The sequence below is a fragment of the Anolis sagrei genome, chromosome 1, assembly GCF_037176765.1.
Source record: "Anolis sagrei isolate rAnoSag1 chromosome 1, rAnoSag1.mat, whole genome shotgun sequence".
In the NCBI taxonomy this organism is placed as follows: domain Eukaryota; kingdom Metazoa; phylum Chordata; class Lepidosauria; order Squamata; family Dactyloidae; genus Anolis; species Anolis sagrei.
In genome coordinates, this window is record NC_090021.1 from 244,188,766 (window position 1) to 244,253,751 (window position 64,986).

Genomic DNA, 64,986 nt, shown 5'->3' on the forward strand with positions numbered 1-64,986 from the left:
GAATGTCCTTTCAAGGGCCGGTCCCTAACGGAGGAGGGGGGGGGGGGGGTCCACCAACTTTTCTCCGTTTCCAAAGAGCGCCTGCCACAATTAGCAGCAGTCAATGCGAAACGGAGAGAGAGGGGCACATCGTTACATACATCCAAAAGTTTCAAACTCACCGCGTTTGGCTTCTCCCAAATGCAACTCCGATCAGCAGCGGCATTCAGAATGAGCAATTACAGAAGAAGATGCCTCTCGTTTCAGTTTTCCGGCAACGGGAGAGAAGCCGCCTGGGCTTCTGGGATTTGTAGTCAATACTTTGTCGTGACTTCGCCTCCTCCTGCGAGGGGAAGAGCGAGAGCGGACTCCGTTTCCCAGCATGCCCCGCGCCGCCCAGCTGTCAAAACGAAAGGGCGAGGTTTGGGGCTGTTGGTGATCTAATGGCAGGCCAGGCCGGGAGGGCTCCGCATCTGCTGAGCTGCAAAGAGCGGAAAGCCCAGCAAAGCCTTTCATTTGGAGATAAAGCTGTCCTAAACTCGACCCAAGATAGCTTTCTTTTCGCAAGCAGAGCCTCCCTATAATTTTCATCCAACCTTTTAATTTCATGGGCTATACATTAGACAAATAGAAATGGAAGTTAAATATAAATGGGAGTTAAATACAGGCTGTAAATAAAGATCAACGCTTAAAACAACAACAGGGGAATTCCAGACAATCAGGGCCAGCTAACACCTCCCAACAAAGGATTCCCCCCTAGGAGGAAGCAGCCAGGCTTTGAAGCTGCAAGGCCATTCAATGCTAATCAAGGTGGCCAATTGCAACATTCACACTTGCCTCCAGCACCCTGGACATTATTCCACAGATATATAAACACTTCTTGCCTACTTTTCAACAGACCTCACAACCTCTGAGGATGCCTGCCATAGATGCAGGCATAGCATCAGGAGAGAATGCTTCTGGAACATGGCAATACAGCCCGGAAAGCTCACAGCAACCCTGGCTGAGCATTGCTTATCCAGAAGCCCGAAACTTGACATATTCCAAAAATTGTAAGTGTCAATATGTGTGGCTGAGTTCCTGACTTTGTTTCATGCACAAAAAGTATTACAAATATTGTGTATAAAATTCCCTTCAGGCTATGAGTTTAAAGTGTATTTGAAGCATAAATGAATATTGTGTTAGACTTGAGTCCCATCTCCTGATATCTCATTACAAATAATAATAATAATAATAATAATAATAATAATAATAATAATTTATTTGTATTCTGCCCTATTTTTCCAGGGGACTCAGGGCAGATTTACACAAATGCAAAAGCAAACATTCACTGCCTAGAAATAACAAAACAAAGATGAAGGGAGAGGTGTCCCCTTCAGGCTCTTGGGTGGTGGCACTCATCTCCATTTCTAAGACAAAGAACCTGCGTTGTCCGTGGACACCTCCTAGCTCATGTGGCTGGCATGACTGCATGGAGCGTCATTTACTTTCCTGCCAAAGCAGTACATATTGATCTACTCACATTTGCATATTTTCTAACTGCTATGTTTATGCAAATACAGGCATTCCAGAATAACAACAACATTTTTGTTCCCAAGCATTTAGGATAAGGGAGGCCCCTACTACACTGCCATATAAAGTCCAGAAGATTATCTGCTTTGAACTGGATTATATGGCATTGTAGAAGGGGCCAGAGGCTTAACTAACATGTAAAAATCACACCACTTTTAATACCAAATAACTTATCAAGAGAGCTTATTACAACTGATTTTTTTAATTAAATGCACCCCCACTTCGTCATTCATTTCTATGTTTTCAAACACACACACACATCCTATCTGCAGGAGTCTACTGTAGACCATGTATCTGTGGGCAAGTCTACATAGGGACCACCAAATGCAGCGCCCAAACACGAATCAAGGAACACGAAAGGCACTGCAGACTAATTCAACCTGAGAAGCCATAGCAGAGCACCTGAACACAGAAATGCTGGACCACTCGAACAACCACCATGCCAGACTTTTGACAGAAGCCATTGAAATCCACAAGCATGTGGGCAATTTCAACAGAAAGACGGAAACCATAAAAAGAAACAAAATCTGGCTACCAGTATTTTAAAAACCCTCTAAAATCAGGGCAGTAAATAAAGAACAACACTCAGAAAACAGGGAATTCCAGACAGGAAGCAATCAGGGCCAGCTAATCACTTCCCAACAAAGGATTCTCCCAGGCAGGAAGCAGCCAGGCTTTGTAACTGCAAGGCCATTCAGTACTAATCAAGGTGGCCATTGCAACATTCACACTTGCCTCAAGCAGACAAGAGTTCGTTCTCCCGCCCTGGACATTCCACAGATAAATAAACCTCACTTGCCTAGTTTCCAATAGACCTCACAACCTCTGAGGATGCCTGCCATAGATGTGGGTGAAACGTCAGGAAAGAATGCTTCTGGAACAAGGTAATACAATCCAAAAAACTCACATCAACCCAATGATTCCGGCCATGAAAACCTTCGAAAACACATTGAACACATATAGATCCTTTATCTATAATTTAGTCACATCTTTGGACATTCAAGTATTTCAGACCTCTGGATCTTGGCGGTTGCCCTGGACAAAGCAAAGGATTTTTTTAAAAAAAACTTACTTTAATCAAAAGAAGAAGACCTTCAGGAGAAATATGTCTTTGAGGATGGAATGTGTATGTTTTTCTTTCAAAAGGAAGGAATGTTACAGTGCTGGGTTGCAGTATTTACTGTCTTGGGTTCTGACATTTAGCCAGGAGGTGAAATTGTTTTGCATTCTATAATGGCATTCAAACTGTTTACTAAAGGTGTTCTGATCCTCAACTTTCACTCTGTTTATATTCTCTATAAATTCCAAAGCTGCTGACATGGATGGTTCCTCTGGGACTCTAGTGCCATTCAACTATATACCACATTTTATCTGATTTTGGAAGCTAAGCAGGGTCAGGTCTGATATTTGTGTGGGATGCAAATAATCTTCAGACAGCAGCAGAAAAGAATACTGTGTCAGGCTCTGCAGAGACATTGAGATAATATTGACCTAGGTCAGGTATGGGCAAACTTTGGCCCTCCAGGTGTTTTGGACTTCAACTCCCACAATTCATATCAACCTACTGGCTGTTAGGAATTATGGGAGTTGAATTCCAAAACACTTGGAGGGCCAAAGTATGCCCATACCTGATCTAGAGCATAGCTTTTAAACTGTGAGTCACAATCTCATTTGGAGTTCCTGAAATGTGTGGCTGTTTTAGACATTGACATGAATCTGTTAGCAACTACTTGCAGCAAATGCAACTGCTTCAGCCTCCAATTGAGGCTGCAAACCAAGTATACAAGCATGACATGAAAAATGTTGAAGATGTATGTCATCCAATATCAAATATTCAGCAAAGATTTCATTGTTTATGTAAAAATAAAGAATTGAAGCACATCCATCTCATTTGTATGAAAATGTGCTTTTATCTCTCCCTATATAAGGTAAAGGTAAAGGTTTTCCCCTGACATTAAGTCCAGTCATGTCTGACTCTGGCGGTTGGTGCTCATCTCCATTTCTAAGCAGAACAGCCAGCATTGTCCGTAGACACCTCCAAGGTCATGTGGCTGCCTGAACATCAAACAAATAGTGGGTGCTAGAAACAATATCATATGAAAGCTGACTGGCACAACCTGGGGATCACAACCAGATACAGTGAAGACATCTGCCCTTGCGCTATGCTACTCTGCTGCTGAGTACGCATGCCCAGTGTGGAACACATCTCATCACACTAAAACAGTGGATGTGGCTCTTAATGAGACATGCCGCATTATCACAGGGTGTCTGCGCCCTACACCACTGGAGAAATTACACTGCTTAGCCGGCATTGCACCACCTGACATCCGCCGGGAAGTTGCAGCCAATAGTGAAAGGACCAAGGCAGAGACATCTCCAGCTCATCCCTTGTTTGGGTATCAGCCAGCACGTCAACGACTTAAATCAAGAAATAGTTTTCTTAGATCTACAGAGACACTTGCTGGAACACCTCAGCAAGCGAGAGTTCAAAAGTGGCAGGCTCAAACCCAGCACCTCAATCCATGGGTGATACCAGATGAGAGACTCCCCCCTGGGCACACAGAAGACTGGGTGACTTGTAAGGCGCTGAACAGACTGCACTCTGGCACCATGAGATGCAGAGCCAATCTTAAGAAATGGGGCTACAAAGTTGAATCCACGACATGTCAGTGTGGAGAAGAGCAAACCACTGACCACCTGCTGCAATGCAACCTGAGCCCTGCCACATGCACGATGGTGGACCTTCTTGCGGCAACACCAGAGGCACTCCAAGTGGCCAGATACCGGTCAAGGGACATTTGATCAGCTACCAAATTTGCAAAATTTGTGTTGTTTTTTTTGTTTGTTTGTTTTGTTCTGTTGGAAATGTAGTACAGTGTTCTGGTTGCGGATGACATGATAAATAAATAAAAATAAATAAATGTGGCTGGTATGACTGCATGGAGCACTGTTACCTTCCAGCTGGAGCAGTACCTATTGATCTACTCACATTTGCATGTTTTCGAACTACTAGGTTGGCAGAAGCTGGGTCTAACAGCGGGATCTCACACCACTCCCCAGATTTGAACATGCGACCTTTCGGCCGCAACCTTCAGCAGCTCAGTGGTTTAACACGCTGCATCACCAGGGGCTCCAATCTCTCTATATACCAGTGAAAATATGTATCTATGTTTGTACCACAAAGGCTTCTAGATGGCTAGATGTATCTGGACAAAACTTGGTATACATGCCAATACCACCAGTATTGTAAATTAGATAATAAAGGGTATGTGTACCAAGTTTGGTTCAGATCCATCAAGCTATGCAGATTTTGAAAAACAAACATCTATATATATTTTCATTTCTTTATCAATAGCTAGATAGATAGATAGACATGCCCAGGGCCACATAAAGGTTTCTCGAGTGAAAAGGGGTTGTGAGTAGAAAATGTTTAAAAAGCCCTGTTCTAGATCACAGAGGGCAACCATGGGAAATTAACAGGTTACAATATCTTTAGAAGTAGTTCTTGTGGGTTTTTTCGGGCTATATGGCCATGTTCTAGAGGCATTTCTCCTGACGTTTCGCCTGCATCTATGGCAAGCATCTTCAGAGGTCTGCTGGAGCTGGGAAAAAGGGGTTTATATATCTGTGGAATGACCAGGGTGAGACAAAAGGCTTTTGTAAGTTGGGCTAGGTGTGAATCTTTTCAACTGACCACCTTGATTAGCATACAATGGGCTGACAGTGCCTGGAGCAAACTCTTCTTGAAAGGTGATTAGATGTCCCTGCCTGTTTTTCTCTCTGCTGTTTTAATTTTAGAGTTTTTTTAATACTGGTAGCCAGATTTTGTTCATTTTCATGGTTTCTTCCTTTCTGTTGAAATTGTCCACATGTTTGTGGATTTCAATGGCTTCTCTGTGTAGTCTGACATGGTGGTTGTGAGAGTGGTCCAGCATTTTTGTGTTCTCAAATAAAATGCTGTGTCCAGGTTGGTTCATCAGGTGCTCTGCTATGGCTGATTTCTCTGGTTGGAGTAGTCTGCAGTGCCTTTCATGTTCCTGGATTCTTGTTTGGGCGCTGCGTTTGGTGGTCCCTATGTAGACTTGTCCACAGCTGCATGGTATACGGTAGACTCCTGCAGAGGTGAGAGGATCCCTCTTGTCCTTTGCTGAACGTAGCATTTGTTGGATTTTCCTGGTGGGTTTGTAGATTGTTTGTATGTTGTGTTTCCTCATCAGCTTCCCTATGCGATCAGTGGTTCCTTTGATGTATGGCAGGAACACTTTTCCTCTGGGTGGATCTTCATCTTTACTCTTGTGGCTTGTTCTTGGTCTTGCAGCTCTTCTGATGTCTGAGGTGGAGTATCCATTGGCCTGGAGAGCCCAGTTGAGGTGGTTCAGTTCATCTTGGAGGAGGTGGGGTTCGCAGATTCTTTTTGCACGGTCTGCCAAGGCTTTAATGGTGCTTCTTTTTTGACTTGGGTGATGGTTGGAGTTTTTATGTAGATATCTATCTGTGTGTGTGGGTTTTCTGTAAACGGTGTGACCCAATTGTTGATCAGTCACACCTTGGGGAACTATACCTACCAGTGCACTCGTAATGAAAAAAAAATGTTGCTCCTAAATGCCCTCAATTGGAGCTATGCGGGAGTGTCAGGAGTATTTCCACATGTGTTAGCACTTCCTGGACAGATTTTTTTTTCCAAAACTGAAAGCAACCAGACAATTTGGGGGAGCTTAAGTACAAAGCAAGATCAAAGATAGGAGGATCAAAGGTTGAGAGAGCCTAGTCTGAATAGACTAGTGGCTGAACACAGCATAAATCACCTTCTTATGTCCTTCAGCTGTTCAGTTGGTGCCAAAGGACTAACCAGTAATGCTGCAACCCTAAATACCCTTAATGAACACAATAGGATTTTCTCCTGACACGTGTAAACAACAGTTGTAAAAGTATGGCCCAAAAGTTTCAAAGTGAATAGGAGACAAAACTGGAATCCCACATGCAATGGGACAACACTGAGTAGTGCATGTTCTAACTAGTGAGGGATGTAAACAGTGTGGCTTGTTCTGTTCTGAACATGTGTCAGATTGAAATGGGAAATATGAGACTTTTGAAACTGGGACACTAGCTATTTTATTAATTGAAATGCATGAATACACACATAACACAAGATGCAGACTGCCACTGGATGTCCTGTCTAGCTGTAGCAATTCATGGAATATATATATATATATATATATACACATAGATATAGATATAGATATATTTGAAAGTTCACAAAGTGATTCCAGAAGGAAAAGGAGTTGTGTTGGTTATGACCAATCATATCTGTCTGATAGCTATCTGTGGCATTTGAGGAACCAGATTCCACATACCAGCCACAATGCAGAAAAGTCACACACCAGTTAAAAATAGAATCAAGGGTTTATTCTAAATTTTCCCCTTTCCTAATACAAAAAAGCTAAAGGCTTGTGCCTAAGAAGATACATTAATCCATCCCCACATCAACCAAGTGCTACTTTGCATGACCATCCAATGCATTGCAGAATGTTTACTAGGACAATCCCTCTCTCCCTCCCTCTTTCTTTTTTCTACCTTCTTTCTTTAATTGTTATCCTTTTGCTCTCCCAATATGAGACCCTAGGTGGACTCAGTATGAGTTGAAATAAATTACAGTTTAGAAATTAATAAGCAAATTTAGAACATTAATTTAAAACTCTTTTAAAGGGCACTTTAAATATTACAAATAATTATAAATGTGCAATACATCCCATTTGAAAGACCTTCTGCAACAGATAGTTAACACGCAAAAGGCCTTTTGTCTGGGAGAGCCACCAAAAAGACTCTCTTCCATGTCATCATCAAACAAGACTGTGTTGGTGATGGGACCAAGAGAAAATGGGAATCTTAAATCCTTATTTGAATATACACTTGTGATGTTCCTGTAGTGTGATATCACTGTGGACCAAGCCAGAACAGACCAAATTTATTTGATGGAGAATGATATTACAAACTGTTGTGAACAGAAACAAGTTACCAATCAATGCTGGGGCCAGGATACTAAAACAATGGAGGGTCGAGCTGAGAATGTCTGCAGCAACACACTCAAAGCAGCTAGAGATAGCTTTATTCATGCAGCCCCCTTGGTCACAAATGGAGCAGTCAAGTGATTGGTCCTCATAATATAGTATTAATTAAAAAAAAAATAAAAGAATATACAGTAGACAGAGAGCTAGCACACCATCCCACTATGCCCCAACAGTCACATTAGTTTAGATAATGGATATACATATACTGTGATGAGTGACTTTGATATCACCAGTCTATGCTTAGTATCCTGTGCACCCTCATAACCCACCCTTCCTGCACTATTTCCTACCCAGTGGGCCTTGTTGTTCTTTTATTCATTTAATTTTATTTTTCGTTTAATTGTGTAATTCTAGCATTTCAAAAAAGAGCAGCATGTTCAAAAAAGATCAGCATATTGCACTATGGTAGGTGGTGAGAATGTAGCAGGATAGGGAACTATTTATGTTTTTACCCATCATTAGCTAGTGATGGGAAAACCATGGGGGAAGAGAGGCAAACTAGTAGTGGGAAGCTTATGTTAAGTTGGTTTACCTGCCTTGTGTGATAAAGTCCTTTCGCTTTTTCTCACTTAGTTGCCTGAAAAAATAAACTTGTTCCTTTTTTTTTTTTTTTGTCAGGAGTGACTCCTGGTGTGAGAGAATTGGCCGTCTGCAAGGACGTTGCCCAGGGGACGCCTGGATGATTTGATGGTTTTTTTTAATCATCCTTGTGGGAGGCTTCTCTCATGTCCCTGCATGAGGAGCTGGAGCTGATAGAGGGAGCTCATCCGCCTCTCCTCAGATTCGAACCTGCGACCTGTTGGTTTTCAGTCCTGCCGGCACAGGGCTTTAACCCACTGTGCCACCGGGGGCTCCTGTACTTGTTCCTGAATAAAGCCCACAAACATTTCCTCCTCCTACTGTACAAAATAGGTCTAACTACTGTAAGCCGCCCTGAGTCCCCTCAGGGAGATGGAGGCAGGGTAGAAAAATAAACTTCTTCTTCTTCTTCTTCTTCTTCTTCTTCTTCTTCTTCTTCTTCTTCTTCAGGGCTGTAGATAACAAGGTGACTGGGAGGTTCATAGAACCATAAATAGAAGTCATTTTGCTGGCGGTTAACAACAAATGCTTTAGAATAGTGGTTCTCAACTTTCCTGATGCCGCGACCCCTTAATACAGTTCCTCATGTTGTGATGATCCCCAACTATAAAATTATTTTAGTTGCTACTTCATAACTGTAATGTTGCTACTGTTATGAATCGTAATGTAAATATCTGATATGCAGGATGTACTAGGGTGATCAAAAAGTTTTGCCTCCTGTGTCATAAAAACATTATAAATGAACATTTAATAACAGAAGTTGCTAAAGATAGCCTGAACTATCCTCTACACAAAACTACCATTCAACATAATCACCATCAATTTGTACACATTCGCACCATCATTTAACCCAGGCATCAAAACCATTTTGGAAAAATTCAGGGTTTTGCTTCATGGCTCATGAGTTTAAAGCTGTTTTAATGTCATTCAATGTCAGACTACACAGAGAAGCCAGAGGTCCTCTGAAAGACAACCTATGCAGTTCAGATTCAATGACTTAAATTATGTTAAAGGAAGGTTTTAACAAGCAATGTTCTCTGCCAAAGGAATTCATAAGACCATCAGGAATATATTTTTCTGATGGTCTTTGGTGACCCCTCTGAAGCCCCCTTTGCGACCTCTCCAGGGGTCCCAATCCCCAGGTTGAAAAACGCTGCATTAGAATAATGGCTAGTCTCCCAGTAATGCCTAGTAATGGGGTATTATGATTCATGGCTTGACAATTACAGTATTCCTACATTAGAAACACTGTCTTCTGTGTGGAAAATAATGAGATCGTGTCAAACAGATGTACCTAAAATGTATAACAAAAGAGTAATATTGTGTTTTCTAAATGCTTTGGAAGTGTCTTTGGTTAAGCGAATGCACCATTTTTTCTAAAGGATATGTCATACCCATGGAAACTGCATGATACAGCAGTGTAGATGGGGCATAAGACACTATGGTGTTTCTCTACATTGAGGTATTCTGGGGCCCCATCTACACTGCCATTTGGTGCAGTTTCATAATGCATTGAACCGCATTATATGGCAGTGTTGACTCATATAATGCAGTTCAGTGCAGTTAAACTGCATTACGGGGCCTGGGTTTTGTCTGTCCTGCTGTTAGTGCTTCAGGGGAAAAGCAACGCCCAGAGGCCTTTTACCTGAAATACTATTTGCATTACTCATTGACTTCATTGGCAAATAGAAACAGGGCAGACCTGCTTTTGAAGAGATGGAACACCTACACATCATTGATGTGCAAGTAACCCTGGCAGACACACAAAAACACTTTCTGACTTAGTATTTATTACTTCTTCATTCCAGAATACAGTGAATAAAAAGGCAATTCTGGCAAACTTACATGTAGACATATATCACAAACTATTATTATTTATTATTGCCCTTATTATTTCAAGCTGCATTGTTGTGTCAAAACAAATTTATTTTGGAATTGCTATGTCAAAACTGGAATTCGATTCTTGTTTTTGAAATAAATCTCTAAACCCTCCCTCATCGTCTTGATTAATTCTTGATCACAGTTACCTGTAGGTGGTAATGCCATTTCTGAGAGCTAGGTGAACACCTGATGTAAATCCTCTGAACAGAATGAAACTGCCAGTTTTTAACTTCAGTTGAGAAAAAGCCCAAGATATTTGACCAATACTCTCTTTAGTCCCCTTTCTCTTCAGTGTTATTGATTTTAAGGAGTGGTGTCCCCCATCCAAATTAATATGGATGTATGATGATTACGTAGGGCAATAATAAGAATAAGAATAAAACTTTATTTGTATACTGCCCTCTCTCCTCAAAGGGACTCAGAGTGGTTTCCAACATATAAGGCAAAGCATTCAATTTCCAAGAAAGAAACCCATACAGACAGATTTTAAAAAATCACAAAACACAAAAATCCTGCTAAAACACAATAAAATTTAAACCGATTGCAATTATAGCTCTATCAGATAAGGTTTAACAAAACCCATGGCCAGGACTACAAAATGAGCATGCCAACTATCAAAGGACTGTTGCATGGGATAGTGCAGCAGCATATCATAGGGCCAGGGAAGTGGGGAAAGTGCAGAACAGAGTACTAACTGACAACCTAGGAGTGGGCCTAGGGACTAATCATTCTCAAAAACCTGTTGGAGTATCCAGGTTTTCAAGTCCCTACAAAAGCTGGACATGGTACATTTGGCTCTTGAAATGTTGTTGGATTGCAGTTCTCATATCAATGTTACAGTTATAGTTCTACAAAAACTGAGGGGACACATCTTGACATAGGATCAAAAAGAGACAAATGGATGGATAAGACAAATTGATGGATAAATGATAGATGGGTGTTTGTTAGATTGGGCCTAGGCAACTTTACATGATCTGGGAGCAAAATTTAATTTAATTTAATTTATTTTTTTATACTTTTTATATTCCTCCCTTCTCACCCTGAAGGGGACTCAGGGTGAACAACAGAACACATATATGGCAAATATGCAATGACAAGACAGACAACAGATAGAGGTATATATTTAGGCTTTTCCCATCTTTCGACATCTTCGGAGCCTGTGCTCGGTTCCAGCCATGAGAGTAGAGGGTGGGATCTGTCACTCCATCTCCTTGTCGAAGAGCATTTTTCTTTGTTCATAAACCTTCTTCCTTTTTCTGATCAAAATGCCATGACTAAAATACCTCCTCATTTTAATGTGGTTCCTATTTATCTACTTGTTTTCAGACTGCTAGGTTGGCAGAAGCTGGACTGAAAGGTCAGGCACTCACCTTGACCCAGGCTTCAAACTATCATCTTTCTCGTTGGCAAGATTTATAGCAGCTTAGTGATTAACCTGCTGTGTTAAAACATGGACTATTAATTTTAAGCTTCAGGACCTCCTGAACATTTTTTTGTTTGTTTTTAAAAACTGCGACTCCCGAGGATAAGGCTACCCATAGTGCAAATTTGAAAGCCAAGAAGGAGAAATGACAGGAAAAATACAGTGGTGATATTTTGACATTTATGTATTTTTAATGATGAAATTAACTTTAAAAATCACCATGCCAGGCTCACGACGAAGCAGGGTCTTGGGAAAGAAAGGTCAATGCTTGGCAGGATACTGCCTATAGGAATACCCCTTACTCCATGTCAACATGAGCAAAATTGACAGATCTCATCCCATGTGTTTCCCCCCACTTTCTCCAGTTGCACAGTGATTCCTGAGTTCAGAAGATGATCTCTGCCATCTTCTATCTCTCTCCCCGTCCCCACCCCTGGGTTTCCAGACAGTTCAGAAATATTTCCCTGATGAGACATGATAGATGCAGAGAGGCAGTCGTTATACATAGTTTCCTTTCTGTATTACAAGTGTTTAGAAATGGGGGGGGGGGGCTGCATGGGATACCATCCTTGGTCTGTATCTCAGAGACCTGACTGGATGAGAAGGGTAAGTGTTAAACTTTCTCGGCTCTGCCTGCCAGATTTTTCTGTGCAGCAGCAGGCAAGACCTGAAGGGTGAAGAGGTAGCATTGCAGTGATTTGTCATGATTTCATCCCCCTGACAGTCTGCAGGTTCTGAATATATATACACCTAAGGTTGGAGAGCCAGGACAAAATAGGGATTCTGCTGATTAGAAGGAAAAGCTCTGTGGAAGGCAGAATGCTTGTTGGAGGAAAATGCCCTCAGCTCTCCTCCACAAGAGATACATGCCTGAGAAGAAGCCAGGAAGAGTTCATTATTTTCCTTCTTGGAGAGCTCACTGTGGGCCCTTCCACACAGCCCTATATCTCGGAACATCAAGGCAGAAAATCCCATAATATCTGCTTTAAACTGGTTTATCTGAGTACACACTCAGATAATGTGGGATTTCCTGCCTTGATATTCAGGGATATAGACCTATGTGGAAGGGCCTATAGTTCCAAATGCAATCATGATACAGAATTTTTTTTAAATAAAAAAGTCCCCTTTAAACCATGGCATTAAAAAATCCACATATAATTTGAGAGTCTTCTGAATTGCTCAGGAATTCTTATGTCCCATTCCACCCGCACAAAATACGCTGAAAAACCATTGTGTCCCGATGTAGCATGGTCCTCAATCTGGATCTTCCTGAAAAACCCTGACTTCAATTTATTCTTCATTTGTGCCTACATAAACACTGGTGCATTCTAGTCTTAGTTCAACATGGGATGCTATCACATGTCCCTCTGATTCATGTTTATGCTTGTGTTTTCTATGAAACTTCATGGAGACAGTTCTGATACAATAGTCAGATAGTCACAGCTGTTATTAACGCATGAAGCTGACTTATACTGAGTTATATGGTTAATCCATTTAGCCCAATATAGTCTATTCCGTGGTTGACCCAAGATAGAGTCATACCTGAGATGTAGGTGTAAATGCTGCCTGTGCTGCAAGTCACATTTTATGGGACCCAACGCCGGATAAGCTTTGCTTCTCCTTGGTAGTAAACTATGGTAGTAATAAATCAAGCAACCAGCAAGTGTGCCACATTTTCATAACCACTAAATCAGTTGCCCATCTCACACTGCCTAGTAACAACAACAACAACAACAACAACACCAACAACACATTATGGTCGCTGATCAGCACACTGCCAAGTATCAAGGTGTAGCTCTGGGGCCCTTTCACACTTTTTACACTATGAGCCCTTCTACACTTACCTAAAACCTGGGAGGAAGTAACCTACTACCTCCCAAGTTCCAGTTCCCACCCCCTCCCGCAACCCTGGGCTTTCCCTCAGGGGGTGGCTAGATGCCATTCCAAGTCAACCAAAGATTGACTTTGGGTGCATCCAGCCCCCCTCCCCTCCCCTCCCATCCCCCCCCCCAACTTACCCAAGGAACCTGTCCACAGCGCAGGCCCCTATGCAGAGTACTCCAGATGCTTGAAAATGATACATCAGGAGGTGGCGGGAATCATTTTCAAGCATCAGGAGCACTCTACAAAGGGGCCTGCACTGTCAACAGGCACCTCCAGTAAGTTTAGGGGGGAATGGGTGCTGTGGGAAAGGTTTGTTGCCAAAGTAGTTAAAGTGGTGTTTTAGTAGCATGAAAGTGTTCCTGTCTTTAGCAGAAACCTTTCTCAGCTAGTGTTGTTGCTTCTTTAAATTGCAGATACAAATGACTAACCTGGTACTCTAGTACAACAGGTTTGGAGAACCACTGACCATTGGCCAAAGTCACTGAAAAGTGGTCAAAATGTCTGGAGGACCAGAGTTTGGGAATCACTGCTCTAGTGGCTCTACCACTGAGCTACAATAGCCTACTCTCACTGACATCTTGGCTAACCAAAAATCACATAGTGAAGTCATGGGAATTATAGAAATTCTGTATAAGAATTCCCATGTACATTTAAATTAATATGGGAACATTTATGTCTGAGCCACAAGCCTGCCAGGTGGAGATGCTGGTAACACCCAGAGGGCCATGAGTTATACCTTAAGAACTGAATGGGAAGCTGGCATCTTGTCTTTTACATAACAGGTTTATTTATTGATGCTTTCCAGGTTATCTGAACTTCTTCTGTCATTCTTATAGAGAATTGTACTGCCACTGTTTCCAAATAAAATATTCTGTGCATGATTTCTTTGAAAAACATTTTTATAGTTCCTCATGGGACGTCAGTTGTCAAAGGGCGTACCTCCTCCAAGGAGTATTGAGGTTAAAGATTAAACTGCCACCTCTTTTTAGTAACAGGCTGTGTTCCTTTACTCTGCACATGGAAAGTGAATCACCAGATAGAACACTATAAAGAGACTCATCTGAGAAAGAAACAGATAGATAGATAGATAGATAGATAGATAGATAGATAGATAGACAGACAGACAGACAGATATTCATTCAAAATTCCAGTGGTGGATTTCTTTGGAGAAGGGAAGATATATCCAATATCTTATGATTCACACTTTTAATTTGTTAGTAGGACTTTATTGAACAGAATCTTAGTGTTACTCTGGGTTCGCATGGGCATAACCAATATTCAGTGAATGTAACATCAGACAATGGTTTGCAAATGTTTTGGACTTCAGCTCCCACAATTCCTAACAGCTGGTAAGTTGGCTGGGAATTCTGGGAACTGAAGTCCAGAACACCTGGAGAGGCGAAGTTTGCCTATACCTACACTAGTCTGATGGCTTGAATGCTGGACTATGACTCTGGAAACCAGGGTTGGAATCCCTTCTTGGCCATGGAAACTTGCTGGGTGAACTTGGGCTATTCACTCGGTCTCAGTCTCAGAGGAGGGAAATGACAAATCCTATCTGAATAAATCTTGACAAGTAAATCCAATAACTGGCTCACCTTAAGGTTGCCATAAGTTAGAAATATGTGAAGTTACACAACAGAAAATGCAAATCCCATGATTCCATAGGATGTGGAATCAGAGTGCTATAAGAGTGTAGTGTGACAAAACCCAGTGTTGTGTGATATAAAATTCATTTCACTCTATGTCAGATTGCTTTGAGATATACATACCATCCTCTGAAGTTGTATTCACTGAATCACCATACACACATTTGCCCAAGCTAATCCCAAGATTTTTTCTCAGTGCTATGGCTGTACAGTGCGAAAGGGCCTATTATCTCAGACAACAAAGTTGTACACAGATATCCAGTAAAAATGAGAACAATTGGGAAGATTAAGGTACCTTTTCATTTTATTATATTCAAATTGGGGGGGGGGGCATTTTAAGGGAATTATTATATCCAAGGGAAGAAATGTATCAATATTTAGGAAACAGTTATAAGTATATTCACTGTGGCATACACTACCTAAGATGATGTAATGACATCCAATTTAGTCAGCTTTACAAGGGAAGTTTAGAGAAGTCAGATTAGAGAAGTTCAGGAAGGGTAAAGTTATCCATGGCTACTTAGACAGTAGGAGCTGGTGTGGCATAGTAATTTAAGTGCCATACTATAACTCTTGAGGACATGATCACCTACTAGGTGATTATGGGAAGTATGTCTGCCTTAGTTTTCCAAATGGGATTCTATTGTATTAAACCACTGAAAATTGGACTGCAATGAACTGAATGCAAACATCCACTGACAGGTTAAGTTTCTGAGGCATTTCTGATGTCCATTAACTTTCTCACCGGGTTCTGCAAGCCACATCACATTGGGAGTGTCTACAGAGTTGATTGGTGTGGGTCTGTGTGTAAAGGTACATAACGTAAGAACTGAGGTGGGGCTATTCCCTTCAATCTGGTTTCTCAGCTCACAAAGAAGAATTTCCGGTTTAGTATGTGCTTTACAAGAAAAAGGCAGCCAATTCTTGCCGCAGGGGATTAGATTCAGCGTGTTGGTTTAGGGTCAGCAGACTAAGCTATGATGTACTCCACTCAGGGAAGTGGAATAATTCAGAATCAAGAAGGATTCTGCTGAGAGATGTGACAAAAGAAACCTAAATAAGTAAGTGGTCTTGCTGACAGTTCAAATGGCACTTCAATTTTTTTTAAAGGCACTTGTTTAATCTTGTTAGTTGTTATAGAAGCTATTACATATTACTTTCAAATGTTGCAAATTATCTTTTAAAAAGCCAAATATATAAATATGGAAGTGGAGGGAACAAAATATATTAACACTGGCTTTAAAGACAGATTGATCTTGAGGAAAGGGTTTTCATAAATGTGTCGTACTCTTTCTATCTGTTGGATTTCTCTTTCAAAATGGGCATGCTTTTAGTTTCTTTGCATCACACTGTTTTAACTTTTGCATGATGAGAACTTTTGGCTGCATGTGTTTTCATTTTTCTAAGCTGCTTTGATAGCCAAGGCTGGGGGAATGGAAGGCTATAAATAAATAAACTAAGTTAAGAAAGCAATATATTCAGATGATTTGAAACAACCCTCATATGTACCTCTATCCTGTTTTCCATAAAGTCTGAATTAGCATTGCCTCTGTTTTGAAATGTTAATTATTTTTTAATGAGCTCTATGCACTTGCTTATTATTTGATGACTTGGTCAAATGAATGATTCTTTTAAAAATTACTGTCTGCTATATAAAGAGCTGCTAAATTTGTAAGACAGCTAAATTTGTGAACCTGGTAGTTCCTCCTTCCTTTGGCATATTTTTCATACACACAGCTGCTGTGATATACAGTTCAGTCCCCATATCCCCAAGATACATTTCAAGATCTCTCCCAGTAGATACCTGAAAGTGGGTAATGGCAAATCTTATATTTTGTCTTGGAGCATACTATGGAATCACAGCAGAGGACCTAGAAAGGCCCACAAGTATTTATATGGGGGAATACAATTCAACACAACACAATATAATACAAAACTTTATTATGGTCACTGACCAGCACAAAGTGGGGCAATTGTTTTTGGATTGTGGGTAAGTAAAACCATAGGATGTTGAGTCCATGGATAAGGGGGTTTTATTCTACAGCAAATTCTAAATCCATAGAAAAGTCATACCTTTATTGGGCAAACTAAAAACCATGAAATACATCGTGCAAGCTTTTGACGCTCTGCTGGCTCCTTCATCAGACAAAGGTGTTAAAAATTATAGGAAAAATTGTGATGCTAGATTCACAGGCCTATGTTTTGACTTACATTTTTTTGTTGCAGCTAAGATGGTCCAGAAGGATACCCCTTTTTTTGCTATATAGAAACTTGTAAACAAAGAGTCATAAATTCCATGCATTTTATATAAACTCTATTAGTGACAGAAAAGGTAACTTTCCTTGAGATCCAGGTTCTTTCTGCATGATTGCAGGAGAAACATGTGGCAGCGGTTTTCACAGTCCACTTCATTTATCTGTTTTAGATGGAATGATAAAGAGTCTTGGGATGTATAAAGAAAAAGATCTTTCAAAATTGGATTTGGCCAGGAAATATTTGTATAGTCTTCCTTTTTCAGATGCTGTTAGAAAGTAGAGGAAAATACAATTAATCATTTTACGTAAGGCATAAACACTCAAATTGTGCATGTATTAACTTATGCAGCAAGTATAGTAAACCAGGTGGAGTGTCATATAATTAGTCAGATGGAATCACATACATATAAATTACAGCTCTGTAGAAAACCAGATAGCAGGAATTTCAGAGCAGTGCATCTCAAAAAGATAGCAACTCAAAGGAGTAAAGGGTAGAACATTGCCTCTTAACACAGAAAGGCAAATCTGATTTAATAGACACAAATGAAGCCTTTATAAATGGCTTATGTGATGTTTATAAATGACACCAGGCACAGGACAGAACCCTGAGGTATCCTACTTGTCATGTCTCTCTAGGTTGAAGAGAGACCATTGGTAAAACCACTTCCTGAGTTCAATCCGTCTACCAATGAAAGATCCATCTAACTGTAATCATGTCTAATCTATACTTCACCAGTGATAGAAGGTAGGCTCATCAAGCTTGCAAATTTATTTATTTATTTATTTATTTATTTACAGTTCTTATATTCCGCCCTTCTCACCCCGCAGGGGACTCAGGGCGGATTACAGTAACACATATATGGCAAACATTCAATGGCAGTTTGACAAACAACGTTTAACAGACAAATACACCGAGGCTATTTAGCTTTTCTTTTTTCTGGCCGCCAGGGGAGCTGCTGCTTTTCATCGTCCATCAACGACACCGATGAAGTTCTTCCGCATTCCACATTCCCCAGAGTCTTTTTTCTTTATGGTCTCATAAATTAGTTAAATTTAGCCTCCCACACAAGGTGGTACCTTATTTTCCTACTTGACAGATGCAACTGTCTTTCGGGTTGCAAAGGTCGACAACGGGCTACACAATGGCTGGACACCCACTCCAGCCCGGGCTGGCTTCGAATTCATGACCTTTTGGTCAGAGTGATCTTAATGCAGCTGACACTCAGCCAGCTGCACCACAATCCCGGTGGCACAGCTGATTGACACCAGATTGGAAGGGAGGGTACTTAATACTATAGAGAATCAAAATTCAAAGAGACCCTGACAGATTGACCAAAATTGAATTTCAACAGGGAAAAGGTAAGGAAAAATAAATTGCACAAATAGGATGAATGACACTTGGCTTGAAAGTAGTACATGCAAAAAGACCACGAGCTAAATAGGAATCCACAGTGTGATACACCAATCAATACAATACAATTCTGGACTGCCATTTCAGGAATGCAGTGTTAGACTGTGGGAAGCAATGGTGCTACTCTGTTCTGCTTTGACCAGACCTCACTTGGGGCACTGTGTCCACTCTGGGCACCACTTTTCAATAAGGGCATGGACAAGCTGGAATGGGTTCAGGGAAAGGTGACCAAGTTGATTAGAGATCTGGAAACTAAGTCCTATAAGTAATGGCTAAGGGAGCTGTGTATGCTTAATTTGGAGAAGAAAGGGCTGTGAGGTAACATGATAGCTATTTTTAAATATCTGAAGGATTCTCATTTTGAAAATGGAGCAGGCTTGCTTTTTGCTGCTCCAGAGACTAGAACACAAATCAATAGATTCAAATGGCAAGAAAAGTGATATTGCCTAAGCATTAGAAAGAACTATTTTACTCTAAGGCTGGTTAGACAGTAATTGCTACAGAGGATGGGCTCCCTATCATTGGAGGTCTTTAAGCAGAAGTTGGATGGGCATCTTTTGGGGGTGCTTTATTTGTGTTTTCCTACATGGCAGGAGTTGGACTAGATGGCCCCTGTGGACCTTTCCAATCCTATGATGCCCCCCCCCCCTCTCTATATATAGGCTGCCAAAAAATCTCAGCAATTTCCAGCAATAGGGAATTTAGGGACTGATTGAAAACCTGAACTCTAAAGTAGAATAAATTAAATAAGATGAAAACTTTATTTATGCATATCAAGATTATGTTTTTCTTTCTCATCAGGTTTTGTCAGATGTTGCCGGTTTCTTCTAATTTAAAATGTACCGTTGTTATGTGACTTACCTCACAGGTCATATTTGCTTTTAGCTGTACAAGTTTTAGCTTTGTAGTTCTATTGAGGAGTCAGTCATACAAGTCTGCATTGTCATGTACTGGTTGGATGCCAGTGCAATTGTACACTGTTCTGACATTAACTGTTTAAGTTTTTCTTGTGCCTTTCAGAAGGAACTGCCACACCTTCATGTGATTCTGCTTTTCCAATTGCTAAGCTATGCAGTGTGATGTGAAGTAATAGCACATATGTTTTTTCTCCAGCTAATGCAGGAGGGGCAAAGTCTGGCATTGGAGTTATATATGGTCTATGCTTTACTTCTCCCAATTCTTCAAATCTTTTCTGAGTCCAACAAAAGGGATAAATTCAGGAATCTGCAATGAATAGCATTTCATCTTTACATAAGGGCCAAAGACTTCCTTCACTATTTAATAATACCCTCCACCAAATTTTTCTGAACCAAGTTTTGTTTTTATGCGCAAGTCCTGGAGGGTCCCAATAGTAGAAAACTGTCCCTCAGCCCACAATGCCCATTGGAATCATGTGTTTTCTCGCCTCTTCTTAAAAGTAAAGACAGACAAGGAATAAGAATTACATCTGTTTAATAACATCTCATTTAACAGATGGCATATTCATTTCTGATCTGGCACAGCACCTGATAAATATTTAAGTAGTGTTTAATTAGTTGAATGCAATTAATAAATGAAGGGTGAATGAGCATTTTCATGGATTTACAACCAATTATCATCAGATATGCACCTGCTGACATTTGATATAGTCTAGTAAGTGAAATATCACAGTAGAAAACCCTGAGCTTCAACAGTTAAAGTCACATCTCATTAAGCAAGAAAGGTCGGAGTAGCCAAACACTACAATTTACTATATTTCACCCATTCTAATATGCATTTATCCACAACACTGAGGTTCAAAAAAAGTGGTACATCTTAGAATCATGAGCATCCTAGGATCAGGAGTTGCTGTTGAGAGAGCGAGAAGGAAGCCAATGGTGGAACAAAAAGAGCAGGAGTTGTGGAGGCAGCAAAAGCATCAGGTGCGAGGTTTTCCAGCATCTTACAATTGATAATGCCCTAGATTTTGTGAAATATAGTAATTTAAGAGTTATGTATTAGGGATGTGCAGAATTCCATTTGGTGATTCAGAATTTGTTGAAATTTGGTGAAAATTTGGCAAAACTCCCGGTTTTGGAAATTTCCTGGAAAATTGAACGGGGCAGCAGAAAATAGAACCGAAAATGGAAACTTTTTTTGGTATGAGATGTGCTAGAACCTCAACATTAAATACTTTATTGTTACGGTATACTACATTAGTTGATTTTGCCATAAGCATGTGTGTATGCATAGCTCTATATTTTGTTGTTGTTGTTGTTGTTGTCGTTGTCATTGTTAATGATGCTGATTTGCTCTGTCTTTCTCCAGGATTGGGGCTCAGGGTGATATCACAGCATGACTAAAAGCTGGATGCAACTAATATTACAAAAAAGATAGAAGAGTTTAGTATTGTAATACAAACTCATAATAGTATTGAGACAACAATTGGTTTAAAAATAATTTACAACCACAACAGAGAAGACGTATAGGAAACATACAAATACAAATTTATTGAATCTTTTCTTAAGTAGAAGGTCCCCAGAGAGTAGTGCAATCTTCCCTCTTTTGGAAGGGAGTTCCACATCTTGAAAGCCGCCATTGAGAATGTGCTTGTAAGTTTCTGTACATCCTACAAATTGAAATGGTACTAGAGAAAAAGACAGGAAATGAGAAACTGTTCCTCAAATTATAAAATCATTGGCAAACCAGGGGACTGTCTAAGTTGTTATCGGGGAATCTGTTTCTGGGATTTAAGAGTCTGTCTGTTTGAAGCCAGATTTCAGTTTCTCTGTTGAAGGATTAGTTCTTTGTTTAGTGTTAAATTACAGCATTTCTTTTCAACAAGTATGTATGTGTTTTCAAGTTGGTTGTTGACTTATGGCAACCCCATTAATTTTGCCAATTCCATCCTCTGAAATATAGCGTACAGCACCCGGTATTTGTTGGTCTCCCAAGTACTAATCAGACAGGATATTGGAAACTTTACTGGTGCCTTTACTATTCCTTAAAATAAGGAAAAGGTAGTAATCAACATTTTAACAGACTCTTGATAGTAAACTTGCAAATAAGGCCAGGTTTATAATAACAATGCAGGTTTATAACAAGAGTGCTCTTTCCTCCAGGAAACTAAATCTGGCAGTGGTTCCATGACTGATAAACTGGGGACTACCACACAGATGTCTGATTGAGATTGCATTCCATGTTGACTAATGATAGGCTGGTATTCATCAGTCAGGAGAAAGAAAGCAGCATGATTAGCAGAAATCAGAACATTTCAGAAGGAGAAAACGAGTAGTGGACATTTGGAAGGGCCACTGCTAATAGGCTCAGTGAGATTCATGTCTGAGTAAGGATCTGAACCAAGAGTTGTCTAGTTCTAGTCCAATACTCCTTAACACTATACAGTGCTTGATTTTCTTGGCTTCTTGGCCTCACTCCTTTCTCTGTTCTAGCTCGGTAGGCACCTGTTGAGTTTCAAGGTGTCTAATACTGCAACAAAATACATAAGATTTTACTAATTCAGGTCCTATATAGAAAATCTACAGTCTGCTAAGTTTATGATATTGCTGGTGTTGATGGGCTTGTTTTGTAACTGTGGGTTCATAGGATCTTTCTTGCTGCTGGGTTAGGCTTGTCAGTATTTAAACCCAGGATGGCTTCTATGTCTTAATAACTGCATGTGGTGACGCTTTGATCCCATTTTTGTGGAGTGGTGAATTCACTCCAGGCTTTGACCCAGGCTTTAAGGGATCTCTCCCAGATATTGAACTCTATTTTAGATTGGTTCAATACCTTTAAGCTGGCAAAACCCTGAAATCAGTTCATTATCAGACTGGCATGGGAACCACCAGCCGCATGCCAACAAGAAAGATGCTAAGCACTTCTGTTCTGTCCAGTTCTTAATCAAGCATCTCCTAGGAATTTCCATTAGGTTGTGGAATGTTATAAATGAACTAGGAGGGGTGGGAGTTGTTTTTGTTGTTGTTGTTGTTGCTCCACTAAAGTTATAAAGATTTTTAAAAGGCATTTAATTGTGCATTAATCAAAAGTTGATGCTCATTGCTTTTTATCCATGTTTATAAGTGTTTTAAACCTTATCTCTTGGAAAAGAAGTTGAAGAGGCTCTTTTTATCAAGGAAATCACATATTGTCACTTACAGCTGCATTTCTTGATTAAATTCAAACATGTTAACTCTCAGGATAAGTGGATGTAGGGTGGGAGCCAAGATAAATAAGTGTTGCATCCACCACATTGATTTGGTGTGGCTCTTACGTGAGTGTGTTCCCAGGGAGGTGGCTAATCCTCACACCTTGTTCTGATTAAAAATGTGTAGGAATACATGGAAAAGGAGATAGACTTTCTTTTCTCTGAAGATAATGTTACCCGTCTCATCTATTTTCTTTTTCTGCCCTATTAGGGATTTAATTTCTGTTTTATTGACTATTCTAAAGCCTTTGACTGTGTGGATCATAATAAATTGTGGAAAGTTCTTGGTGGTATGGGCATACCAAATCACCTTGCCTCTCTCCTGAGGAATCTGTATAAGGACCATGTAGCAACAGTAAGAATTGACCATGGAACAACAGAATGATTCAAGATTGGGAAAGGCGTACGGCAGGGTTGTATACTCTCACCCAACCTATTCAACTTGTATGCAGAACACATCATGCAATGTGCGGGGCTTGATGAATGCAAGGCTGGGTTAAAATTGCTGGAAGAAACATTAACAACCTTAGATATGCAGATGACACTACTTTGATGGCCAAAAGCGAGGAGGAGCTGAGGAGCCTTCTAATCAAGGTGAAAGAAAAAAGCACAAAAGCTGGGTTGCATCTAAACATTAAAAAAAACCAAGATTATGGCAACAAGAATGACTGACAACTGGGAAATAGAGGGAGAAAACGTGGAGGCCATGACAGACTTTGTATTTCTAGGTGCAAAGATTACTGCAGCTGCAGACTTCAGCCAGGAAATCAGGAGATGCTTACTTCTTGGGAGGACAGCAATTACCAATCTCAATAAATTAGTGAAGAGTAGACATCACACTGGCAACGAAGATCCGCATAGTTACAGCAATAATAAGGTTTCTCTCTCACATGTGAGGGAAATGAATGGCATAGAGTTGGCAGGGTTGGTGATAATCACAACTAATCCATTCTTAATATTTTCCAGCTCACCTTTCTGGAGCCATGGCTAATGGAACGACCTCTGGCATCACGGTTGCTCCCAGCAGCCCCAGTAACTCTACAATAACTCCGGCCCAGCCAAGCTTCATTGAAAGCCTTATTGACAAAATTCCACGTGAGTAAATTCAAAGGGTGATGGGATGGGTTCAAAAAGAAAACTTCAGCCTGGTTGAAAAGTCCCAAATTTTGATTTTGTTCTTTCTGATCGTTTTTGTGTGTTTACACAATGCATAGGTTCAGCATAGGCAGAGGCATTTTTGAAAGACTCCACCAAAGAGATCACTGAAGCCCACTTTCTGTACATAAAGCTCTGTAGAGAGCCTAAATGTACACAGTAGTTCTTTTCACAGACTCCTAAATCACATTGTTCTTAACATGAAGGGCAATTAAGGGTAAGGTGTACCTTGAATTTAGATGGTTTTCTTGTTCCAAACATTCCAATACATGGTTTGATTCCTATCATGAAATCATTGGCCATCTATTGACTTGGGCAAGAGGCATGTTGCTGTTGTTTCCTGTCTTGCCCTGTGGGCCAATAGACCTTCAGAGCCTGGCATTTCTGGCTTATTTGGTGCCATGGAGAGTAAGGTTGGCTGGTTTGGGCGAGCTTTGCTACTCTATACAGAAAGGGTTGCCACAGCCAATAGTGATGATGATGATGATGATGATGATGATGATGTAATAATAATAATCTTTCCCACCACCATCTCCTAGAGGGACTCGAAGCAGCTCACAAAACACTCAAGGTGTGACATGCAAAATACAACAAGTAGACAATAAACAATCAACACAACATCATAAATTCACAGTACCCTCTGGTTAAAAACAATAAAATACACAATTGCTGTAGATAAAACAGCAATATTCGATCTGTATAAAGTGCTAATAAAGAATCCAAAGGTCCTCATATATGTATTATTAGAGTCTAAACATAGTTGAAGGCTTACTTTTGCCTACTTTCTCAAATCCAGGCATCTAATTGGCAATTATTCTAATTATTCAACTTACTCTGATTTGCATTCTGACTATGCAAGCTCAGCTTATTAACTGATGCATTTCTACTTCCATGATGTTTCAGCTTTCATACCATTTTTGTCGTTACAACTGATCTAAGAAAACCAGAATATAATAGTATTTATAATGCTGGATTTGGAAAAAAGAAAATCTAAGTTCAGATTTCTGCCTGGTTAAGGCCCAAGTAAGGCCGAGGCCACCTTTGCCTCCTAGCAATCACATCTTTCAGAGTGGCTATACAGATTAATAGGGAGGAGGGAGCCACATAAAGGATGCATATACATTCTTAATGCAGCACATATAAAAGAAAAACAATATAATGCACTGGCATTTCCAGTAGTATTCGCATCGGATCACTATTTTGAATTACCAGTTTCTCATGGCAAGCTAAAACAGATCCATTAAAATGCCACGTAAGAGTAAATCTTATTCAAAGGGCAGGAGCTGTGGAAAGTAAAAAAAACCATCAATGGTAATTTGAAGGAGAAAAACATGGTGTGATTTTTTTCAGAGGCTAAATATTTAATTACAACTAGGGTGACTTAGGACAAGTCACTCTCTCTCGCAAAGACAAACACCTTCTGAACAAATTTCCTGCTTCTTGGCAGGAGGTTGGACTGAATGGCCCACAAGATCTCTTCCAACTCTATGATTCTACAATTCTATGAAATCTTGTCAAGAAAATTCAGTGATAAGAGTTTCCATAAGTTGAAGGCATTCAATAACATAGAAGGAAGTTTAGTTTAACTTTATTTGACCTAAGTGATTTTTTATCATAATATCCATGATAAGCCACTTATTGATGCTAAGATGTCCATGTTCGCATTTAATTTTTGCTTGTTAATGACAATTTAGGGAATGGCAGGTCTTTTTATTTTTTACATTTCCATTCCATCTGATCTTACATACACCCTTCCATCTAACAATGTTGTAAGAATCTGCCAACTGAGGCCACACATGAGGTTGGCTGTAGACATTTTACATCAAATAAGCTTAGGCCTGTAAGGCTGGATACAGTTGGGTAAACATATAGTAGTAGTAGTAGTAGTAGTAGTAGTAGTATGACTTTATTTATATTCCACCCTATCTCCTCGAGGGGACTCAGGGCATAGATATCTTGACAGTGCTGATTTCAGTGCAAAAGATTAACATAGCTATTCTATGAAAACATTGAAAATTATTTCTTGCGTAAGAAAAAGATTAAAGCAAATGCTAATCCCTCTTAACAGGTGTGTCTCCTCCACTTCACCCTTCTTAAATATCTCTTTGACATATATTCTTTCTACATTCTCATCCTAATAGCTGTTGTTTTGTTTCCCTGATAGAATCTACATTGGAGAGTTAATCACATTTCTCATGTTTTATGCATGTGTAGCATAGGGCAGTTCTACACTGGCACATAAAGTAGGTCAGAACTGAGCCCATTCTGCTTTGTAGCCTGACAGGGACACCCTGAATTACCTCTGTGGGGTATCCCTCCCTCTTAGCCATGTCAAACCTGATTCAGCACCACGGAGCAAGTACCCAACTTTCACTCCCTCTCCTTGTGTCGCTGCAGAACGGCCTACCTCATGCTCGTGGTTCCTCATTTTATGACACCACAACTTCCTCCCCTTGAATATTGTTTCTCCTCATGGCTACCTCTTTTTTGTTCCTTGCACCGTAGCCCCTTTTGTTCCTAGCCCCTTCCCTCTCTCATTTCACCTCACACCCTTCTGTGCTTCTTGCACTCCGTCACGTGCATCAGTTCCTCTCCCTTGCCCTTTTCATTTTGCATGATCACAATGCATCCCCATGGTTCTTGCATTTGACTATTCTCACTGGTCACTTTTCTTTTCAAATAGCCATTCTTCTCACCTCTCACCCTCATAATGTTACACTCCTTTTCTTCTTGTATGCTGTGGCCTGCACCACTTGCCCTGCTGCCCTTGTGATACATAACCCACAGGCTTTCTTCTCCATTCATCCTCTCCATTCAGCCATTGTAAACCTGCCCCTTTTTTTCTCCTTATGTAGTGTGAGCCATGTGCCTCCTGAGCTCCCTGACTATGCCTGTGTATTCATTGCCATTATATTCAGCTACTCAGATTTGGATCCTAAAAACATTATACTTTGTGACCACACTGCCTGGATGATTCTGGGAATTGTAGTCCAAAAATATAGCACTTCAGCTTCTGCCTAGATCTTGGCTTTTTCCATGTTCAGTTCCTCAACCCTCATTTTCCTGTGACACCTGCCTAGATATCCTAGAAAACCCAATTGGGAAAACTTTTGGGGGGGGGGGGTCGAATGGGGCTAGCTTTAAGGTGGATCACAAGGGGAGAAGCCTGTCCCCATGTGGGCTCATTTTGCAGGGTTTCATTGACAGTCGAGGCAGGCCTGGAGTGGAAGAGCCCCTCATCAGGCTGAAGCTCAGCAGTGGGAGCCAAGCAAAGCAACTCCGGAGGGGCTTCAGCCTGACTGAGGGGCTCTTCCACTCCAGGCCTGCCTCGACTGTTAATGAGGAGGAGGAGGAGGAGGAGGAGGAGAAGGCGACAGGCCATCCAGCAAGTGTATAGCCTTCTCTGCATTTTTTCCTCCTGCACATGCATGTCTGCCATTAATGAAGTATTCCAAAGTTTCAGAAATTTTGGGAAGTTCCAATTCTTTTTGAAAAAAAATTGGAATTCAATTCCAAATCGAACCACTAGCACCCCCTACATCCGAAGCGAGTTTTGAACCATTTTTTAAATCAAACAAGCCTAGTATGTTCCATTGCTGAATTGTTGGAGTATATGGAGTGTCTGTGTGTAGCAGTATCTGCTTGTCTCAAACCTATCCACTCAATGTGTATTGAAAATGCAAAGGCATTCCTGCTGCCTTGCATTGAAGACTGTTTCTTTTTTCATTTAATTTTTTATTAAGTGTGTAAATGACACACAGAATGTAAAAGAAAGCAACAAAAGAAAATCTCCCACTACCCATAACTCAGTGTGAAATTAGTATCTCAGAAAGTCCTATCCTTATATTTGCATGAATACATTCTCCTTGCGGCTACTTTAAAGTCTATTTTTGTCTTCCTTTCTAAATGTCCAAATGCAAGCCTAGCAAAATCTTCATTACTTCCTCCCCAAATGTCATTGAGAACAAGCATTTCCAAGCATTCAAGTGAGCCTACAAATTTAAAAATGTATTGTCGAAGGCTTTCATGGTCGGGATCACTGGGTTGTTGTAGGTTTTTCCGGGCTACATGGCCATGTTCTGGAGGCAATTTTTCTCCTGACATCTATGGCAAGCATCCTCAGAGGTAGTGAGGTCTCAGACGCTTGCCATAGATGCAGGCGAAACGTCAGGAGAAAAATTGCCTCCAGAACATGGCCATATAGCCCGGAAAAACCTACAACAACCCAAATTTAAAAATGTTTATTATTGAAATATCACTCATATACTCTTTGGGATGCAGTTGTGGCCAGGATCTCTTGCCATAAGAAAATTCTGTTAACAACACCACAGAAGGTTCCTTTTTAAAATATATAATTCATTATTTTAAACTTGGTCTTGGAGTAGACAGCATCAAGAAAGTGCCACATAATGGGGGCCAAACCACAGGCCCAGATTTTAGTTGCAGAACAGTTACTTCCAAGGAGCACAATTCTGCCTCAAATCAAGGCATGTGCTCTTTTTATACCTTGTTTTTAAAGAAATGCCTTCTTCCTCCTCCTCTTTGGTTGCTGCCGTGTCACCAAAATGTGGCAGTGCAACAGCAATTTTGACAGTGGGGTCTGTGAAAAGAAGAGGGCCCAACATGTATTCCATGGACACTTAAAAAAAAAAGAAAACTTGTGCACATGGGAGAAAAAAATCCTAAACATTTCCTCAAAATGCATGGGAGTCAGCCAAAGTTTTCTTGAGTTATTTTTTTATCATTTCAAGAAATTCAGGAGCTGGGCAGAGTATCAGTTTTCCCAATAGCAAGTAGCCCTCTTTACACATTTTATAATATGTTAAAAATGTTAATGATCTTTAATTGTGAGTGGGCCACTTTTGTCTCCAGTTGTTTTAGACCCAGTCTGCCATTGTCCAGGGGTTTTGATCAATTTGCTGCTTTTCTTTGTTGTTGCGCACAATGACAGAATAATTTGTGCAGTTTGTATGGGCTAAAGGCTGAAAAAGAATCTAGGCATGCTCAGGCTGCATTACTCTGACCAGCCCAGCCATAAAGACTATGATGGAATAACTATAACGGATGTGTAAGGATAATTGTGAAGCAGACTTTTGCCTATAAAAAGAACCTAGGTGCATTTTGAAAACAAGAAAGGGGCATAGTAATGCTTTCCCCAGAAATCTATGGCCATCGGCAACAAAGTATGGCCACCAGTGTGTTTCCAGTTTCTCATTTATTGTTTTACAAATTGTCTCTGGTAATGTAAGGCAAGAGAAAATATTGTTTGGCTGTTCATTTTACATGTTTTACACAGATGTGCCTTCCAACATTCCCTCAAACAGATATCCGTCAAGGAAAAAGGGAACTGACCCAGTGACTAACTCTGCCACCTGGTGGAAGTCATTGTGATAATTGGTTGGAAATACATATACCATAAAGTAGAATGCCACTGGTTACTTCTGAAAGTGCTGTGATAGGCACATTCAAGTGTGGTAGAGCTTAGGGGAAAATACTTTGGGGGTCTAGAACTGCCAGAAGTCTTCAACCAGCATGGCCAATGGAAATATAGTCCAGGGGTGTAACATTTCCTAGCTTTGATGGTGATACTAGTAATGTATCATGTGACTGAAATAAAAACTGTATGGAAAGCACCCAGTGCTTTTAAAAAGAAATGTAATGACTTACAGTTTGAGTACAAGGCTCAAATACTTATTTAACACGATAGTTATAGGCTCAAAAACTAATTCATTATGTAGTCATTTCTCTTCCCTTCTTTCCTCCCACCCACCAGTGAGGCCAGCCCCCTATAAACATAAAAGCAACATATTTCACTGCCATCTCACCATTATTATATTATATGACTATTTTACCCTTTTGCCCAGCTTCTGCTCTCATTTTGCCCGTACACAGTAGCCAATAAAACCACAGGCATTGTTTAATGTAATTATACCATTGTTACTTTCAAGCTCTGAAAGTACCAACAGAACAATGGTGCTTAATTTTTGACATTTCTGTCTAGAATTTTTAAATGGTACTTCCTGGTGCTTGAAGGTGATGCCAGAAATCCCAGTGGGTGTTGACTGGCTTTGAGCGAAGCTGTTTATATAAAGACTAAGAATGAACACTGTATCTCCTTTGGTTCTTGAACAGTGCCAAGATGGGCTCTCATAGCCATTGTGATTGCAGTGGGTCTGGTCCTCCTCCTCCTCCTCATCTGCATCATCAAGTGCTGTTGCTGCAGGAAGAAACGCAAGAAGAAGGCAAAAATCGACATGACTAGCATCAATGGTTCTTCCACTATAAAAAGTCTGGTATGTTTTCTCACTGTTCTCTTCTCTATAGTAAAACAAGAGCAAGAATAAAAAACATGGTGAATGTTGAGGCAAAACTTGAAATGAGATTTCACAAAGTGAAAAAAATTCAGTAAATTCTCAGTAGTTCCTCCTGAATGTTTTCATCACAGTCTGATGAGAGTTAACAGAATGAAGTTGTATGGATCTATCAGTAGAATGGGGCAGGAAGACACCTTTGTAGGGCAATCTAGCTGGTCTCAGCAAAGCCTGAGATTGGTAGCTGACTTGGCTGAATTTCTAATGCTTCCTCCTTCTGACAAAAATAAGGAAGTAAAAGTCACTGAAACTAATCAACAACCGTCTGACAAGTTGTGATCACTGGGAATGATCAAACCTTAACTACTGCTTGGATTCCAGTGCCATGTTTATGAGAGTATAAACAGTCTTTTTCCGGAGCAGCAGGATTGTGCCTTAGAGGGATATGCTATGCACCAAAGTAAAGATATCTGTAAGAGAGTGAGACATTTTCCAAGACCTGGGGCCCTTTCACACTCCATAGTAATAGAACTAGAAATTCACCTTCAAACAACCATGGTTACATCCTAAGGAATTTCAGTGTAGCTCATTAGACAGAAGAATTTCAAATATCTGTTGCTAAATTGCCAATACAATGGCCTCTTATAATAATAAATAATAATAAATGTTTATTTATATCCTGCTTTTCTCCCATATGGACCCAAAGTGGATTACAACATATTAAAATCATGTAAACAACAATCCAAATACATTGATAATAAGTATAAAAGACCATAAAATAACAATTTAAAACAACAATAATATACATTCACATTCTTGTGGCATCATGTCAGATCATACTGCACTTTGTTCCAGTCCATAAACATTATGGTTTTTCTTATAACTCCAGCTTAGTTTCCTTCACTAAAGGCCTGTCTAAACAGGAAAGTTTTAAATTGGTTCTTCAAGGGAAAAAAGGGAGGGAACTGTTTTAATTTCTTTTGGGAGGGTGTTTCATAGAATTAGGGCGGCCACTGAAAATCCCCTCTCCCTTGTTGATGTCAGTCACATTTGAATAATAACAAAAACAATTAAAAACACTTTGCTTCTTGATAGAACACTTTTCAAGGAATCTCTAGGTCCTCCAGTGGGACTCTATGGCCAACTTTAACTGGAAGTATTCTTTCTAGTGATCTCCAGCACAAATGTATGGTCAGAATCTTACCATAGAGCACTTTTCTATATCAGACCAATCTAATCTGGGAAAGAGAAATCGAGACATTTTATTGGAGCTTGCTTTGGGATATAACCCAATTTTTTCATGTCCATTCCTTTACTTTTGCTTTTGGTGTTCATTGATGGCATCCTGTACAGCTATGATTTCCCCTGCTTAGTTCACAAATGGCTCCTTGTTAATATCTCACTTGAAGTGTGCTTACTGCCCCTGACAAACCTGTTAGAGACTTTCAGCTGGTATTCGGCTTCCAAGAGCAAGCAATCTGTCAATCTGACAGAGTTGTAATGCAATGAGCAAGCTCCCTCTTCTGTTTTAATTACTGAGATTTAACTTTATTGTAATAAGAGGATGCTATTCTCTTGCTCTAGGTCCAGCCTGATTTGGAAGACATTGAGTGTGGAAATGAAGAAGAAAAACGAGGACGGCTGCAATATTCCCTGGAATACGATTTCCGTAGCCAAGAGGTATTGATTCACTAACCGTAAGGTGAAATACGTGTATTCCTTTTTAAATTATCAAACAGAACTTTTTTTCCTCCCACTCTTTCAGATCCTTTGTTTTGATATAGCCACTCTACTTAATTATTAATCCATAGTGCGTCAAAACATTCCTTTTTAATTTTCCGCCCAGAATTCTAGGGAGTTGAGATTTTTTGAAAGGTAATATTTCCAAGTTCTAACAGTCCCTGCAGTATCTTTCCTGTTGACAAGGGTGGCAGCAGCATCCACATTATGTCAGTAGTAAATCCACTTTTGGTTTTTGATCACATTTTAAAGAAGCTGTCCAAAGTACTAAATTTTGTCTTCAGGTGATATTCACCAACCTGAATAGATCAGTTCAAATTTGGATCAAGGGTGCATCAACTCTGTGGAATTATTGTACTTTGTTCTGATTCAGTGCTAGAGTATCCTGGAAGTTTGGTAAGGCACCAGCACCCTTTAGCAGAGAAGACCAAAGACCTTGTAAAACTAGAGTTTCCATAATTCCATAGCATTAGACCCAGATTGTTAAAGTGGTGTCAAACTGAATTAATTTTGCGGGGTAGATGTACCCTAAGATCTTGGGAATACTTGTCACCTTACTGACAGGGAAGCCATTGGAATCACTACCTATTGGCTTTCCATTATCTTCCACCTAACTCTTAGCTGTATTGATTTTTAGTTCCATTACTGTCTCACAAACAGATGGAAACCTTTATGTTTTAGCATGTATCTGGGAGCCAACTATTTCACATTTCCAGGACTTTCTGTGTTAAAAGGCTGTAATATTTTTTAGTATAAACTTGAAATGGTTAATTTACAGTTGGTTTAAAACATTTTAAACTTATTTATGTATGTTTTAGCTATCTGTGTCTTTATTTGCATTTTTTAAAAATGCAACCTACTTTGAATCCCAGTTGTATGAAAAAAGTGGGGTATAAATTTAGTGATTGATTGAAATATATGCCTAACTTTTGTAGTCATACATCTGATTCCTTCCCATGCTTTGTAACTTGAAATTGTTTTTTTTAAGCTACCTGCTTTTGCTCATTCATTTTTCCACTCTGTTTATAGCTATTTTCTGTAGTATCTGAGAGTATCCAAATGTGCATTTCTGCCTAATAATGTTAATATTTTTGGCACTGATTCTCTTTCAGATGAAGGTTGGTGTAAAGCAGGCAGCAGATCTGAAGGCCATGGACAGTGGAGGTACCTCTGACCCTTATGTGATTGTCTACCTGACATCTGATACAAGGAAGAAATATGAGACCAAGGTTTACCGTAAGACACTCAACCCAGTTTTCAATGAGAGCTTCGTTTTTCATGTGAGTGGATTGTTTTACTTCTGCTGAGTTCAATGTTACAACAAGTATATCTGACTGCATCATATTGGAAACACAGAAAGATCTTTGGGTGAAATCTTCAAAACTACCCAGTGAACATTGTTGTTTAATTGACTCCCGCAAGATTATGTCTATTCAAATGGCCAAATAATTGCTATGATGAATCTAATTTTGATAAGCTATTGAAATCAATTGGGCAACTTCCATATTAGGTGGAATATGGGATTGGAATATGGGGTTCATTTGTCATTATGTAATCAAAATGGTCTGTTCTGATGAATATGTTCTGTGAAATGTTCATACAGCTACATAATCCTTAATGCTCAAGACATGGTGGGTATCATTATTATAAATTCTGACCATGTGAGAATAATAATAATAAATATTTGTTTACATTTTAAACTTTTGTATCCTTCAAAAATAATTAGTTACAGTTAGATGAAATGTGTTAATGTGTTTTTAAATGTATTGTTAGATTTTAACTATCATATGTTAGCTGCCTTGAGTCCTAGTCAGCTAGGTGACAAAGAAAGAAAGAAAGAAAGAAAGAAAGAAAGAGGAAGGGAAAGGGAAGGAGAAAAACCAGCAAGATGGACCTTGGGTCCAATTCAATCAGACAAACTATATATCCTTATGATGGGAAGACTTGCATCTTGTATAGTCAGGGAAGTGATTTCATCAGTTATGTAACTTCAGAAGGATATTCATCCAGAAATAAAGGATCTGCCCAAATTGCTGAACTGTAATCCCCAAAAGATAGGTTAAGTACCTTGGTTACTTCTTGTAATATTCAGCCTGAACCCTAGAGTAGATTCACCACCACAGTGAAATGGCCATCATTGGATCCTGCTACAGAAATATGGAAATCAGGCTGCTTTCTCCTTCTCTCCAGATACCTCAGGGAGATGTAGCTGAAAACACACTGGTGATGCAGGTGTATGATTTCAACCGCTTTTCGAAGCATGACATCATTGGTGAGATGCGCTTGCCTCTTGGCGATGTGGACCTGCAGCATGTCATGGAGCAATGGCACGAGCTCACAGCAGCGAGCAAGATTGAGGTTTGTAACTGGGAGAGGTGGGGAGCAAATCATCTCATAATATAGTGACACATTTAGCAGCATCTGGGGATTTCACCATTATACCCATTAAATATCGACTCCTGTATAATTCAGTCCATTTGTATTGTTTTTATCCTTACGTCATTATAATTTCAAATAGGGGAAATGACCTTTTCCTAAACAAAATCAAGATGAGAGAAAATTAATTAAACATCAATCAAATGGAAATGATTTAATTAAAACCTCAAAACCAGCCATCCCAACAGAAAAGGCATTATTAAATTCTGCCCTGTGAGTTTCAAGCCTAAATGTGTAGCTCTGTTGTACCAGTTTCCTGGTCACTTGCCTTTCCTTAAAATGAGGTCCTTTGATGAAAATCTTAGACCTAAATGCAATTACTAATTCCAGTTAGAGTAAATCCTCATCACACTACATCCCCATCAAGATATATGTACAAAACATCAAAGAGATTTATGAGCCAACCTACAATTGCACATCAATGACTACTGCATACTAGGTTGTAATCCTAGACATTCTCAGTGATTCAACTCTTAGGTGTGTTCCATTGGGATTACTCCACTTGGGACCATTGGATGTGGGCCTTAAAGCACACACTTAGGTACATATGCAGACAAGTGATATTTCAAAGAATTTGGTTCTAGGTCATGATGGCTTTAAAGGTCAAAGTTGGGCCATTAAATAGGGTAATGAAAGGCCCTTTCAGAACAAAATGCTCAGAACGCAACCACAGCGGTCTAATGAAGGGACCTTCACATCATCTTCCTTTAAGGCTGAGAGTTTGTGACTTGTCCAGTGGGTTCCATGGCTGGACAGGGATTTTTACCCTGGTCTTCCAGCATCCCGCCTTGATGCTGCTGCCATCACCTCCTTCTCCTCCCTCTCATGTCCAGTCAGTCACTCACCTGGCAGTCCGAGAACGTAGCCTGGTGCAGATATCTTGCGGCCGTTGCTGTCACCTCCTTCTTCTCTCCCATTGGAGTAGTCACTCGCTCAGCAACTGCCTCACCTCCTGACCTTGGCCAGCAGCCTGGTAGCTTGGTCTGATGGAGAGCCATGGCTTTCCCTTGCCTATCGAATGTTCTACTGTCTGCCTCCCTGATGTAACCTTGCCTGCACCATTGTCTCAGGGATGCAGGCAGCAAAGAGAGCGAGACAGAAGGAAGTGGGCACTTCCCAACTGGCCTCATCCATGAGGCCATTAACCCCCCCTCCCACCCACCCCCGTTTAGAAGGCCTCATGAATGAGGCCAGCTGGGAAACATGCAAGGCTGGTGAAGGTGTGTGGAATCCTGTTTACATATAAACCTAAAAAACTGGGTGCACTACATTCAACAGAAAATCCTTTTTTGTAATGTACACTTTCAAAATTGAGGTGTGCATTACATTAGATGGCATATTATACTTGAGTAAATATGGTACTAAGTGTTCCCTCACTTATCATAGGTGTTATGTTCCAGGACCACCCGGGAAAAGTGAAAATCCACGAAATAAGGATGCTATATATGTATATCAAGTTCTGAGGGTGAGGCAGAAGCAGGGAGAGATTTAAAGGCACTGCACACTTTTTTTTTTGGCTAGCTATCTCTGCTTTGCTTTGCAATCTCTCTTGATTGGCTACCTCTCTCCCAAGGGGGAGGGTGAAACTCCCTTCCACACTCCATCATTGCCAGGAGGCAGGATCAGAATGCTGCTCTGGGCAATGGCAACCATTCATAAACTGGGAGGCAAAAAACCATGAAACAGCGAGTTCGCGAAAAGCAAACCATGAAGTAGTGAGGGAACACTACTGACTTATTACTGGCATATTACTATTGCAGAAGTTGAGCTCCCCTAGGGGGCAGTATCTGGCAATGATCTGGCAATAAAAGACCTCCAGCTATATTAAAAACAAAATGATTTCCCTTTGTATGTCTGGAAGCCTCCATTTTTTCACATTTAAGCTCAGGGAACATTCATTTTATATGTCTTTTAGCACAAGCTGTCTCTGAACAGAATTGATTGGTTGATGCCAGGGAGATCGCAAATCTTTCTTCTCAATGAAGTGGTGCTTTAAGGTTTTATGCAATAAAAGAAAAATCCAGTCCAATAAATCTACAAATTTCTTCATCTGCCTGCCTGCCTGCCTGCCTGCCTGCCTGCCTGTTTACCCACCTACCTAAGCTCTTGTATCTGGGGAAGGCAGCCAGCTTGCCTGAAACATGAAAAAAATGGGAGACAAGAAAGGTGACTGAATCATGTTCAAATAATCATTAAATCATTTCAGAAAATTTTATTTGTCCTGTAGATGAACACATTACAGATTTGTACAGAGCTTGGAGAAGTTTTTTTTTTTTTTTTGGTGTTCTGGCAGGGGATTATGGGAACTGAAGTGAAAAAAAGTTTCCAAGCTCTGCATTTGTGCCTGACTTTAAAGTAGATGCATTGTTTGTTAAAGGCTCTCAGAGAATTATGAAGACCTGATCTCCCCATATGTTTGCATGAATTTAAAATAAAACAATTAAACAGGTCTTCATTTAGAATGGAACAGCAATGTTGTGAGAAGAGCACAAAAACTGTTCCCCATAACATTTTCCTGCGTTAAATTAAAATCATCTCCATAGGCTGTAGTTAGTCTTACTGTTGCAGTCAACATACTTGCATGCTTCCTGCATTTTCCTTCCAGGAGGGCTGATATCAGCTTTATGAGAGGGGAGTTTGGTTGAAATGATAGAGGGGGAAGGTTATCATTGCTCTTGTTGAAACAGGAGCACCCATTCCTGCATTGGTTTTAAAATCTGGAAATTTGATCAAACTTCTTTCTGGTCTCTTTTCACACCTTTAAGCATTGGACAGTGTCGTCAACACATTCTATTATCTCCCCTAAAGAGAGAGACTGCCATCTTTCACCACCATTAAACTGATACGAGAGAGGAGCACTTCTGTGTATGTGGCTTTCTTTCTTTTACTGCTGCAATCTCCCAACCCCTCTCCAATTATTTTCAGATGAGAAGAAAGATTTCTGGGATAAAGAGAATGGTTCCAATGCAGCCTTGGGCACTTAGGTCTTTTGGATCCCCTCCTCTTGGCAGTTTTTTTTTTTTTTTTTTTTTTGAGGAACAGGACTCATCCTTCTCACTTCTTTCTTTCTTTTTTCTTAAATAATAGCAAGAGCATCTGGGAGAGATTTGCATTTCACTCCGTTACATTCCCAGTACCGGCAAATTAACTGTGGTCATCTTAGAGGCGAAAAAGCTCAAGCGGATGGATCCAAATGGATTGTCAGGTAATAGGAAAGGCATGTTGAAGCTGATGGCACAGAATGAAATAATATGGCACAGACAAAGAACATTAATGTAACTTGTTCAATAGGTGTGTAGAAGCTGAGAACCCTTCTCCACCAAATGCAACATTATATGAGTTGTCTTGATTTGACTTCTAACCACCTTTGAGAAAAAGAAAAAGAAAACATATCTTAGGCCCCTGTTATAAGAATTGCAAGGGTATCCAATCTGTCATGAAAGATAATATGTTTGTTTATGACTACCAGTATTTATAGCCACATCCTAAAAATTTGTTACATTTTGGACTGCAACTCACAAAGTCAGCAGGATGTTGATTGGAAAGATTTTTAAAGTTGTTGTCCTAAAAGTAACACCTCAAGTCACTTTTATATTACAATGGTTTGGGGCAGATGATGATGATGATGATGATGATGATATACTTTATTTGTATCGCGCCCTATCTCTCCATTCATCCTAGAAAAGGGGAATTAAGTAAACTGTAAGGATGTTTGGTTTTGTCGGGACTGATCTTATTTGCTTCCAAAGATCTCAGAGCAGCATTTGGAATCATACCATTATAATTGTGTAGTGTAGTTAGGACTCAGATTTTCTTTGGGAATAATTCCTGTTAACCTTGACTATTGGCTTCCCTGGCTGGGGATTGTGGGGCCTGTAGTCTATAGATCTTCACATTGCCCATCCATGCATTTGAAACTAAGATTTGTCTTGAACATCCAAAAGAAATCTCGTATCAAACTTGGTGTTTGACGGGGGTGGATGGGGTGGCATTACAAATTAGCTTACATTAAAAAGAACTTACAGTGGGAGATTTAGTGAACAATAGGACCATTCCATTTTACATTTAAATATTTCTGGCTCTTCTTCCAAATAACCCAGATCCCTATGTCAAAGTGCAACTTATTTTGAACAAAAAGAAGTGGAAGAAAAAGAAGACAAGTGTAAAGAAAAATACTTTAAGTCCCTACTTCAACGAAGCATTTATTTTTGATGTGCCTTTTCATCTGATCCAGGTATGTCTTCTACATCGATGGTGGATACTTGTATCCAACTTCTAGCAACCCTAAGATGACTCTATCATGGAGTTTTCTAGGTCTGAGAATGTTTGACTTCATAGTAGGGGAATCTTCTGCAGAGCTCAGTCCTGCTAACAAGGACTATTCTGTTTATAGTGAACTATACTTGTGTGGAGAAACTTTGAAGGTAACTTTGAAAAATGATAAGTATGATGGCATGGTCAGCAGGATGATGCTCTTGGATTTCTACGTAGTTGACATCAGTACATCCCATTCTATTCATCCTTCTTAGCTTACCTCAAATGCTTAGAAATGCATTTGCTCCTGCATTTATATTTGCTCTGCCTTTTCTTCTTGCACATTTGCCACATTTTGTACATTTAAAAATGGAGACAATATATATATATTTTAAAAAGTCCGAACAGCAGACGTGGCACCAACCACTCATGTTTCTGAAAACCATGAGATTCACCTAGTAGACATTGCTATCAGCTTAAAGACCTGCAATTGCGAGAGGAAAAGCCTGCTTCAAGAGTTTTTACTTCTGTGTTTTTGTCTGGATGAGATGGGGGCTAACAGTTTGTTTATGTGTTTGTTTGAGTATGTCCTATCTTTCTCTCAAAATGAGACCCAAAATGGCTCACAATACAAATGAAAATGAATTGGTTGTGATCATGTATTCTGTAGTATCAAAGTTTGAAGTTTAAGGAACAAATTCAACTTACATATAAACAGTTAAACCATTTTCAAAACATAGTATAAGATGTAGCAGAGCTGCTGTTCTGCCCCAACCAGTATATGTATACATATCTGTGAATGAATGCATTTATTTATGTGTGAGATTGGCATCAACCAGAATAGACAATTACAGTCCTCCAGACATGTTGAACTGCAGCTCTCATAATACCTCATCACTGCCACTTTTGCCTAGGGCTTATAGGAGTTAGAACCCATTAATACAGATGACTACTAAACATGCACATTATAGTAGTGTCTCGCTTATCCAACATTCACTCATCCAATGTTCTGTATTATCCAATGCAATCTGCCTCCTGCCCAGATCCACTGCTGCTTCAAAACATTGTGATGTTTTGGTGCTAAATTCATAAATACAGTAATTATTACATAATGTTACCATGTACTGAACTGCTTTTTCTCTTGATTTGTTGTAAAACATGATGTTTTGGTGCTTAATTTGTAAAATCATAATGTAATTTCCTTAATCTCTCCATATTATCCAACATTTTTGCTTATTCCATGTTCTGCCGGCCCGTTATATTGGATAAGCAAGACTGTACTGTATATTATATCAATCAGAAGTGGGCAATTGCAGCCTTTCCCATCACTGCCAGTGAGAAATTATGGGAGATGCAGTTCAACAACATCTGGAGGGCTACATGCTTTGTAGCAATATGATGACGGTTATTAAATAATGGAATTATAGAGTTGGAGGAAACCACAAGGACCATTCAGTCCAGCCTGTTGCCATTCAGGAAATGTTTCAGTATATACTGAATGAACCCTCATCCCCCAAACTGCTTCTCAAGAATGCCATTTTAGACAACCAATTTTGTGGGAAAGGGTTATACTTGCAACATATAATACCTGATCTGTAAAAACATCTTTTTTTGAACTTCAACTCCTTCCTGGTCTTTTGTATTTTGCATCTCATTTCTATGCCACTTCTTTGTGCCTTCTTTCTAGAACATTGACCTGGTGATTTCCATCTGGGATGCTGACAAAATGACCAAGGATGATCAGATTGGAAAACTGTTCCTCGGCTGCCGAGCAACAGGCAACCAGCTGCGCCACTGGTCAGACATGTTGGCCAATGCCCGCAGGCCTGTGGCACAGTGGCACACCTTGCAGCCAGTGGAAGATATTGACAAAACCTTGGGGCTGAAGACACGCTTCAAACTGCCACTACCTGGCAGCTAAGAAAACCCAAAGCCAAATAAAAAGACTTGTCCCTGTTCCACTTTGCTCGACATTAGTGCACTTTATTTTTTGTATGAAGGAACATCTGCTATGCATCACTTTATGACAACAGGATCAATTAGAGCTAAACATACTACATTCTGAGAAAGATGAGTTAATTTGAGTCCCAGGCCAGAAAAAAGCAGTTATTTTGCAAACTCAAATGTGCCAGAATTCACCATGTAAAATGTTGCAATGAATCTATCTTTTCACCACAATAGAGAAGGGCTATACACAAGAGGCAGACACTCATATACCAGATACCGTGCAAGCTTGGAGTTAATGTGTTAACATTAGGGCAATATATGGACTTGTGTGGACCACATATTCCCACCAGACTCAAGGGGAAGAGATGAACCTGGAAAGAAATGTAATTACAAACAATGCTCATTGTCTTTGCTAATTATTTTTTAAAATGTTGCAGTTCAACCTATATGGGATCCCATATAAGAAGTAATCTGGCTGACAATTCGGGTGCTATATTTTATATGTTTTACATGTTTTAATTGGTTTTAAATTTGTATATATAGGTTAATTGATTTTAATGGTTCATTGTGTAAGTTTTGCTTGATCTTTGTATATTTGCAGCATTGAATGTTTGCCATAATTGGAAGCCATTCCAAGTCCCCCTCAGGGTGAGATGGAGTGGTGTAGAAATAAAGCAAATAAATAAATAAATAGATAAGTATTTTTTTCAATAAAAGGAAACAAATAAATCCTTTTTTGCATATCACTTTTTGGTAGTTTTAAAATTGAACTAAGAGAAAATTAGATAAGCATTACTGAGTATATGCATGTGAAACAAACAAATTGTACTCCAGGGATTAAAGGAAACATGCTGTCTTTCAGCTTTGGGCCCTTACAGATAGGCCCTGTATCCCAGGATCTGATCCCAGGTTTTCTGTTTATCCCAGATTATCTGGCAGTGTGGACTCACTTAATCCAGTTTAAAGCAGAAAGCCTGGGATCAGATCCTGGGATATAGGGCCTGTCTGGAAGGGCCTTTTGTGCTTTAGTTTTTGTCTCTTTGTTCCAGGAGATGGTTCTAAGTGCTTGGGCTGATCATAACTTTCCCTTATGCATGAAAATGACATATAGAAATAGTAATAAAGTAGCACGTTATTGCCCACTCAGTTTTACTAATTTTAGTAAAACAAAATAGAATGCAAACAAATCCATATTGCACATTGTTCAATGGTTGTCTGGGAGGCATGTAGCCTCCCAGACAACCAACCCCCGAAATTCTCAGAGTGGTCCGTGAGAAGGCCTTACTGGTATATTATTTAAGCTGTTTTGTTTATTCATATCATGATCTGATCACCATGCTCAATATATCCCATATGCATGGGGGTATTGAGATAATGATACAAAAGGTTTGCTAGGGTAGATCCTCAGCCCCTCCCGAATCAAACTCAGCACCTCCCAAATCAAAATCCTGGCTACAGGCCTGTTGCCTGGTATTATATTTTGAGTGAACCCAAATACCTTAAAGGCACTAGACTGTGTCTGCTCTTAGAAGCTAAGAAGGGTCAGTTCCGGTTAAGACTGGGATGAGTGGTCACCAAGGAATACCAAGTGCTATATTTCAGAAGAAGGAACTGGAGAAGCCACCTCTCAGTATTCTGTGTCTCAGAAAACTCTGTAAAATGCACTGGGTCAGGCAACTTGAATGCGCGCGCACACACACACACACACACACACTGGGTCTTGTGCACTACTGTGGATTTTGAAGCAACATTTAGGATTAAGAGGAATGGTTTTATACCTCAGGCCAGAAACTTGAAACATCTTGATGTTACTAATAAACAAAAAGTTACTTTATTTGTTGAGTTACTTTAGAGAAACAGCAGTTATACTATAATGGCAATTAACTACTTGGAGGAGCAAGGTGTATGCATGCTTAAAACTGTAACTATTTATTAAACCGCCTTATGAGTTCTGAGAACTTCTGCCTTTCATACAAGTGCTCTACCATTCACCTATAGTTTCTCAAGCCTAAAACTAGTTGTCAGTCCCAAGCAGATCAGACCCACTAAATTATTTTGAAATATATTGTGCTATTTTTTATTTTTTTTTGCTGTCATGTCCACTGTGATTTATGGTGATCTTGTGAGATTCTGACAGATGGTAACTTGCTTTGTTTTAAAAAGCTTGGTGCACCTTGACAGTAACAGAGTTGGCCTTCCTCCATTTAATACATTAACAAGGACAACATAAAATGTGTTATATTCTCTAGAAACTTATAGATTATATTATTATTCATAAAACACTGCATATACATACCTTTGGACAGAAATTTCTGGAGTTGTGTAATACACTCTCCAATGAAAAGGACAATTAAGTGAAGTAAGGATTATCAACTCTGGATATTTATGTACAAACTCAGACAGCCAGAAGAGGAAAAGAACAGCATTTAAGATGACAGTAACCAATTTTGCATCAAACAGGTTGGTTCTACTTTTTCTTTCCTGACTGCCAATAAGCCTGATGGCAGTTAACAATAACGATACCACAAACTGGCTTTTCTGATCCTTGAATATGATCCCAACATTTTAGGGGTCAGAAGCAGTAACCTCAAAATCCAGGCCTTCTCAAAGTGATCAATCACAGCATGAATATGGGGGGATTGGTAGCTTAATCCATATGTGGTGGGACTGCGAAAAGCTACAAAACTTATTTAAAAATCAAGAACGAGGTGGAGGAAATGTTAGGGATAGAAATAGTGTTGAACAAAAAACAATTATTTACTCAAGGTAAAGGTGGAAATAAAGAAAGGGGCAAAATTGTAAAATGCATGATAGCAACCCAAGCAACGGTAGCCTTGGGATGGAAAAAAACAAAGGACATGAGAACTTAAAATGGTATGAATATGTATCAAATATATCAGTCAAGATTACATCATTGAAAGGAGAATAAAATATATGAATGGAGAACTGAGAATCGAAATGCAAAGGGCTTATAGCTAGAGTAAAATGGAAAGTAAAATACAAGGAATTGACTCAAACAATCTTCATGACTGAACAAATGTAATAATACAACGAACAGAGGTACAACTGTTCGCAGAGGGAGCAGGGAGGGAGGAAGAGGGAAGGGGAAAATGGATGTGTATAAGTAGCAGATAAGTATAGAAATGTAAAGTATAGGAAAACAAATTATCAGAATTTTTGTAATGGTGACTGTGACAGTGTGTGTGTGTGTACACACACACACACACACACACACACACACACACACATAAATATATCACAGCATGAATAGAAATCAGGTGAGGGAGGGCAACCACTACTTCACACTCTCCTCCTCCTTTATTTTCATAGCAATCCTGTGAGGTAGGTCATGGTAAGAGACTGTGATTGATCCAGAATCACCAATTTGTTTTCATGTCTCTATGGGGGCTTAAAATGGAACCCATTCAATTCCAGTCCGATACAGTCATCCCTCCACAGCTGTGGCTTTAACTTTTGCATTTGATTATTCATGGATTTGATTTAAAGTGTTCTCTCTAGGAATCTCTAGGTCTTCCAGTGTGGCTATGTCTACTCCCTCCATGCTGGGAGACCTCTCTAGGAATTTATATGTCCTCCTACAATTATAAGTCCAGCTTCTAGTAGACGTTGATGTAGATGTTCCTTCAGGTTAAAAAAAGAGCATTTTCTTTATGTTTGAATCCTGAGATTTGCAGTTTAGGGAGAGGTATTTAGAATAGTCAGAGACAACTTGTGTCTTCCCTTAAAATTACAGATTCTGGGATTCCATAGTGGAATCATACTGCCATAATTGGGTAGTATGAAAGGACTGTGACAGAAGATACTAACAATACTAACATACAAGTCAGGTATAGTTTAGTTATGTAGTCATTTAGAGCAGTTTCTGTTCAGGGCTTTTTGTCCACAAACTGTTTGGAAATAGGTTCGACACATTAACTTCCTGTCTATATTAGCGTAATGCAACTTATGAGACAGCTCTCTTTTTTAATCCTGAGTAGTGACGTGTGTTATCATATGGAAAACAGTATCTTGGAAACCCAAAGTGAGCCAATCACAGTGAGCTGGTTGGAAGAATAAACCCTTCATAAATGACTGAGTCTACTTGCCTGTTTGATTTATTCAAGCCAGGGACAGCAATAAGGAAGCAAAGCAAAAGAATAGCTGATTGCCACTGGGTAATCCTGGTTTGAAAACTAGGTAAGTACTTGTCTATGTACTGTATTTTCCTTGCTAGGGATCTAGGAAAAATGCTGCTGAACTTTAAGAAATCCCTGTGACTTGCATCATGAATACTATCCACATGTTTCCTGCTTGTTATTAGACTTTGAAATATGCCAAGGGGCATAGGATATACTGGGACACAGACTGGAAATTGAGCCAATAGATTCAAATGCAAGAGAAAAGATTTTAGCTAAACCTTGCTGTATTTCTGACAGCAAGAGCTGTTTAACAATGGAATAACTACTTTGTTGAATTTGCGGGCTTTTATGTTTGAGTGTCCATATTTCAATGGGCTGGACTAGATGGCCCTTATGGTCCCAATTGTGTGATTTGGTTGGATTTCAAATTGAATTCTAGGATGTCCTTCTAAATGAAAACATTATGGCTTCAGTCCAGCCATGATGGAACTCTTCTAATGATTTCAGGTCATTGAAAGCAATGGAATGTGACTGCTTAGCTTTGGCATTATGGGGCCATGCTTGCAACATAAGTTTCTACCTGCATTGAGCAGAATAGCCAACTGAATCTGCAGCTTGATAAAAAAAAGGCATGACATGAAAGAAATCATTTAAAATATTTTTCTGTACAAACCTGAAAGCCATTCAAAACTATTTTTTATGACTCATAAATGTGCAGTGGTTTCTAGCATAGAAAGATAGCTTAATATGAAGTGTTTGAGCACTTAGCAGTGCATACTAAATAAGTGGTAAGATTTTGGATCTGTTGACACATTTGTTATTCAGATGAATACAATAACCAACCAAATTTGGCACACTTACATAATTTATACGTAGGTGACGTGAGAAAAAAAATGACACCAGCTAAATAGCTCATCTTGCTATTTAATTTAGAATGGATATTTCAGCCATTCACCCAACTGAGCAGGGCATCAATGGGGTTGTTGCATTTCTAGTAAAGAGCATCTGCCCTTAGTTTCTGCAGTTTAATAATGGAACAACTATTGAAGCCCTATTTCTCAGTGTAGTAGTAGTAGTAGTAATAATAATAATAATAATAATAATAATAATAATACAAAACAGAACTTTGGTTCTTGTTCCAGAGTAAAGATAATCTAGTCACTGTAGTTTATGCATTGACAACATCCTGTTCAGATTATGTGCTATTGTGGGGTTGCCTTTAAGGATAACAGAAAAGCTGAGGTTCGCACAGGAAGAACCAAATGCTTGCTACCCGTAACATTATATAGAAAATTGCATTTTAAAAGATTTGTACTTCTAGACTGAGCTCAAAGTGTTAAGTGATAGTGTTAAGAACCCTAAAGAAATTGATAGCTCAAAATAAGAGGCTCAATATAAGAAGGAGTACTGATTAGTGCTTAGATGGGAGACTGCTAATAAATACTAGGTGTCATGGGCTCTGTTTCAGAGGAAGAATAACATTTTGAGTATTCCTTGTCTACAAAACTATAGGTTGAAAAGTAACTTGAAGGCACATACACACACCCTTCTGCAGGCACACATGTGCTGAACACATAAAGGTGTGAAAGGAGAAAACCTGACAAGTTCACTAAAATGCAAACAGCCCTGATTGGAAATGCAATTGGGGAGTTACATATATTAATATAAGCACTGGTTTGGGTTTGGACAGCAATTCCCATAATTCTCAAAGCATTTGGCCACAGTGGCCATGGGAATCAGAGAGTTGTAGTTCGAAAGCTAACTTTCCTAAACTCTAAACATAATTTATTTATTTATTGTATTTATACCACGCCCGTAGGGGACTCAAGGTGGCTTACATATAGAGGCAACAATTAGATGCCAAAGACACACATAATAAAAACATAAGCATTAAAACAACCATTAAAACATAATAAAACCTTAGAACCACTAAAATCACACAATCCAATATCATAGTCCACTGCTGTTCCAATTTGTCCTTGCACTATCTCATCTTTTCTTATTGCACTGATAGATTACTCATTAAATGCTTGGTCAAACATCCACGTTTTTATCCTTTTCTTAAAGGTCAGGAAAGAGGGGGCCGATCTGATTTCACTCGGAAGGGAGTTCCATACCTGAGGGACTACCACTGAGAAGGCCCTGTGTCTTGTTCCTGCCAACTGCGCCTGCGGAGGAGGCGGGATCGAGAGCAGGGCCTCCCCAGAGGATCTTAATCTCCTTGCTGGCTCATAGAGGGAGATATGTTTGGGAAGGTGAACTGGAACAGAACCATTTAGGGTTTATTAGGCTAAAGCCAGCACTTTAAATTGTGCTTGGTGGCAGACTGGTAGCCAGTGGCACTGACGCAACAGGAGCACACAGAAGCAAGCACACTTTCTGGCATGTATCTGCTGCTCTTGGGGATGTCATAAACCTTTTTGTTTGTAAATAACAAAAATCTTGCAACAAAAACCAACCCACACTAGCATTCCCACTTGTGGGCAGCATAAGAAATCTGTTTCTCAAAAGTTACTTTTTGCTACTTAGGAAAACCAAGATGTTGCAAGTTTCTGGCCTGTGGTGAAAACATACCCTCCTCTTGTTCAGATGCAGCCTCAATGCCCATGACTGTGTGTATGTGTGTGCCTTCAAGTCACCTGCTGACTTATGGCAACCTAGAAATCCTCAGAGGTGCTTTTGCCAACTCCTTTCTTATAGTGCCTTGTATTGGCTGGCAGTCTCCCCTCTGAGTGCCAACTGGGGCTGAACCTGCTTAACTTGTTTAAGAGACACGTTTTGGTGCCTTTTACCAGTAGTAACCAAAGTTCCGGTTCTGGTCGCTCAAACCCAGAACCTCAACTAATGGCTGATACAAAATGAGAGACTCCCCCCTGGGCACACAGAAGACTGAGTGACTTGGAAGGCGCTGAACAGACTGCGCTCTGGAACCACGAGATGCAGAGCTAATCTTATGAAATGAGGCTACAACGAGGACTCCATGACATGCGAGTGTGGAGAAGAGCAAACCACTGACCACCTGCTGCAATGCACCCTGAGCCCTGCCACATGCACCATGGAGGACCTCCTTGCGGCAACACCAGAGGCACTCCAAGTGGCCAGATACTGCTCAAAGGACATTTAATAGAATACCAAGCTTGCAAATTCTGTGTTCTGTCTGCCATCCTCCTGGTGTTTTGGACTTCAATTCCCACCATTCCTAACAGACTCGGGCCCTTTCCTCCCCCCCCCCCCCCTCAGCCGCTTAAGCGGAAAAGGAGAAGGAAGGGGCCTGAGGCTGTTAGGAATGGTGGGAGTTGAAGTCCAAACAATTGGAAGGATGGCCCCAGTTTGCCCATGGCTGGTTCATAGCAATGCAAATCTCCAGTGCTCTCTCTCTCTCAATCCCCAGGAAACTAAACCTGGCACTGGTTCCATGACTGAGAAACTGGGAGATCTGCATGCCGCAGGAAACGACGGTTGTTGTAACCAAAAGTTGGGGGGCTTCAAGGGAAGAGGTCCACCTGGGCCTGGAAGACTACATTTCCCACCTCTCCCTGCTCCCGCCCTCCGCCCCCTTTCCCTCTCTCCCTCCCTCCCAGGGACTGGCTTGTTTAGGGGAGGGCAGCTTCTCTCCCCGAGTTCCGCCTCTGGCCGGGGATCCCGTGGACGGAGCCGGCAAAAGCAGCGGGCAAGTTGGGCCGGAGGCACACATCGCCTCGGTTCTTGGTAAGGCTGGCTGGGCGCAGGGAGGGAGAAGCTCAGCTTGGAGAAGTTACTTTGTTGACGGGTAGAACTCAAAGACAGACCAGTTAGAATGTGATTGTACAAAGAGATCTCGTTTGCTTCGGAAGTGCATGCTTTTGTGAGGTTAGAACAGCCAGAATCCCAGCCAAAAGTAACTTCTCCATATTTGGGATCTCTGTTGCCTAGGCCGCCCCTTCGCATCCATTTCCCGCCCCCAAGTTGTTTTCTGCCTTCTTCCCTTTTGTCGGGCTTGGATCCACGTTGTGGTTAGAAAAAAAAGATCAGAAAGGGAAGGGACCCATTTTCCTCATTGTTATTTCCACCACCTCACCTTCCTGTTTTTCCTTAATAAAATCTCTTCGGAGAAAAGAGGGTTTGGGAAGTTTAGAAATGACTATTTTGGAGGGCGTTTCTTTGCACATAGATACGCCTTGCAGACTGGGCCCCTTCCACAAAATCCCAAGTTATCTGCTTTGAACTGGGCCTTTCCACCCAGCCCTATATCCCATAATATCAAGGCAGAAAACCCCACATCATTGGTGGACTCAGATAACCCAGTTCAAAGCAGCCATTGTGGGAATTTCTGCCTTGATATTCTGGGATATAGGGCTGTGTGGAAGGGCCCTGGGTTGTCTGAGTCCACACTGCCATAACATCCAGTTCAGTGTGGATGTTATACAGCTGTGTGGAAGGGCCCAAGTTTTCCTATAGAATAAAAAAAAGTTTTTTTTTTGGGGGGGGGGGGGGCTAAAATGAAGAAGAAACTAATGCAGGGGTCCTCAGACTTTTTAAACAGAGGACCAGGCCACAGTCCCTCAAACTGTTGGAGGGCTGCATTATAATTTGAAAAAAACAAACATGAATGAATTCCTATGTGAAAAGTGCACATATTTTATTTGTAGTGCAATTTTTTTTAAAAAAAATTACAATAATTAAAATGAAAATCAATTTTAACAAATATAAACTTATTCGTATTTTACTGGAAAGTGTGGGCCTGCTTTTGGCTGATGAGATAGGGTTGTTGTTGTTGTTGTGTGTTTTCAAGTAATTTCAGACTTAAGTTGACCCAGAGTGAGGGCCGGGTAAATGACCTTTGAGGGCCGTATTCAGCCCTCGGGCCATAGTTTGAGGACCACTGAACTAATGCTTACTGGTAGGTGAATTCAGTGTTGACTCTTTCTGATGCATGTATCATTAACCTAAGGAGCCCCTGGCAATACAGTTGGTTAAACTGCTGAGCTGCTGAAATTTCTAACCAAAAGGTTGCAGGTTCGAATCCGTGGAGCGGCATGAGCTCCCACTGTTAGCCCCAGTTTATGCCAACTTAGCCGTTTGAAAATATGCAAATGTGAGCAAATCAATAGGTACTGCTCCGGCGGGAAAGTAAAGGTGTGCCATGCAGTTATACCAGCTCTTTAGCTTAGAAATTGAGATGAACACCACTCTCCAGAGTGTGGACTCAGATAACCTGGTTCAAAGCAGATATTTTGGGATTTTCTGTATTCCTATTCTCAGTTATATGACTGTGTGGAAGGGTCTTCAGTGTGAGACTTTTCAAGATGAGAAAAAGCTCCACATAGTTCTTGAGTTCTTGTCCCCAGGTGTGGAGGGAGGCACCCCTACCCCTTTCCAAGAAGAAGGACTTTCCTTTTTCTTTGAGTCCATCTGAACTGTACGCACCCTTCTAGCCATATCCTCCTTGGTGTGGGCCTGTGTAAACAGCATTTAAAACATGGTGCTACTTTGTGTCTGTGTGGGGTGATTAATGTAGTTGTGATATTGTGTCCTAGCCTGAATGCCAGATGGTGGCTAAATATACAAGGTAGAAAAGCCTACATTGTGTACAGAAAAACTGGGGATGTGTGGGATGAAGTGGAACAGAAGGGAGTGTATTGATTCAGAATTATTCTTTGATATTCCCTCCCTTGTGCACCTCCCACGTTGTGCTTCTAGGTATTCTTTGTCTAGTGCAGGGTGGGCAAAGGGTGGTCCAAGGGCCAAATTTGTAGCCTTCTTTTTCTCAGGAGTGATTCTCAACCTGTAAGTCCCCAGATGTTTCGGCCTTCAACTCCCAGAAATTCTAACAGCTGGTAAACTGGCTGGGCTTTCTGGGCATTGTAGGCCAAAACACCTGGGGACCTACAGGTTGAGAACTACTACTTTAGGGCTTTATAGGTTGAAGCCAGCACTTTGAATTGCCCCTGGGTGCTCTTACAGCCCATGATTGTGCTCTACGTTCCAGACTACCTTATTTCTTCCCATAGAGAACTGTCTCTTTCAAAAGCCTCATGAGCAAGCCATACCTGTTTGCACAGTTTGATGTTAGAAATGTGAAGAAAGCCACCAGTTTTTCAAAACTACAAGACATCTAGGTATTCCTGTTGTAGGACATATGTAGCAGGACATTGCATTCCCTTCAATTCTCTATGGGAGGCTATATGGTTGTGTTCTGTGATCACCTTGATCAGATAATTCCAGTTTTGCTACAGTTGTGTATTTTTATTTTCTTGCATGTCATTTAAAATTAGGCTTCTGCATTTTTTTGTCGTGTCAGTAGCGACTTGAGAAACTGCAAGTCGCTTCTGGTGTGAGAGAATTGGCCATCTGCAAGGACATTGCATTGAACAGTTGGAAATGAAGCAGCTGGGGGGGGGGGCAGAGACTGTTGGGAATTGTGGGAGTTGAAGTCCAAAACACCTGGAGGACCAAAGTTTGCCCATACCTGGTATAGAACCATATAATGCAGTTTGAATGGTATTATTTGGAAGTGTAGATCCAGGAATAGTTGAAGTTAACTTGTTGGTACACAACTGGTACTATAAGTAATTGCGCCAATGGCTTGTTCTACTACAGCAAACGAACACATATACACACAATTACAAAAAAAAAAAAAACCCCAAAAAACTACATCAGTTTCTGGAGAGAAATGTATCTAGTTGGGAATTGTGGTTCTGCAGATGTTGGACTGCAAGTCTCTGTCGCCCTTGCCCCAGTGTAGCAGGTGGTGGAGAATGTTGGAAACTGCAACATCAGGAAGACCTAATGATCCTCATCTCTGCTAAAGAGACTGGCTGAGCATAACAGCATGGTGGAGACATTTTGCAGTGCTGACCTCTCCTTTAGGCTGAATTACTTTCATGGGCTATTTTAATTGCCATATCTTCCTTTTATGTTTTGCTCAAGGTATTGTGTTACAGCGAATAAACTGTTAAAACACCTATTATCATGCTGTTTGCTTCCAAACCTTGAAGGACGCAGAGTACGAAAGTCCAGGAAATTTGAAAATAATGGCTGTATATCTATCTGTTCATTGTTCATTTTGATTGGAGCCAGTGAGTTTAATACTATATTACTTTTTCCATTTCTTCATTTTGAACTGGTACATTACTTTGTTGTTTTACAGATTCAATGGGAACTTTCAGATAATACATGGATATATATATATATAGAGAGAGAGAGAGAGAGAGAGCGTGCATGCGTGTGTGCAATGTATTTATTATTGACTTTATAGTCCTCCTTTCTGATGGAATGACATGCAAGGTAACCAATGTATATGTTTTATTGAAAATGTATAAAAATTGGGTCATGTCCTGAGAGAAAGGTGTTCTATAAATTAAAAAAATGAACAAATAAAATAATATAGTAAATAGAAATTATATAAGACAATGTTTTGGTTCAGTCCAGATTTGCCTGGGTTTCTTGGAAACCTTTGTAGGCTGACTCTCCAGAAAATTTAACATTTGGAAAGCCCATAAGGAACATCATTTAAACATTTCACCACAATCTTTCAAATGATTTTGTAGATGAATCTGTCATTCAACCTATCATTTTTCCAACTCATTACATCTTTGTTGCTCTACTGTAAACATGAGCTGTCATATTGTAGGCTGAAGCCATCTGTTCCTCCATATTTCAGATTTGGATACCATGGAGGAAATGGTAGGCACACTGCTGAACAGAAGATGTGATTCCAGAAAACATGGGGTTGCAGGTAAGTGAAAGAAAGGAGGAAATGGTTGGCAAACTCGATTTATTAGATTCTTACAAAGACTGCTTTCTCATAAATGCCTTATTTTTAAACTATTCTTGTGTGGTCATGCCAGCTGGTAGATGCTGACAATTGTACTCTCCCAAAGTAACTTTTCTGTAGTAAACCATGGACAATTGGAGTGTTCAGAGTGAAACTACCTAGTACGATAGGTTGTATGACCATAGAAGGGTCTTGGTTTTTTTTTGGCTGAGCAAATACTTTGCACTCAACAACAGCTTCTGAGATGGTTTCAGTTTCAGACTTGGAGTCTCCCATTGGTAGTAGGAAAGACTTGCTCAAAATCTGAAGAGTCACTGCCAACCAGTAGAAAAAGAGGAGCCTGGGAGATGAACTAATGCAAGGGTGGGTAACTACTACATTTCTGCCCCAGGATATTCTGGGAGCCCCAAAGATTGCCAAAATGGAGGGGGGAAAAGAAGGGGGGGGCAGAAGAGAATAGGTTCCCATCCATTTGTTTCAGTTTTTGAAAAATGGGCATGTTTTAAACAGTGTGGACTGGCCTGCCTAACCTGTGGCTCTCCAGGTGTTTTCAACTTCAGCTCCCAGAATTCCTGGCCACTGGGCAAGCTGGCGAGGGCTTCTGGGAGTCGGAGGCCCAAACATCTGGAGGTCCATAGTTTGTGCAGGTCTGCAGCCTAAAGCAACCCTATCTTGGGGTTTACTTGGAAGGTTTGTTCAGAGGTGCTTTGAATTTGCCTCCCTCTGAGGCTCAGAGTGTGTGACTTACCCAAGTTTTTTTCCTGGTTGAGTAGGAATTGAGTCCTAGTCTTAGATTCTTAGACCAATTAATGAAATTCTCAAGTAATGAAATCTGCAGATATTAAACCTGTGGATGTGGATGCCAAGCTGTAAAGTGCATTTTTCTCTCCATTTCCAGGCTTGCTTACAAAGCACCTCCGGAAGGCCTTGCATCTCTCTTCTCCAGTGGCTCTTTCTCAGCATTGTACAGGTAGGCATGAAAAATAGGTTTTCATGAAACAGAGTCCATCTCAACTAAAGGCTAATTCTATGACAGTGTTACAAGCACCTTTTGTTGTTGCTTGCAACTTGCTGATGTGATTAACTCCCTGGATATTATTTAAAGATTTAATGAAGCATTCATTTTTAACATAACCTTTCGACATATTGTAGACTAATGCACTAACTGAAAGAGAGGAAAAATATAATACTGGTAGGAACCGCTGCCTCACACTGAAGAGCTTACAGCTAGTGTGCTTACAACAAAATGAAGACTAAAGTAAATCAAAATAAAATTTATAATCAATCTGAATGGAGTTTGGTCATCAAAAATGCTGTTTCACAGAACAAGTAGCCACAAGTATCCATAGAGCATTGTATAAAGATCTTGGAATAGTTACATTTTGAATTAATAAAAAATATTTATATTCTGCCCTATCTCCCCAAGGGGACTCAGGGTAGATTCCAGCATAACAATGGCAAACATTCAATGCCTACATAAAACACATGATACTAACATAAAATCTCAGAAAACCTCCACATATAAAAGTAACATTAAAGCCTAACATCAAATTAAGACCTAACATCAGTAAATTAAACATGACATCAATAAATTAAGCTACATGTAATCAGTAGGCCTGTGCGGTTTCGTTCGTTAATTTCGTAATTCGTAAAACATTCGTTAATTTTTGCATTTACGGTACGATAACAAAACATATTTTCAAACCCGGAAGGGTTTTTAAATATCGAAACGGCAACTCCCACAGCTTTCGCCCGTTTTGTAAATGGGGCGGGCGGGGCGAAGGGGCGGCGCGAGCGCACACCCAGTGAGCCAAACACCGCCCCTGCCTGTTGGGCGCCTGGCCCGCGCGCGCTCACCCTTACAACCGGCCTCCGCACGCCATCCAATCGGCTCCGGCTCCTGCGCCCTCCTCCTCCTCCTCCTCCTCCTGGCACTTCCTGCAACACAGCTGGGAGGAGGAGGAGGAGGAGGAGGAGGGCGCAGGAGCCGGAGCCGATTGGATGGCGCGCGCGCGCTCACCCTTACAACCGGCCTCTGCGCGCCATCCAATCGGCTCCGGCTCCTGCGCCCTCCTCCTCCTCCTCCTGGCACTTCCTGCAACACAGCTGGGAGGAGGAGGAGGAGGAGGAGGGCGCAGGAGCCGGAGCGCAGGAGCCGGGGAGGGGATTCCTGCAGCGCCGGCTCTGCCTCCGTGGCCCGCCTGAGATGAGACCAATACCATCTGATTGCCACAAATTGAAGGCTGCATCCATCCAGGCTCTTTTGCTGTGAGTTTTCAGGGCTGTATGAGTGTATGACCATGTTCCAGAAGCATTCTCTCCTGACATTTTGCCCACATCTATGGCAGGCATCCTCAGAGGTCTGTTGGAAACTAGGCAAATGGAGTTTATCTATGGAATGTCCAGGGTGGGAGAAATGAAAGCCATTCAATGCTAATCAAGGTGACCATTACTGCAACATTCACACTTACAAAATGTTTTGTAAATATTTACGAAATTTCGTAAATAACAAAACATTTTTTTGGAAAGTTTTGTAAATATTTTAAATATCGAAACAAAAAAACACCCCAATTACAAATCGATTTTAGAAACAAATTTTTTCTTGATCAAACAGGCCTAGTAATCAGACAAAATTCTATAATGGCAGCTCCCAGAGAGATTCTGGGAGCCGTTGTCCCCAAAATTAGCTTTTCTGAGCTCTGATATCTGTATTGAAGGTAGTTATTTTACTAACATTCTTTACTGTTCTGTTTTCCAGGTTCCTGTCCAGACTTGATAATGAGCAGGAATGAAGCTCTGGAGCAAAAGAGCAGCAGGGAGGCCTCCTCCAGGATCCAATCACCTACGAAGACTCACCGAGTGTTGTGTTTATCATTGTCCTCAGATGGTGTCAAGCAGCACAACAGCATGGTTTCTCCAGATAATCTTGATGCTCAGGTGAGCAATGATCTATCTACATCTGCAATTTGTTTTTGTCAAAAAGGACTTGTCAGATGAGTGTGGGGAGAAGATTTGTCTAAGGATGTATATGAAGAAGACCAGGCCACATTACCTGATGTACTACTGAGCCAGATTGTGGATCGAGTAGTAGAGGGGTGGGAATCACATGGGGTCCAGCCATGCATCCACCCATTAGCAGGGGCTCTGGAGCCCTCTATGTTGCATCCTTTCCTTTTTAAAAAAATGACAAAGAGAAAGAGAGAGAATCTACTACAATAGAAGTGGGTTTCTGTTTACTTTTGGGAAGGTGGCAATGGTGGTTGAGGGGTGTTTTAATGCCCCTTGCAGTGCCCCTTACACTAGAAAGAAAATTGATAAAGAGATTGGTGGGGTGGGGGGCAGGGTGAGGCAGAACATTTAGCAAACTATAAACAGATTTCTGCTTACTTACGGTTTTATCATTAAAGGTGGTGGTGTAGCCATGGTGATCCAGTGGGTCAGATATTAGTCCATAGATATTTGGAATTGACTCACTTCTGCCATAGCACATAATACTCTCAAGCACCAGGAACAAAACTTGTTTCTGTTTTCTTTTTCTTTTCCTAGATGAAGCAGGTTTACAGTGGTGGGGCAGCTAGCAGCACAGGTTCTTTGGAACGAGCATCATTATTCTGTGTCCCTGTACTGAATTCCTCATCCAGATCCTCCCTGCCCAAGCAAAGAGAAGCTCTATCCAAGTCCAAGTCTTTTGTGAAGTCCTTTTTGTCTACACCATTGCTGCAGAATAACAGCTCTGAATGTGATAACAGTCTCCTTTATATTTCTGATTCCAAGAAGAATTACTGTGAGACTCTCAAATCAGAAATGGACCATGAGGCTGAGATAGCAACAGTGCCCAGCTTTAACCAGTTGGAGCCACTCATCTGCAGGGTAACAGACGGCATATATGTGGGCAACCTCAGTGCAGGTTACAGTGGTCAAACACTGTGCAAGAACAACATTGACAGCATCATTGACATGAGCAGTTTGCCCAGGGAATGTAGACTGAACTTTATCCCTTGCACCTGTCGCCGAGGATCCCAGCATAGCTGGTCCCGCCTCAAGGTGCATATCCAGGGCCCCTTGGAAGAGGATTGCCCTTCCCTGCAGCAGACATGCTTCTGGGACATCAATGCATGCATTGATGCCTCTCTGGAGAAAAGGAAGCGGATTCTGATTCATTGCCGTGATGGTTATTCTCTGGCTCCTACCTGTGTCATCCAGTACTTCATGGTGAAACATCGCATGAGGCTGCTGGCTGCTTATGAGTTTGTCAGGGCAAGGTACCCAGTAAATATCCGGGAGTGCCACCGTGACCTGCTGGTGGGTTTGGAGAGGTCTCTGTGGCCAGGAGAATTGGACATGGAGAATTTCAAACAGGCCATGTCAAGGAAGATAGCATGGACGTAATGGCTAGATTTATAGGTGAAGGTGGGTGTTTGATGCACATAGAGCTGCTTCAGTCATACAGAAAGGGGAGCAGCAAATGTATGGGGTACGAGGCCAGATGCTTCGTTTTGCCTCCACCTCCTTTCCTGGTACGTGGTTTGTACCTTGGAGTACAGGGATGAGAAGAACATTTCAAATTTCTCCTCCTTGTCAACATACCTGGCTGAAAAAAAATAGGATCTCTGCAAGAATTTTTTTTTTTTTTTACATTTTGGTATTTTTTGTGAAAAACCCATTTGCACAAAAAAAGTAGATGCTTTGTGCAATTTTTGTGCTAAATGTCTATTTTGCATGAAGTGCACTGTTTCTGTGCCAAAACCAGTTTCCACCCCACAAAAATGGTTTTTTTTCCAGAAACATTTTTATTATAAAGTTAAAAATGTGAACAATTTTTGGAAAATTTATCCAAAACATTTGTCATTTCACTGGGATTTTTTTTTAAAATGCTTTTTTTGTGTATGAATGTACAAGTGATATAAGTTCTGTATCACTAGAAGGGAAAATGCAGGCCTAAGAAGGCTCCATTTTTTAAATCCAAGCTCATCTAAATTACAATTCCCCACATTTCCTCAACCAGCATGACTATACTGCAGCTTTGCGGGGCTTGGGGAAAGAAGGGGTCTGGAAACTAATCCAAAGTCTAATTTCCCCAAACTCTGACTTTTAGTTGTTTGACTTTGAATCCCCATTTCCCCTTTCTGTAAGAAAGTTGGCATTCTAAAAGTTAGGATTTTTAAAAAATAATAAAATGTTCTCTTAACACCGTTCACTATTTTTAAAAAAACGATGCTTTTCCTTGTAAGAGAAAAGGAATTTCCAGTAACTGAAGTTTCACTTCCCAACTACTGTGAATCTTTGGCTGGATCTACACTGCCCTATATCCCAGATTATCTGCTTACCCTAGACTTTCTTGAAGTGTCAACTCATATAATCTAGCCCAAAGCAGATAATCTGGGATCAGATCCTGGGATATAGGGAAGTGTAGATCCTGCCTTAGTAATACTACTGATTTCTTTAAGATGATAATGGTACCCCCAAAACCAACCATTTGAAGTTTGTTGGTAACTGTGGAAAAAGCAATTAGTCAAGACTGAAGCATGACCAAGATATGGAAACATGTCAAGTCCTAGTGGTCTACACAAACCTCAGCTTGAACAGGAAGCCCTTCCTATCCAAGAATACTAATAGCCAACCTTTCTAGGTGTAAGGATTAGAAAATTGCCTTGTTGTTACAATAAAACTATGAATTCCTCAGAAAGCTAAATAGTGCATCCCATACCAAAGCCTTTGGTTTTTTGCATGTGCTCCTGTGAATTTCAGTGGTCTTTCTGAGCCCTCACTTAAATGCTGCATAGGCAGTTTGAAAATACATGTGCTAAATTGCCTCCTTTAGCTGCTAGGCCTGTTAACAAAACTGTAAACATGGTAACTCAGCATTTACAAGAGATATGGTAGGTCTCTTGTCAAGGAAATCTTGAAATTAGGCTCCACATTAAACATCCTAGTCTATCTCAGGAAAATATTTTAGCTCTAATGAGGTGTGAACTTGTGAAATCCCAATATCTGTGTAAAAGCCTGTAAATGAAGGAGTGGCTTGTCAGGCGTGGAGTTTAATGATGGTGCTTAACAATTATGGTTTCTACTTGGAATAAAATAGGTATTTATTAATCTCTTCGCTCGCTATACGTTTTTCTTTTTCACTGAATGTGGTACTTAGGATTTTCAGATTCAAGTTGGAATAATAGGTATTTATTAATTCTTAACTTGCGGGCTATACTTTTGCATGTTTCTTATTTGAATCATTTTTGTTAGAAACACTGCATCTTCTTTCCAATGCAATGAGTCGCCTAAGGGCTGAGAAGGGCGGTATACAAATATAGTAATTAAGTAAATAAATGACCAGCACACTTAGGTCTAAATCCTATCGATAATCTTCAGTAGACCCACTGAAACAGTAGTATTCATCAAGTTGTTGATGCATCATTCAACAACTGATTGAATGGGTTGAGACTTACCCAGGGAATGCAAAGCTGAGCCTGTATCAAGGAGGGGAACAAGCCTGCCTTGGCTTGGAATGGGGAGATGAATGAGTTGGCCCTTGAATACTGCTTATTCTTTTACATACTAGCTTGCTTTCTTCCTCTAGCATATGCATAGGATTGTAGATCTAGCTTTACTGAAATCAGTGGGGTTTTAGTTACTCAGCACCCTTGTGTTCTCATTCAGTTGGCTGCTTTCACAAAGGCTTCCTTATCAACCCACTTGCTGAATTGCCCTTTGACTGTTGCATTGACTGCCATTCTACCACCAGATGGCAAAACAAAACTGTCTTCCCCAACATGACAAGTGAGAAGAACGCAGGACTCAAGTTGATAAAGTACAGTCCTCTGTTCTATTGCAAAACATCATTTAGCCAGCTCAAAACACACACACACACACCCTTAGCTGAGCTGCATCACATCCGCTGCTGAGACACTTCCTCTTTGCACTGCAGTCCTGGGAGCAGCACACCGTCTCCACCCCAGGAGCACGTTCCAAAGGTGCTGCAGTGAGAAGGTTGCTGTCACATATTACTTGTTTGCAATTAACAGAGGCTCTGGTTGGTGTTCCCTTTCTAGTCAGACCAGAGCAAGAACTGTTTATAAGAAAATAAAGGGAAAAGTGGGGTTTTGGTAACCTGACTTCCAAGGCCTGAATCCTATGGAAAACCTTTATTTACTGAATGGTGAGACAACATATAGGTAAATTCCATGGATCTACACAATTTGGGATTGGCAAAAAGATCTAGGCCAAAGTCTGATAATTTAAGACTTCCTTTTTTCAAGGCAATAATAATAATAATAATAATTATTATTATTATTAAAAAACAACAAGATGAGTTGACAGCAAACAAGATCACTCTGCTGGCTGTTGTATTGGATCACACGTTGGACACTTCCCAAGTGTCTAGGGCTGTGTGATGTATTGGCGAATAATGTGTGCAGATCCCAGTTAGGTGGCCTTTTGCAGCTGGCGGACGGTAATTTTGTCAGTGCCAATTGTGTTTAAGTGCAGGCCAAGGTCTTTAGGTACTGCACCCAGTGTACCAATCACCACTGGGACCACCTTTACTGGCTTGTGCCAGAGTCTTTGAAGTTCAATCTTTAAATCCTCGTATCGTGTATTGTTTCTCTTCAATCCTGCTGTCGCCTGGGATTGCAACATGGACAATCCGTACTTGTTTTTTTATATCTTGTTTTTTTCTCTTCATGAGGAGACTCAAAGCAGCTTCTATACTTTGTTTTTTAACACGATCGTGAGATCAGGAGTATTGTGCTCCAAAACTCTGTCTGAATTCGGAAGCCCCAGAGTAGTTTGAGTAGTAGTAGTAGTAGTAGTAGTAGTAGTTGCTGTTATTATTATACCGCCTTCTCTCTCCAAGGGGACTCAGGTTTACAACACAAAAAGGCAATCATTCAATGCCCAGACAAATGCAGAGAACAATTACAATAATGCAATATAATAAAACATAATAACAGTAAGCCTTTTGTATAAAAATTGACATCAAAATGAAAAACAGGATACCAATAATCACATAAAAACAGGTTACACTAATCACATACTCAACATTAAAACATCTCAAATGATAAAAACAATAAATTAAATGGAAATTGGCTGTTATAGTTGTCCTTGAAGTGTACCAAAGTGGCCACGAGGTACAGGTGGATTAAGTCTTTGGACTGCAACTATGGCAGACTAAGAAAGGAGGGTTTCAGCTCCATTCATAACCACATCCATGTCACCAAAAGAAAGCACATTTCTTTCTGTCAGTATTAGCTGCTCAGGACACTAAAGTAATACCATCCCTGTACTCTACCAATCCTCTTTAAATTTTGCTGTCAGTGGAATGAGATTTGCTGGAAGCTGCAAAGATCATTTATACTTCAGGATTGCCTTGGGTGCTGTAATCCTGCTTTGGTGTCTCTTTGAACTAAGGTCTTGTACCTGCACAGCATATCAGACATGGAGGTATTACGTCTGCAAGAAGCAATGAAAAGGGAACAGCCAGAGGGATGGGGAGGCAGAGAGAACATCCCAAATCCACAGACTACCATGAAGCTTTAAAATCCATCTTCCTTTGATATCAGCTTGAATAACTGATTTTCATGGACAGCTTAAAGCTCCAACCAATAAGTATGATTATCATTCCCTTTGTACTTCAATTATACCTAAAGGGGTGCTGCTGTGATGTATTGGGAAGGTTGTGCATGTGGACTGCAAGAAGCTGGGTTCAAACTCCTGCTTAGTTGTGAAATTTGTTGGGTGGCCTTCAAAAAGTTAATATAACATAATGATTGGGTTGAAACAAAGCTGAGGATCAGTCTAAACATTTGACCTTTCACCGGTAACTGGCAACTACATCTCTTCTTTTCCCTCCTAATCCTTACTCAAAGCAAGGATCTAGATTGGAATTCTTGTGTGGAGAAGGGATTTGAAGTTTTGCCACCAGGTTTGGCCTTGATCAGTATTGTTGGGAGAACGGAGATTTTCAGGCAATTGGCAAAGAAGGAAGATACTCATTGTCTGTTTGCTTGCAAAGCTGTGGATTCAGATCCTGCCATGTAAAGAACTTGCTAGTGGCTCTAGGAAAGCAACTTTTTTTTTACCTTTAGGTCCCTCCCAGGTCTTTTCACGTCTCAACATAGAGATAAGAATATCAAGGGGTATTGGGGGTGGGGAGTGGTATAACACATTGCCTCTCTGAAGAATTCTGCTTTCCTATGAAAATTTCATTCAGTCTTGAAATTTCTAGGATTTCAGAAAGTGAGACTCTGAAAATGGTTTGCACTCCTTCTGTTGATATTTGCATTTCCTTGGTCACTTGGTCTGCCATTTTGAATGTATTTCTAAATGCTCAGCTGATGTTTCAAGTAACTGCAATGGTTAGAAAGATGGAGATTGAAGGAAAATCCCATTGGGAAACAGAATTCTTATTGGGGGACAATGCTCTCATTTTGACCACCTCTCACGTAGCTATACCACTATAGCCCCTTCTACATAGCCATAGCCCCTTCTACAGTGCCATATAAAATCCAGATCATCTGCTTTGAACTGGCAGTGTAGACTTATATAATCCAGATTAAAGCAGACAATGTGGATTATCTGCTTTGATAATCTGGATTATATAGCAGTGTAGAAGGGGCCTGTTAATATTTACCTAATTTACAAAATATTGTAATGATGACAATATTGTGAGCCAGCATTGTGTACTTTGGCTCAGGTGATTTGTCATAGGTCAGAAATGACTTAAGGGTACAAAACAACAGTTGACCACAAAGGATTGTGGCAAATGGGGAAATCCCATGTGCATTTGAAGGAAGGCTGTAATTAAGCCATTCTAAAGGCATATGGGTGTTGCAATGGTTGCACTGAATGGATGTTCATAATGTTAGTTATGTTCTCGCTCTCTTCATTAAAAATTGATTTTTAGTGACAAAATTTCTTATAGTTATTATCTGTTGTTTATTTTTTTAAAAAAAAAATTATTATGCCTCTGCTGAGCAGTAAATATACCTACAGTATCTCATCTGTTGTAAGTATTCTGCAACAGACTACCATGTTTGCCTCCTCCAAGACTTCCTAAATTGCCTGTGTTTGTTGAGGGTGGAGGTTTGTATTTCTGGACCCTTGCACCCCATTGGTCTGAGGAAGCCTCCATGCCCTTAAAGAGAGGATGGGTTTTTTGCAGAGCTGTTCAAGACACCCATTTATACCTCCTCAGCCAGCCAGCTGCCTGTGGCTTGCCATTCGATCGTGTCCTCCCACCAGTGCTGTCTGTTTTTCTCCTTGGGACTTAGGTGAGCCCTTTGCATGCCTCTTATTCATCCCAGTTGCATCCTAAAGGGAGGAAGTAGAAATATGGCAATTCCTATATTAACCATGCTTGGCTTGAGTAAAGGACTGAGACTCCATCATTGAAGGAAAAAGTCTGATCTCGGCATCTGTTGGTCTTTTCTCTTTTTCAGTCTTTCTGTTAACTATGAACCTGTTTGTCTGCCATTGCCCCCTCCAGAGTTTGAAAAAAAATGCTTTTTTTCTGAACTACAACTCCCAGAAGCCCCCAGTTAGGTGGGTTCTGGTAGTCCAGGAAAAAAGATTTCCTAAAGCCTGAACTTAATTTTTGCATTCCCATCACCAACAGATGCCATTTTACTGTTATGTAAAAGAGCTGGAAAACTCCCATTTCCTCTATTCAGATTTAACGTCAATATGCCAAGTAAGGAAACTTAGAGGGTTAGATATGGATATTCACAACCTAAAACCTGAACCAGCCTGTTTCTTGTTAAAATGTCTGTTTGGGACAGTACTAAAGAGCTAATACTAAGAACTGTTTGTTAAAAGAGAATAGAGGAAGAAGCAATGCTTCATTGCCTGGCTTTCTTTGCACTTAGTGGTAGGGACAGATTAAAATAGGGAAGGAAGTAGTGTTGTTCTTTAATTTCCATGGACACAAGTGTTGTGCTGCTGACATTTCTTGTATGTCAAGCTCTCTAGTGCTGATACCTTTGCCACCTGTGGCTGCCACAGTGACTCCCTCACTCTCCTCCAAAGTACTGTGACTTGACCGTGGAGGCAGCCCAAGGAGACAGCTGCCGTTCCTTGCGGGCCATTTTTAGAAGCACTTTCTTCTCAGTTATGTGAGAAGCCCCTACACATTTCTCAGGATAGGGTTTCTTTGGGGAGATCAGCTATTGCCATCTGGATGTCCTTGCAGGTCATTTTTAACTCCTTATTGTCCAACTCCTGAGCATTTTCAAAGTTATTAGTATGTTACTTAGTGAGAGAAAATGTCACATGTGTCTTAAATAATCGGTTTAAAAAGTGCACAGCTACCCCATATGGCAATGGTTCTCAACTATACAGTTTCACATGTTGTGGTGACCCCCAACCATAAAATTATTTCATTGCTACGTCATCACTGTAATTTTGCTACTGTTAATAATCATAATGTAAATATCTGATATGCAGGATGTATCCTCATTCACTGGACCAAATTTGACACAAGTACCCAATATGCCCAATTTGAATACTGGTGGGTTGGAGCGGGGCTGAGTTTGTCATTTGGGAGTTGTAAGTGCTGGGATTTATAGTTAACTTACAATCAAAGAGCATTCTGAACTCCACCAGTGATAGAATTGAACCAAACTTGGCACACAGAACTCCCATGACCGACATAAAATACTGGAAGGGTTTGGTGGGCATTGACCTTGAGTTTCGGAGTTGTAGTTCACCTACATCTGGAGAGTACTGTGGACTCAAACAATATTGGATCTGGACCAAACTTGGCATTAATACTCAATATATCCAAATGTGAACACTGGTGGAGTTTGGGGAAAATAGAATTGACATTTATAGTCACCTACAATCAAAGAGCATTTTGAACCCCACCACTAATAGAATTGGGTCAAACTTCCCACACAGAACCTCCATGATAAACAGAAAATACTGTGTTTTCTGATGGTCTTTGTCGACCCTCTGTGACATCACCTCACAACCCACCCAGGGTTCCCAACCCCCAGGTTGAGAAACACTGCCATATGATATCACTGTAGCTTGTCCTCAAGAAGTCATTGTAATGAAAGTAACCCCAAAATGGAGTGATACACAGTATTCTAATTGGTGTACATAGACATGGTGGAAAATATATCACTCAATAAGAACACTTATAATTAAGTTCAAGCTGTTGGGTAAATCATGAAAACACACTAGGTTCCCCATTATCACTATTATCAATTATTATTATTATTATTATGTTTATTTATACCCTGCTTTTTCTCTCCATGAGGAGACTCAAAGCAGCTTCAATAAAAGATGCATCCTGGTTTTTAGAGGGAAACCTCACTGTCACAGATTGCAAGCTTGGTGCCTCTCATTGTGATTGAGGACATTTTTGGCAATTCTCCATAATTGTGGG

The 64,986-nt window shown here is 40.4% G+C and overlaps 3 protein-coding genes across 3 annotated transcripts in view; 2 read left to right on the plus strand and 1 right to left on the minus strand.

The window, feature by feature from the left end:
• LOC132771100 (cytosolic 5'-nucleotidase 1A-like) overlaps window positions 1-305 on the minus strand; it is a 33,476-nt gene extending 33,171 nt beyond the window's left edge. The window contains exon 1 of the mRNA XM_060768743.2: window positions 162-305. The gene's annotated coding sequence lies outside the window, so the exon portion shown is untranslated. The remainder of the gene's footprint in view (window positions 1-161) is intronic.
• A 15,610-nt stretch (window positions 306-15,915) lies between these two features.
• SYT8 (synaptotagmin 8) lies at window positions 15,916-41,420 on the plus strand. Its single transcript, XM_060754926.2, has 9 exons — window positions 15,916-16,096; window positions 23,833-23,961; window positions 30,154-30,314; window positions 31,917-32,012; window positions 33,185-33,352; window positions 34,263-34,430; window positions 37,596-37,713; window positions 38,609-38,742; window positions 40,450-41,420. The coding sequence occupies exons 2-9, from the start codon at window positions 23,850-23,852 to the stop codon at window positions 40,681-40,683; spliced, it is 1,191 nt and encodes a 396-aa protein (XP_060610909.2). The 5' UTR covers window positions 15,916-16,096; window positions 23,833-23,849; the 3' UTR covers window positions 40,684-41,420.
• Window positions 41,421-48,430: 7,010 nt separating this feature from the next.
• LOC132771094 (uncharacterized) lies at window positions 48,431-58,700 on the plus strand. Its single transcript, XM_060768730.2, has 5 exons — window positions 48,431-48,556; window positions 52,491-52,565; window positions 53,503-53,574; window positions 55,363-55,541; window positions 56,151-58,700. Exons 2-5 carry the CDS (start codon window positions 52,502-52,504, stop codon window positions 56,991-56,993), a joined length of 1,158 nt encoding a protein of 385 aa, XP_060624713.2. The 5' UTR covers window positions 48,431-48,556; window positions 52,491-52,501; the 3' UTR covers window positions 56,994-58,700.
• Window positions 58,701-64,986: the final 6,286 nt, after the last annotated feature.

Bases quoted from the DNA above. Each gene is read 5' to 3' on its own strand.
- SYT8 (XM_060754926.2), top strand. From the start codon at position 23,850: ATGGCTAATGGAACGACCTCTGGCATCACGGTTGCTCCCAGCAGCCCC. The intron at 33,353-34,262 runs GTGAGTGGATTG...CCTTCTCTCCAG, and splicing joins ATGAGAGCTTCGTTTTTCAT to ATACCTCAGGGAGATGTAGC. The intron at 34,431-37,595 runs GTTTGTAACTGG...CTTAAATAATAG, and splicing joins CAGCAGCGAGCAAGATTGAG to CAAGAGCATCTGGGAGAGAT.
- LOC132771094 (XM_060768730.2), top strand. From the start codon at position 52,502: ATGGAGGAAATGGTAGGCACACTGCTGAACAGAAGATGTGATTCCAGA. The intron at 52,566-53,502 runs GTAAGTGAAAGA...CTCCATTTCCAG, and splicing joins CAGAAAACATGGGGTTGCAG to GCTTGCTTACAAAGCACCTC. The intron at 53,575-55,362 runs GTAGGCATGAAA...TCTGTTTTCCAG, and splicing joins TCTTTCTCAGCATTGTACAG to GTTCCTGTCCAGACTTGATA.